The following is a 71,128-nucleotide window of genomic DNA, read 5'->3' as shown; positions in this document are numbered from 1 at the left end:
AAATCAAAATTAGAAAGGTCCTAAATCGACCGTACTGTATTGAAGTGATTGATTTTATAACAAGGCTTTTTATGAAGATAAAGAGCTAATAGCAATATGTATTTACGATATTTTGCACAATTTGGAATTTATGTCTTTATTATCATTTTTTAAAGCTAGATATTCCCCTTTTTTTGTCAAGGAATAGTATACTAGTTTATATTATCCCTTCATTATTCCTTGCATATTGGTTGCCCTTTTAAGTAAATGATGCACCAGAGAACATGTAAAAAGGGAATAAGAAAAAGAAAAGCTAAATATTTTTCTTTGGAAATGTCTGTTGCCCCGTTGAAAATTAAGATACTACAACACACACACACAAAAAAAAATATATATGCTTTCTTGATTTACATTTAGAGCAGTACTTGTGAACTCGCTTCAATCCTACTGAAATAATGTTCAAAACAGACCATGAAATATCTTAAGCCCAGTTATGCATCATGAAATTTTACTGGACAAATGCTATAATATAGCCGCTTTTAAAATAATAGTCGGAAAATATATATTTTTGTATATTTTCTGTACATACATACATACATACATATATATATAAATATGCGCATGTGTGTGTATTTCTATATATTATAGACTAAAAATATACAAATTATATACATTTTTGCGGTTACTAGATGCAAATAAATTTGAGCACGGGCTGAAAGTGATATTTGCCCAATTTTAACTGTACTTGCAAATTGCATCTCTACGGACTTCGACTCCTTATCATGAAATATGTAGCAAAATGTAAATATCATTTCGATAATCAATCTGAGTTATGAGCTTTCATGTGATTAGCATTATAATAAGATGACGTATAAACCAAAAATAACTGGCAAAAATTACGTGTAATTTTAGCAATATGTGCTAATAGATCTTTGGCATAAGCAACACTGCAACAGCTAAATTTTTGCAACCCGAGTGTAGAAATTATGTACTGTTATAAATCACATTCTTTTAAAATTAAAGTGTTGATCTAAAGTTTCAAAATTATAATCAGTAAAAGAATTATTTGACTCTCCAAATAATACTAGCGGCAAACAAACTATGACTCTAGAAGAAGTAATATTAATAAAATAAGAAAAATAATAATAGCAAAAAATAGGGAAAGGAAAAAAGAGACAGAAAAATAAGAGAGGCGCAATTGAGGGCAATGCGACTGTAACTGAATGGTCAAACTATTCACGCTATATCCAAAAATAAAAAATAAAAAAAGAAAAATAAAAGGACTATATTGACGATTTTATTCTCCTCTACTTGTTCCTTTATTTCTCACAAATCATGAATGTTTATCTCATGAGACAACATTCTTGATTTGTCCTCCTTATTGTCTTTTGCCTCTTTGCCAAGATATTCATATGAAACTTGTATTCTGATTCCCATTCCATCTTCAAAATTACTATACGAATAATTCCATTTTCCACATTAGGAAAAGGACCAAATTATAACTAAAGGAAAAAAAAACTCTCTTTGGCTAAATCTGAAAATTATATGGAATGGTTTTAAACTCCTGAGGCAAGATTTATTATTTGTGAGGAGATTATATTGCAGAAAAAAATATTAAAGATGGGTGCATGTTGTTCCTGTCAAAGGGTACGGCATTTTGATCAAGGAAATTATCGTCACCATTTTGTGGAGGAGAAAGAGGAGAAAGATATTATTAATGTTGAAGATGATAATTATAATGGTAATTTTGTAGGAAAGGGAGATTTTGGTGCTCATATTAGGTTGCATGGATATTCTAAATTTGTATCAATGTATAGTCAACAAGGTAAAAAGGGGATTAATCAAGATGCCATGACTGTTTGGGAGGTACATTAATTTATTCTTTCTTCTTCTCAAAAATTAATATTGTAATATTATGCATATTATCATTATGTTTGTGGGTAATTAGCCCATTCTTAAGGACGAAAGATATAATATTTATATTGTAACAGACAGATGAAAGTTGTGTCTCTATTCCTTCTTCACGAGGAAGAAAGGGGGTGGGAATAATTACTTTAAATTAATCCATAGTTTTTTTTATTTCTCGGATATCTAATTTGTATTTCCATTCATTACCATGAATATATAATTTTTTTTATGTTTACCCTCATAATGGTCAAAATAATCATGCCTTACTTATTGATGATTGTGAAATGTTGCCTGGAAATGGATGAATAGGACTAATACATTTTAATTTATTCATAATGGGTGTGTTTCTATGAAAGAATATATTTTCCACGAAAAAATTTTCTGGAAAATAAATGTTTTCTTACTTATTTCCTGGTGTATAGAACTTTGGTGGACAGAAAGGTGCGTTCTTTTGTGGTGTATTTGATGGACATGGTCCCTCCGGCCACAAGGTTGCACGCTATGTGCGCGACTCGTTACCGTCGAAAATTTCATCATTGTTGAAGGAGTCTAATAATGTGAGTGAAATTACAAGCACTGAAAATGGTGATGAATCTGATCAGAACCCACTCTTTGCTGCAACGAAAGCTGCATTTCTCAAATCCTTTAAGGAAATGGATGAAGAACTTGAAAAGGAACCTTCTATTGAGAGTTATTCCAGTGGCACAACAGCTGTTACTTTATTTAAGCAGGTACTTAAATTGAGAGAGAAAACAAGTATTCCTCTGTTTCATTATATGTGATCAGTATTTGACTAAACACAAAATTTAATTGTGTAATTCCGTGAGCAGATCACCTTAAGTTAAGAGGTGTCAATTGACCAGTTGAGGTTGTTGTGAGCAGTAGGCAATCCACCTTAGGTTAAGGAGTGTCAGTTGATACCCTAATTACACTGTTTAATTAGGTCAAAAAATTATTTTGACGTGTATATATACTATATAGTATAAATCCACTTAGCTTTTTAATGTGTTTAAATTTTTATATTTTTGATACCCCTCAATGAAATTTTTGGCTTTGCTGCTTCTCACCAACAACCTAACTTGTTTAGATAGATGATTGACTTGTGATTCTTTGTTTATTCTAATTGTGGAATTTCCAGGAAGAACATTTGTTAATTGGAAACTTAGGGGATTCTCGAGCTATAATTTGCACCAGGGATGAGAAAAATCAGCTTATTTCCGAACAACTCACAGTGGACTTGAAGCCTCATATTCCAAGTAAGTGCATGCTCTCAAGAAAATGTTTAGTGAACTCAATTTTTAGAACCCAAAAAAAAAGAAAAAGTCATATTATATTTATTGTATTATTTTTTCGTTAGGTGAATATGAAAGAATCAAAAGTTGCAAAGGAAGAGTAATGGCAATGGAACAAGAACCAAATGTATATAGAGTTTGGATGCCAGATGAAGATTGCCCTGGCTTGGCCATGGCTAGAGCTTTTGGAGATTTTTGCTTGAAAGACTATGGCCTCATTTCTGTCCCTGAAGTTTATTACAGAAAGCTTACTGAGAGAGACGAATTTGTTGTATTGGCAACTGATGGGGTAAGCATCTTCACACAAATAACTAGGGGAATTCAGTATTTACTTTTTCTAGTGGGTATACATTGATTATATATTGATTATACATATTTATGTATGGGTTATTTTTAATTTGAGGCGATTGGGTGGACAACTATTTAAGTTAATCCTTCAACTTAAATACCACATTGTTGCATATATCTCTTTGGTTTTTCCTACACTTGAATAGATGCATAATCCTACATATGACATGTACAATGCATCTACATGTTTTAGATCATAGGATTAATATATCATATTTGAATGACTTAATTATTACTCATATTATTCTACATAATGTTCGAAAAAAATGCTTACTTTTAGGGTCGTTTGATTGGGAAATAAGTTATCTCAGGATTAATTATTCTAGAATTTGTTACCCCATACTTCCATAGGGATAAAAATAACACTACAATCTCACGATAACTAATCCTGAAAGTAGTTATACCGCGATTTTATTTCAACCAAACATAGGATAAACTCATCTCAATTTAATCCCGAGATTAATATCCCTAATCCCTCGTACCAAACGAGCCCTAGAGTAATAACTGTTATAATCGGTTAAATTGCATTAGTAATATAAAATTTCTTCATGTTATCACTTGATATAAGTTAAACTCTTTCTATTTTTAGGTGTGGGATGTTTTAAGCAACGATGAAGTGATACGGATAGTAGCTACAGCAAGAAAACGATCAATGGCAGCAAAATTGCTGGTGGAATGTGCAGTTAGAGCCTGGAAATACAAATATCCACGCGCAAAGATAGACGATTGTGCTGTAGTATGTCTGTTTTTGAAACGCCAAAGGCCACTATTAACCAAATCAATGTCCGAGGTTACACAATTGAGCTTCAACTATACAGAACTAGCAACCGATCAAAATAACCCTGAGAATGCCAAAACAGACGATGGCCTTGATACGTTGCTTAATTTTCAAGTCGAAGAAGATGAAGATGATCAAGATATTGCTCGTGGACCTGAAGATGGACGGGATAATGATAATAAAAATTCATCGACTACAGAGCATAAACATAATCAGGGCCAGCGAAGAAGATCTGGAATGAAATTTGTGTATCCTGATGATCATCAATAATGTAAGAGACTATAGGTTACTGGAAATTGAAACCAAATGCTTGTATACATATATGTAAGTGCCAGATTTTCTTCTAAGTGTTTAATATTTATTATTTACATAATATGTTGCTCTATTACTAAGAATGTAATAACTTAGAATTTTATTATGTACATATGCTGTTGTGTCTAGTTCGTTAAATCGAGTTTTGTGAAATTTGCTTTTGATCAATTTTATACAATTATAGTGTATTCTCTATTAAATTTTTGTATTTTAAAAATTCTACTTAAAAATAAAATTAATGAGATTTACGTGCCAGGTTAACACAGTTATAGGTAGACACTGCTGCCTACTACCTAATATCCTAAGTTGCTCCGACAAGACAGTTTAGATGCCACACCCATGTCGGCACGATACTAATATGGGTGTGGGTATGGGACCTATACCGGATCTAGTCAAACAATTTTGGGTACTTTGACGATGACGGATAGAAAAATTCGAGATGAGATACAATTTGATTTTCAAAATGAGAACCAAAACTAGGGTAAATTTGAAGATTATAGCATACCTTGTCTACCAAATCAATCCTTTACTTATCGACAACTTGAGAATAAAAAAAAAAACACTTTATAAGCTATACGTAAGTATTCCACAAAATTTCTCATAACTTAGAGTTTTTTATTTTTATTTTTTAAAATTAATTTTAGTCTGATCCCCTGCACCCGTATCCGTACTAGAAATCTTAAAATTTATATCTCGAAGTATCCAACCTCTAGATCCTCACCCGTGTCCGAGCAACTTAGCCCATATCTACTATATTGGTTGCCGAGTTCATAGAAGTGATTTGTAAAGATGACTTGTTTAGCTCTTACCAACATCTTTGAAAATACAAAGTATTCAAAATAAGATTTAAGAGGTACACCATAAGCAATGTAACTTGTAGCTTAAACCTAAGCATACACTTGAAAACTAAGTAGATCTTATTTCCTAACGATAGGTAATAAAGTAAAGTCATTTAAGCCAAAAAGAAAAATATTTACTTATCTACAGAGTAATTAGCCAGCCTGCAATAAGAGTTAATTAGTCGAGTACGATACATACAGCATATCGATTGACTGTATCCTGCAATATATTACACGTGGAATTTAATTCTAACACGATTAGATAGTGTATTGAGCTAGCTAATTAAGTAACACATTTTGCATAGTGATAGAGAAACTCTAATTATCACATATATAAACGATCAATTTTAATTCAATTTAATTATTGTGACGACCCGGTAAATCGTCTCATGAGTTACCGCTCCGATTTCCTCATTTCTGCTTCTTTATTCTTTGTTTATCTGTGTTATGTGGTATCGGGTTGGTCGGATCAAATTTGGATTGATTTTGGTAAGGTTTGAGACACTTAGTCTCCTTTAAGGAAACTTAAGTTGGAAAAGTCAATCGGACGTTGACTTATGTGTTATAACGCTCGGATGTGAGTTCCGATGGTTCGGTTATCTTTGGAAGGTGATTTGGGACTTAGGAGCGCGATCGGAATAAGTTTTGGAGGTTCGGAGTAGATTTAGGCTTGAATTGGCAAAGTTGATATTTTGGCGATTTCCGGTTGGTAGGCGAAATTTTGATCTAGGGGTCGGAATAGAATTCCGAGAGTTGCAGTAGTTCCGTTGTGTCATTTGGGATGTGTGTGCAAAATTTTAAGTCATTCGGACGTGGTTTGTTTGGGTTTTTGATCAAAAGTGTAATTTAGAAGATTTTGGAATTTTTAGGCTTGAATCCGATGCGAATTTAGTGTTTCGATGTTGTTTTGAGCGTTCTGAAAGTTGGAACAAGTTTGAATGAGGTTATGAGATATGTTGGCATGTTTGGTTGAGATCCCGGGGGCCTCGGGTGAGTTTCGGGTGGTTAATCGGACCATTTCATGAAGTTTAGAATTGCAGAAATCTGTTGCTCAGTGTTGCAAACAAATGCTCTTCGCGTTCGCAACAAGGGAGCCGCGATTGCGAAAGGTTAGCTGGAGAAGGCTGAGACTTTGGCCTTCACGTTCGCAATGGAGTCTTCGCGTTTGCGAAGGAGTGGGAAATGATGCATCGCGTTCGCGAGGTCTGCTCCGCGTTCGCATAGAAGGAATTGGCCAGCTGGGTTTTGAGATGTTTTGTTCATCGCGTTCGCGGACGAGGGAGCGCGTTCGCGAAGGTCTGTCTGGGTAAAGCATCGCGTTCGCGATCGGGTGGTCGTGATCGCGAAGAAGAATTTTGGTCAACGAAATTTTTGTGCTTCACGAATGCGAGGCTTTGACCGCGTTCGCAAAGAAGGAAATTTAGGCCTGGACAAAATGTTTAAGTACTCGTCTTGTCCGCGATTTTGGGGTTTATTTCCTCCATTGTTGGTCTTTTTTGGAGCTTTTCGAAGGGGATTGAAGAGGGATTCAAGGGGAATCATATGGAGGTAAGATTCTTGGACTTAAAACTCTATTCTAATGCGAATTCCACCTAGAAAATCATAGAAATTAAGTCAAAAATTGAAGAACTAGGGCTTGAAAATTTAGATCTTTGATTGAGGATTTAAAGGGCCATTTGAGGTCGGATTTCAGAACTTTTGATATGTATGAACTCGTGGGGAGATTGAAATCTATTGATGTAAAAATTATTGAATTTCGAGGCGTGGGCCCGGGGGTCGGGTTTTGGTAATTTCGGGATTTGTGTCGTATTTTGATTACTTTCGCTTGGGCTTTGTTCCCTTAGCATATTTTGACGTCCTCGTTCTGATTTTGGATAGATTCGATGCGAGTGAAGGCCGATTCAAGGGGAAAAGGCGTCACGAGCTAGAGATTTGACCGGTTCGAGGTGAGTAATGATTGTAAATGATGTTCTGAGGGTATGAAACCCCGGATTTGCACATCGTTGTGCTATATTGAGGTGAGACACACGCTTGATGACGAGCATGGGGTCGTGTACTATTAGGGATTGTGACTTAGTCCGTTCCGAATGACTATTTTACCGCGTATTTGACTGAAATCTATTTGTTATCATCATGATTTGGGTTGAATGCCATATTTGGGCCTTTTAACAACTATTTGAACCCTTCGGGAATTTTTACTGGTATTTCCTCACTATTTTGACTCTATACTTGAACTCAGTCATGTTATATTTCACTGTTTTCGTACTCAGCCATGTTTACTCTGTTTTAACACTTAAATGATCTTTTAAATGATATTTTGGGCTGAGAAACATGTTTTACTACTGCCCGAGTGGCTTGTGAGGATTTTGACTGAGTAAGACCGAGGGCCTATGTTGTGAGGAAACATTTGATATTGTTTATGAGCTCGAGGGCCTGAGATATGTACGCCACGAGGTGGATTGATTGATATGAGGCCGATGGCCTAATGATGATGCCACGAGGTGGCTTGATATCGCGCTTGGGTCGTTAGGGTCCCCTCCAGGAGTCTGTACACCCCTAGTGAGCGCGGGTACCCATTGTGATGGGAGATTGAGCCCGAGGGGCTGGTATTGTTCTATGTGATTGCCCGAGGGGCTGATATTGTTCTATGTGATTGCCCGAGGGGCTGGTACTATTCTGAGATGTTGCCCGAGGGGCGGATTTGTTGATATTGTGCCCGAGGGGCGAGCCTTTATGTGTTTACTTTTCATAATTGACTGTCAATTACCTGCTTAATCATTGAAAAAGGCTTTTCATGAAACTATATTTGACTTAAAGAATTTTGCCTATCTTTCACTGATTTACTAATTTTAAATGGTTTTATTGCTTCATTATAGAATGCTTTGTGTCTTACGTGATTTCTTGATTTCAGTCTTTATTTACATTTGTTACTCACTGAGTTGGAGTACTCACTTTACTCCCTATACCCCTGTGAGCAGATTTAGACATTGTTGATCCCGCCAATGCGAGTTGAGAGCTCCCAGCGGACATTCGGAGTTCACAAGGTAGCTGCTTGACGTCTGCAGACCCGTGTTTCTCCCTATTTATCTTTTCTATCTCTTATCAGACGTTTGTAATAGTTTGTAGACTCTTCATACTTGTATTAGGTTATATAGGTGCTCATGACTAGTGACACCTCGGTATCGAGCTGTGTTGGGTTGTCTTTCCGCATATTTATGATATTATCTGCTACTTAGTATTATTAAATCATGTTTTAGACTATTTTCTTACTGTTTAGCTGTTTAACATCGAATTGGGAATAGTTGGTTGGCCTTGTCTTCAAGAGAGGCGCCATCACGACCGAGTTTGGGGTTTAGGGTCGTGACAAGTTGGTATCAAAGCCTAGGTTATTTAGGTCTCATGAGTCATGAGCAGGTTTAGTAGAGTCTCGCGGATCGGTACGGAGACGTCTATATTTATCCTCGAGAGGCTACATAACCTTTAGGAAAAATTTCATATTTTTGAATTCTTATCGTGCATCCTTGATTCAGCTTGAAAAGTAACTCTTTGAATTCCTTCCACGCATTCGTATGCGCGCATGAGCGTTCGGTATCAAATATGCATCGATGGCATGTGATTCCCTGATTGAGGGGCGAGATGTGATTTCTGTGCATTGATGTTAGGCTAGTCTGGAGAACTCGAGGCCGGATTTTTGTCTATAGCTCGAGCCCTGAGCTGTTAATTTTGTGAGCGTATGTTTCTGGATCCATATGTTCTATTGTGTCCCTATTAAGAGAGGTGATGACTCGATAGTTACGTAATGAGTGTGATGTGACTGCAAAATGTATTCATGCGATTTGGAAGTGACGAGAAGGGTCTGCTGGAGGATAGAAGGACTATTAGGTGCTTGATTTTCATTTTGATTTGAGGTATAGCCCCCGAGTTATGGGTATGTGAAGGATCTTTCCATGTTTCCTAGTTGGGAGTGGAGTAAATTTCATGTTGCGGTCTGAGTTCAGACTCAGGAAGTTTAAGTGACTGCGTAATGTTTATGACGGTGGAAAGTATACATAAATATTAGTTTGAGGTAGAGCAGGTGGGGTTATCTCCTGCAGATTGTTCTGAAGTTTGCGTAATCCCTTGTGTTATTTATTGGAAGATCTCTGTTACCAGGGAAATATATATTTTATAGTTTGAATTTGGGTTGCTCAAGAGAGTAGGCTTGACTACTACAAGAGTGAATGCGAGATTTGCAGAAGATATAAAGTACCAGATAGTCTGTGTTCCATGAGCTTATGAAGAATTGAGTTTAATCTCACTATGGTATTATGACAGTAATAAAGTACATGCGTTATGGGTTATTATGTATGTTTGGTCTATGGCTTTGAGCCAAGTGGGGGGAGTCCACTATTAATTAGTCGATTGCACGGATTATGTGCTACGGTGGTTCCAGTTTGAGGCGTGCGAGTGAATCAATCATTGGCTTCAGCGCCAGTTACTTCACCACCACCCGCCCAGTCAGCTAGGGGTCGCCCCAGAGGGGAAGGTCGATCAGGTGGTGGTCAGGCCAGTTTCTATGCACTTCCGGGTAGACCCGATGTTATTGCTTCAGATGATGTTATTACATGTATTATTTTAGTCTGCCACAAAAATGCCTCTGTATTATTTGATCCCGGTTCCACCTTTTCATATGTGTCCTCATATTTTGCTCGTTATTTGGATACGCCCCGTGAGTTTCTTCCTTCACCTATTCATGTATCTACCCCGGTAGGCGATACTGTTGTTGTAGACTGTGTGTACCGGTTGTGTATGGTGACTATTAGGGGTCTGGAGACCTGTGTGGATCTTTTATTATTGTGTATGGTGGATTTCAAATGTCATTTTGGGTATGGATTGGCTATCTCATTATCGTGATATTCTGGACTGTCATGCTAAGACAGTCACATTGGATATACCGGGTGTGCCATAGATCGAGTGACGAGGTGTGACTGATTATGTTCCTAGTAGAGTGATCTCATTCTTGAAAGCCTAGCGTATAGTTGGGAAGGGTTGTCTTTCGTATCTAGCCTTTGTGAGGGATGTCGGTGTTGAGACTCCCAGTATTGATTTTGTTCCAGTTGTGAGGGATTTTCCCCATGTGTTTCCTGCAGACTTGTCGAGAATGCCACCGGATAGGGAAATTGATTTTGGTATTGACCTGGTGCCAGACACTCGGCCCATTTCTATTCCGCCATATCGTATGGCACCAATGGAGTTGAAGGAATTAAAGGAGCAACTTCAGTAACTCCTTGATAAAGGGTTCATTCGGCCTAGTGTGTCACCTTGGGGTGCGCTTGTTCTGTTTGTGAAGAAGAATGATGGCACAATGAGGATGTGCATTGATTATAGGCAATTGAACAAGGTAACAATTAAGAACAAGTATCCTTTGCCTCGCATTGATAATTTATTCGACTAGCTTCAAGGAGCGAGAATGTTCTCCAAGATTGATCGTCGTTCAGGTTATCACCAGTTGAAGATCAGGGACTCGGTTATTCTCAAGATAGCTTTCAGGACCAGATATGGTCATTATGAGTTCTTGGTGATGTCTTTTGGGCTAACCAATGCCCCAGCAGCGTTCATGCATTTGATGAACAGCGTGTTCCGACCTTATCTTGACTCGTTTGTCATAGTTTTCGTTGATGATATTCTGGTGTATTCGCGTAGTCAGGAGGAGCACGCGGAACATTTGAGAGTTGTGTTGCGGAGATTGAGAGAGGAGAAGTTTTATGCAAAATTCTCCAAATGTGAGTTTTGGCTTAGTTCAGTGGCTTTCTTGGGGCACGTGGTGTCCAACGAGGGTATTTAGGTTGATCTGAAGAAGATAAAAATGGTACAGAGTTGACCCAGACCGTCCTCAGCCATAGAGATTTGCAGCTTTCTTGGTTTGGCAGACTATTATCGCCGGTTTGTTTAGGGATTCTCATCCATCGCATCACCCTTGACCAAGCTGACTCAAAAGGGTGCTTCATTTGTATGGTCGGACGAGTGTGAGGAGAGCTTTTAGAAGCTCAAGACAGCTTTGACCACAACTCCAGTGTTAGTTTTACCATCAGCTTTAGGTTCATATACCGTGTATTGTGATGCTTCGAGAGTTGGCATTGGTTGTGTATTGATGCAAGAGGGTAGAGTTATTGCTTATGCTTCTCGTCAGTTGAAGCTTCATGAGAAGAACTACCCCGTTCATGATTTAGAGTTTGCTGCCATAGTTTACACGTTGAAAATTTTGAGGCATTACTTGTATGGTGTGTCTTGTGAAGTGTTTACTGATCATCGCAACCTCCAACACTTGTTCAAATAGAAGGATCTCAATTTGAGGCAGCGGAGGTGGTTGGAGTTGCTTAAAGATTATAATATCACTATATTTTACCATCCAGGAAAGGCCAATGTGGTGGCTGATGCCTTGAGCCGAAAAACGGTGAGTATGGGGAGTTTGGCATATATTCCAGTTGGGGAGAGACCTCTTGCGGTTGATGTTTAGGCCTTGGCAAATCGGTTCGTGAGATTAGATGTTTCGGAGCCTAGTCGAGTATTGGCTTGTGTGGTTTCTCGATCTTCCTTATATGATCGCATCAGAGAGCGCCAGTATGTTGATCTGCATTTGCTTGTCCTTAAGGACAGAGTTCAGCATGATGATGCCAGAGATGTGACCATTGGTGATGATGGGGTGTTGAGGGTACAGGGCCGGATCAATGTGCTCAATGTGGATGGGCTTCGGGAGTTGATTCTAGAGAAGGCCCATAGCTCGCGATATTCCATTCATCCGGGTGTCGCAAAGATGTATCAGGATTTGAGGCAGTACTATTGGTGGAGAAGAATGAAGAAAGATATTGTGGGATTTGTGGCTCGACGTCTCAATTGTCAGCAGGTGAAATATGAGCATCAGAGACCGGGTGGCTTGCTTCAGCGGATAGATATTCCCGAGTGGAAGTGGGAGAGGATCACTATGGACTTTGTTGTTGGACTTCCATGGACTTTAAGAAAGTTCGATGTTATTTGGGTAATTGTGTATCGGCTGACCAAGTCCACGCACTTCATTCCTGTACCTATTCTTCAGAGCGGTTGACAGAGATCTATATCCGGGAGATTGTTCATTTGCATGGTGTCCCAGTTTCCATCATTTCAGATAGGGGCACTCAGTTTACTTCACAGTTTTGGAGGTCTGTGCAGCGAAAGTTGGGTACTCAGGTGGAGTTGAGCACAACTTTTCACCCTCAAACGAACGGGCAGTCCGAGCGCACTATTCAGATATTGGAGGACATGTTGCGTGCTTGTGTCATTGATTTCGAAGGGTCATGGGATCGGTTTCTACCGCTTGCAGAGTTTTCTTATAACAACAGCAACCAGTCGAGTATTCATATGGCTCCATATGAGGCTTTGTATGGGAGGCGGTGTAGATCTCCCGTTGGTTGGTTCGAGCCCGGTGAGGCTAGGCTATTGGGGACAGACTTGGTGCATGATGCTTTAGAAAAGGTGAAGGTGATTCAGGAGAGGCTTAGTACCGCGCAGTTGAGGCAAAAGAGCTATACTGACAGGAAGGTTCGAGATGTGTCCTACATGGTTGAGGAGAAGGTTCTGTTGAAGGTTTCACCCATGAAGGGTGTTATGAGATTAAGGAAGAAAGGGAAATTGAGTCTGCGGTTCACTGGGCCTTTTGAGGTGCTTCAGAGGATTAGGGAGGTGGCTTATAAGCTTGCTTTGCGACCCAGCTTGTCGAGTGTGCATCCGGTATTTCATGTTTGTATGTTCCAGAAGTATATTGGGGATCCGTCTCATGTTTTGGATTTCAGCACGGATCAGTTGGATGATGATTTGACTTATGATGTGGAGCCAGTAGTTATTTTGGTCGTCAGGTTTGAAAGTTGAGGTCAAAGGATATAGCTTTAGTGAAAGTGCAGTGGAGAGGTCGGCAAGTGGAGGAGGCTACCTGGGAGACCGAGCGGAAGATGCAGAGCAGATATCCTCACCTGTTTGAGGCTTCATGTATGTTTTTTGATTCGTTCGCGGACGAACGTTTGTTTAAGTTGGGGAGGATGTGACGACTCGGCCAGTCGTCTCATGATTTACCGCTCCGATTTTCCCATTTCTACTTCTTTATGCTTTGTTTATCCGTGTTATATGGTATCGGGTTGGTCGGATCGAATCCGGATTGATTTTAGTAAGGTTTGAGACACTTAGTCTCCTTTAAGGAAACTTAGGTTGGAAATATCAACTTGACGTTGACTTATGTGTTAGAAGGCTCGGATGTGAGTTTCGATGGTTCGATTATCTTCGGGAGGTGATTTGGGACTTAGGAGCACGATCAGAATTAGTTTTGGAGGTTCGGAGTAGATTTAGGCTTGAATTGGCGAAGTTGATATTTTGGCGATTTCCGGTTGGTAGGCGAGATTTTGATCTAGGGGTCGGAATGGAATTCCAAGAGTCGCAGTAGTTCCGTTGTGTCATTTGAGATGTGTGTGCAAAATTTCAGGTCATTCGGACGTAGTTTGGTTGGGTTTTTGATCAAAAGCGTAATTTAGAAGATTTTGGAATTCTTAGGCTTGAATCCGATGCGAATTTGGTGTTTCGATGTTGTTTTGAGCATTTCGAATGTTGGAACAAGTTTGAATGGGGTTATGGGATATGTTGGCATGTTTGGTTGAGGTTGGGGGGCCTCAGGTAAGTTTCGGGTGGTCAATCGGACCATTTCATGAAGTTTAGAATTGCAGAAATCTGCTGCTCAGTGTTGCAGACAAATGCTCTTCGCGTTCGCGAGAAGGGAGCTGCGATCACGAAGGGTTAGCTGGAGAAGGCTGAGACTTTGGCCTTCGCGTTCACGAAGGAGTGGGAAACGATGCATCACATTCGCGAGGTCTGCTCCGCGTTCTCATAGAAGATCTGGGTTTTGAGATATTTTGTTCATCGCGTTCGCGGGCGAGGGAGCGTGTTCACGAAGGTCTGTCTGGGTAAAGCATCGCGTTTGTGATGGGGTGGTCACGATCGCGAAGAAGAATTTTGGTCAACAAAATTTTTGTACTTCGCGAACGCGAGGCTTTGACTGTGTTCGCGAAGAAGGAAATTTAGAACCTCGACAGAAGGTTTAAGTACTCGTCTTGTCCGCGATTTTGGGGTTTATTTCCTCCATTGTTGGTCATTTTTGGAGCTTTTTGAAGGGGATTTAAGAGGGATTCAAGGGGAATCATTTGGAGGTAAGATTCTTGGACTTAAAACTCGATTCTAATGTGAATTCCACCTAGAAAATCATGGAAATTAAGCCAAAAATTGAAGAACTATGGCTTGGAAATTTAGACCTTTGATTGAGGATTTGAAGGGTCATTTGAGGTCGGATTTCAGAACTTTTGATATGTATGAACTCGTGGGGAGATAAGGAATCTATTGATATAAAAATTATTGAATTTCGAGACGTGGGCCCGGGGGTCGGGTTTTGGTAATTTCGGGATTTGTGTCGTATTTTGATTACTTTTGCTTGGGCCTCATTCCCAAAGCATATTTTGACATCCTTGTTCTGATTTAGGATAGCTTCGACGTGAGTGAAGGCCGATTCGAGGGGCAAAAGCATCGCGAGCTAGAGATTTGACCGATTCGAGGTGAGTAATGATTGTAAATGATGTTCTGAGGGTATGAAACCCCGGACTTGCACATCATTGTGCTATATTGAGGTGAGACACATGCTTGATGATGAGCGTAGGGTCGTGCACTGTTGAGGATTGTGACTTAGCCCGTCCCGGATGACTATATTACTGCGTATTTGACTGAAATCTATTTTCTACCATCATGATTTGGGCCGAATGCCATATTTGGGCCTTGTGCCAACTATTTGAACCCTTCGGGGATTTTTACTGGTATTTTCTCACTGTTTTGGCTCTATACTTGAACTCAGTCATGTTATATTTTACTGTTTTCATACTCAGCCATGTTTACTCTGTTTTAACACTTAAATGATCTTTTAAATGATATTTTGGGCTGAGAAACATGTTTTACTACTGCCCGAGTGGCTTGTGAGGATTTTGACAGAGTAAAGCCGAGAGCCTATGTTGTGAGGAAACATTTGATACTGTTTATGAGGCGAGGGCCTGAGATATGTACGACACGAGGTGGCTTGTTTGACATGAGGCCGAGGGCCTAGTGATGATGCCACGAGGTGGCTTGATATTGCGCTTGGGCCGTAAGGGGCCCATTGTGATATGAGATTGAGCCCGAGAGGCTAGTATTGTTCTATGTGATTGCCCGAGGGGTTGGTACTATTCTGAGATGTTGTGTGAGGGGCGGATTTGTTGATATTGTGCCCGAGGGGCGAGCCTTTGGGTGTTTACTTTTCATAATTGACAGTTAATTACCTGCTTAATCATTGAAAAAGGCTTTTCATGAAACTACATTTGACTTAAAGAATTTTACCTATCTTTTACTGATTTTAAATGGTTTTACTGCTTCATTATAGAATGCTTTGTACCTTACGTGATTTCTTGCTTTCAGTGTTTATTTACATTTGTTACTCACTGAGTTTGAGTACTCACTTTACTCCCTACACCCTTGTGTGCAGTTTCAGTCATTGCTGATCCTACCAGAGCGAGTTGAGAGCTCCCGGCGAACATTCGGAGTTCACGAGGTAGCTGCTTGAAGTCCGCAGACCCGTGTTTCTCCCTCTTTATCTTTTCTATCTCTTATCAGATGTTTGTAATAATTTGTAGACTCTTCAGACTTGTATTAGGTTATATAGATGCTCATGACTAGTGACACCCAGTATCAGGCTGTGTTGGGTTGTCTTTCCGCATATTTATGATATTATCTGCCACTTAGTATTATAAAATCATGTTTTAAACTGTTTTCTTGTTGTTTAGCTATTTAACATCGAATTGGGAATAGTTGGCTGGCCTTGTCTTCACGAGAGGAGCTATCATGATCGGGTTTGGGGTTTAGGGTCGTGACAAGTTGGTATCAGAGCCTAAGTAGCGGGCCGGTCCGGTCCAGGTTTCAACCGGTCTGGGCCGGGCCGATCCCGGGGTCAACCCAGCCCGTTTGACCACTATAAATTAACATAGTTAAAAGAAGGTGAAATGGCTTCCTGGCCACTTAAACTTGTATCGGTTTGTAAATCCAATATATAAACTTATATTTTTCCTATTTGAACACTTCAACTTGACGGAATGAATACTAATAAACACTTTCTGTTGAACATGTTCGTCAATCGCTCTGACATGAATGTCATGTCACATATTTGGTCTTTATTATATGACATGTGGATTTGTGGGTCCTATATTATTAGAAAAAAAATTAATCTTTAAATTTTTTAATTTCTTTTTCGTTCTCTTTTTTCTCCACCATACACAACCTATCCAACAACTCTAAACCTCAACCATTTTCAATCACCATCATTTTCTTCCTCCTATAAGAAAGCTTCGTCCAAACTCCAAACCTCACCAATAGACAATGGGACAGGGATAGTCCCTCCCGAGAACTACTCGACTTTGATTCCAAACCCTGCCCTCCTCATATTGACGGCTTCTTCGCTAAGCCCCACATGCAAATCCTAGATTTTCCCCAAAACAGCTCCAATCCGATCTGGAAGAGCTCAGTGACGGCCAAGAAGAACCAGATGATAATGATGCTAATGAATTTGATATTCGGTCTTACATTTCTTTTTCCAGTAAATCAACGCATAACAATTTGGACTATTATTAGATTTGTACTTGCCATCCTTATGCATGAGCCATTTAGTGAATGGGGAAGAGAAAGAGAAAAAGAAACGGGGAAGGAGGGGGGTAAGTAGGATAGAAAATGAAAAACGTTTACAGGACGGAGGAGTTGCTTGGGAAGATGAGAGAGGAGGGAGGGAGGGGAAAGAGAAGGGGAAAGAGAAAGATCTTTTTTTTTCCCTTTCTTATTTATATTTTATTCTATTTCTAATATTTTTTTAATAAAAATAAAATTATTCACGCATTTTAACAGCGTGATTTGCACACAATTTAGCCATGTCAGCTATGTTACTTCCACATAGGCTTGGTCAATGGTCAAATATATTTATTAATATTTATTCCGTCAAGTTGAAGTGTTCAAATAGAAAAAATATAAGTTTATGTATCGGCTTTACAAACCGATACAAGTGGTCATGAAGCTATTACGCCTTCAAAGAATGTAATTTACAATTTTTGTATGTTAAGGAGGTTTATAAAATATTTTGAAACAATATAAAAAGAACTTAAATAAATAATAAAGTTGTCATTTTCTTTCCCTGTACTTATAAAGTTGGGGTTTAACGTGTCTGTTTCGCTCCTCCACTACACTGGCAGTTCCTTTTTCAGACTATCTGCATTTTCCATTGCTGCCAGGTCTGTCGTCTTTCCTTCTTCTGCTTAAGCTACATTTTCACGTCTCTGTTCTGTCTTTCTACATTAACCATACTTTTATACTCTGAATCCATCACATTTTGCTTCACTGGAAACATCGATCACTGAGTTGGAGCTTAAAACGTGGGTTTCTAAGTTCATAATATTTGGTGAATTTTTTGTTGTCAAGGAACATAAAAAAATGTCTATATTTTGTGAAATGTTTTTCATATCGTCGTGTGTTACGTTGCTGAATTTTTGATAGTTATACCTTTGATTTTTTCAAAAAATGATCATGCTCTCTCTTGCTCTTTTAATAATGGCGGTGTTCAAGCCAGCTTGTGGTTAACTCTGTCCTAGAAAAATATAAAAAATCACCTAATGAGCACCCAAGGGTCAATGAAGTGGGAGAAGAATCACGAGGTCTCGGTTCAAATTTTAGTAGATGCAAAAAATATTAGGTGATTTTTTCTCATGTCTAAGTTTTGGGAGACAGAGTTACGGTATTTGTACTGGTGGGAGATAGCAGGTATCTGATGGAATAGTTGATATGTGCTGCAAATTGGCCCGGATACAACAAGTCTTTGTACCTGGTGGAATAATCATTATTAAAAAAAATCACCTAATATTTTTTGCTCCAGGCTCCGGCTAGAATTTGAACCCTGGTCTGCCATAGTTCATTTTTCGCTACACATGTATCCGGTAATTCTTCCAAAAAAGCGTAGTAAGCGGAACACCTAGTGTTTTTGCCTATGTTGAGATTTAAAGCCTGGTCTCCCACAAAATTTGTCCCACTTTATTGATAGTTAGGGCACAGTGTGGGTGGCAAAAATGATCATGCTCTCTTGGGTGGTAAATGCGGAAACAGGGGTGAGCTATAGGTTGTAGTCGTTCTTAGCGTCCCAATGATATTTACCTTCGACTTCTGAACACCAAAATAAACAAATTACTAGACAAGTGGAGACATATGTTCATATGTTGTAATTTTATTTTTTTTTCGTTTTCAAATGGTTTTGCTAGACCTCTTGTTGTACTATTTATGGAATTTTATGTGACACTTTGTAGGACTCTTTTAAGCAATTTGAATTCCTGTGTGGCTGTGTCATCTCTGTCTCTTTTTGTTTTTAAATACAATTTACTATAACATAAACTTTCCTGAAAAAACATTAGCATGCAATTGGGTTAGCTTGCTTGTAATAGTATTTTGATTTTTTTTCTGTTATAGTCATGATGAGTAAGTTTTATGCATATTAATTTTTCAGGATGGGAGCAGGGAGAAGAACGCAGACCTTTGTATTTGATTCTGCATCATCACTACCCAACCAGACAAGCTACACTGGAGATTTTAGATACTTGACGAAAAGAAAACTTGGCGGTGTCATATTTGGTTGCACGAATGATACCATGAAAGAATGTCTATGTAAACAGCTATTTGGTTAGTTATTTGGGTGCTAATAAGTTGACCGCTTGGCCTTTCACAATAGTATTTAGGACATTTAGGAGTAAAGGCATATATATGGTTTGATAATTAGCTTTAAATGTCCTTTTAACTATCACATGAGAGCTGGAAATTGTTATATATCTCTTTCCTTTCTTCTTATTTTTGTCCTTTGATCGAATTGCTTATCTTTCTTTCTTTTTTTTCCTTTTTTCTTTTTTAGGTTTGCCTGCTAAACATTTTTCATATGTGAAGAACATAGATCCAGGTCTGCCACTGTTTTTGTTCAACTACAGCAATAAGGAGCTTCATGGTATTTTTGAAGCTGCAAGCTCTGGAGCAATGTCTATCAATCCATATGCTTGGACACAGGACGGTTCTGGAAGAACACTATATCCTGCTCAGGTTTTATGTCATGGTTTTTACTTCGGGTTTATTTTCTTTTGTTTATGCTTTCCTGTTTGTCCACAGAAGTATCTTCTGTTAAAAGTTTGCTGTTTTCCTGTCTATAAATGAAGGTTCAGATGCGTGTCCGTCTGCAGTGCCAACCACTTCCAGAAAGTCTGTTTAAACCTATAATTCTGGATAACTATTACAATCAGAACCATTTCTTATTTGAGCTAGATCATGTTCAAGCTGGTAAATTGATCTCCAAGCTCTCATCTCTTGCATTTGCTCCAAGCAGCTGCATGCCGGAGAATGCAACTACATGGAGAAATATAATACAAGGTTTACCGGCAAAAGACAATAGAGAGGAAAATGGTCAATCCGAGCCACAAGACTTGAAAGAAAATTTTGTCAACCCACTTGATTTAAATGGGAATTTTGGTGGGGGAGACATTTTTCTTTGTCCTAATGGCGCTGACCAGCAGCTGGAGGCACCATTAGATAATCAAGTAGAATTATATGATAAGGATCTTATACACACGGAAATTAGAGAATTGGCTATTCAACATGAATGCTCGGGGACCTCTATAAATGGGCATGCAGAGGAAAGCACTAATGCAGTGACGAATGCCACTATAAATGATGTAAAGATTGGGCAAGAAACTTTTCAGAAAACACAGACACTGAGAGAGGAAAAGAATGAAGAAAGCTCGTCTGACTTGGCTGTCTATCCTGATATTATAGCTCAGGTACTTCATCTTCTTGTAGTATCTGCTGATTGATGGAATTTTAGTTCACTTCAACTATATATTTTGATTACAGTTGCTTCAAGGAATGGAAGAATTGAAAGCTTCTAAGGAGGCGCAAACTCATAAGATGTGTAGTTTGGAGCAGAAGCTGGTATGCAATCTCAGAGCTATAGTACCATATCTATTCTGTGCTGAAATTGCATTCCTTCTTGGTTTGTCTCTATTGGAGAATATGGCCGCAGAAGACATGCACTATGTTAAATATCTTGGAACAATGGATGAATACAGAGATCTGATCTTTTCCTCTCCTTTTTTTTCCTTTTCCGTTTGGTATTTTTTATTTTTTTGTGTGTGTTGGGGGAGGGGGAGGGGTGTAGGTGGAGGTGTGTTGGCATAAGTAAGAAAACACATTTTCATATAACACTGGAATCCATATGCAACCCAAGGATTTGTATTACCACTTTTGACTGTGAAAAGTCATCAGTCTGTCATCTTTCAAACAAAATAAAGGAGTTTCAGAAGGATTTTGACATTTGTCTCCTCTTTCGAAGTAAATGAAACAATCAGAACAAGCAATAGCTTCCAATGGTCTTCAGGATTCATTGGGATGTATGCATCTAAGAAAAGCTAGCCTAATTTCTGAAAGAAGATGATAGGGATATTGTCACCAGAAAATTATCTTTTTGAGTAACTCGTATGAGAAAGTTACTCTGTTTTCAAATGATATTTATTTTAATTGACTAAATTAGCGACCAAAAGATAGAACTGTGAAAGTAAAGGCTTAATGATAAGTAGAAGTGAGATAGAATATATGCACTTCAAATTTAGCCCCCTGTAAGAAAAATGTAGGTCGGGTGAAATTAGATGAGATTCTTGTGCCTAAGTGCAAACAATTCAGATATAGGCTCAGTCTTCTAGGAGAATGGTTGATATACCTTACATAATCGGAGTAATGTTTTTAGGTGGTATAGTGGTGGAGCTTTAATAGGCTGATTCATGGGTTCTATTAGTGCTATGAATATACTGAAGGACAAAAAGTAACATGAGTAGTAATTATAGAACTGGTTAGTTTACTTTAAAACTCTTTAAGTCGGGCTTCAATTGTTGTGAGAAGAAGATACTGGAAATTGAATATTTAGAGGAGAACCACCTGTGGGATTACGCTAGGTATGTTGTTGTTGTCGTAGAGGAGAAATTATCAGCTTTAGGCTGTAAGAGACTTGGAAGATTATAACTTGGGGGAAATGGGGATTTGATCATTCAACAATTTGGAATCGGATGTCATGGTGTAATTAAGGTTACATTATGAACCAAAAGGAATGAAATAAGGTTCTTGGTGCGCTGCAGGATGCAAAGGGGAAATGATATTTGTATTCACGAAAACTGAGAAGTGGATCCAGTGTTATTATCTAGCGTCAAACATGAGACAAACCTTGTGTTTCCTTTATCAGAAAAGAAGAAGAAGGAAAAATACTGGTATTTTGAAAACCTTGTGGTTGTGTCAGGGAATTTAGTATCTCTTGTTGCTTATTGTGCATTCTGCTGTATCTAGATGTTCTAAGGGTGAACAAACCTTTTGCCCGCCTCTGGAATTCTAGTATTTTCCCCACTTCATAGTGTTTATTGTGCATGCTGTACTGTATCTACACGTTTTGACGATGAAATTTTGTATTCTTGTCCTCTTTGGTAAATAAGAACTTACCACTTGTATGCATGATGTGCATTTTAGAAATGCACTCCTGATGACTGTTATCTGCCTTGCATTTCAGGCCGATGCAAGAGAAGAGATTAAGCAGTTAAAATATAAATATTTCATGCCTGAGTCCTCAATTCCGTCATGTCAATTGGCTGATGAAACAGTGTTTGAGCCAGTTGATCAAGTATTGCTGGATCCTGAGTCAATCATCCTAGCCGGAGGATATGACGGGGTATCATGGTTATCTACCTTGGAGTCATACTCACTTTCAAATGATGTGTTAAAGTCTCTTAAGCCAATGAGTTCAGTTCGATCATATGCCTCAGTTGCAAAACTGTGTGGAGAGCTTTATGTATTTGGTGGCGGAACTGGAAGCTTGTGGTACGACACAGGTACATCTTATAGTTTTTAGCCCCCAGCACTCATTGCTCCCATGTGCCACTTTCTCTAGCATCTTAAGTTGCTAATGCTGATGCTATGCTGCTTTTGTATAGTTGAATCATATAATCCAGCAGATAACGAGTGGACCCTACATCCTTCCTTGAATAAGAAAAAGGGTAGTTTAGCTGGTGCTACTTTGAAGGACAAAATTTTTGCAATTGGCGGTAGCAATGGGATTGACTGCTTTTCAGAGGTCGAGATGTATGATCCTCTAGTAGAGCGTTGGATTTCTACAAGATCCATGTTGCAGAAGGTTAACTTAGTTGCTCCTTTTATTTGCATGTACCAGTATTTATTTGTTTCAGAAACAACAAACTATATATGAAAAGATGAAACTTGTTTGCTTAGATGGACGAATTTGAAATGATGAGAAAGCTTATTTCGGTTAAAGTCAAATTTCCAACTAGCACGTTGATGTGTATTGCTCTGGAGTTTATTGTCACTCTTAAAAGTTGTGCGAAGTCAATATGGGATCATCTTGTCCTTGAGCTTCATTTTTTCTTATTGAAATCTTTATGTGTTGCCTCTTGGTCAAGCCTTATCAGCCTCTTATTATAATTAATTAATAGTGAGAAAACCTAAAAATGAGAGGAAGGATAACTTAAATTGCAAACTGAAGTTATGCAGGTGGATTAGCAACGATTTTAATCCAATAGCAAGTGAATTCTTGTCAGTGCTCGGTAACTCAGACAGTATGCTGTTTCCTTGCCTTGACCTTGTTTATGTTGCGGAAGCTAAATGTATATAGTGTGAATAAGTCACAACTACTATACCAAAAATTATGACAGCCACCAAATAATAAATAAGACAATAAAACAATAATAAAGGGAACACCAGAATTTACGAGGTTCGGCTAATTTTGCCTACTCCTCGGACACAACCAATATTTTATTTCACTCCAAAAATACAAGTGAAATAATACTAAAGAGAGAAGATACAAATGCCTTAAACAGATGAGAAGGCAAATGAGAGGTGTGTTTCAATCCTAAACATTAGGCCTTCTTTTATAGGGGAAAAATCCCCCCAAACTTAACTCCCAACCAATGTGGGACTTTGGCATTTTGCCAAACTTCAACAAATCTCCACCTTGGCAAAATTCCACATTTTCAATTCTCTCTCAATAACAAATTTTGGTTGTGTCTTCATCTTCAATCTTCAGTGTTCAACAATGTTGATCAAATCCAAACAATGTTGAAACTTGACCGCAGCCACCACCTTTGTCAGCATATCAGCAGGATTCTCTGTAGTATGAATTTTCTTCACCGTGACTCCACCTTCTTCTATGATTTCGCGTACGAAATGATACCGAACATCAATGTGCTTCGTCCTTGCATGATAAACTTGGTTCTTCGCTAATTGAATAGCACTTTGACTATCACAAAAAATTGTGATACCTTTTTGTTCAACACCAAGCTCCTTTAGCAATCCTTGAAGCCAAATTGCCTCTTTCACAGCATCTGTAATAGCCATGTATTCTGCCTCTGTTGTAGACAAAGCAACTGTTGACTGCAAAGTAGACTTCCAACTAACTGGTGCCTTTGCAAAAGTAAACACATAACCAGTAGTTGATCTTCGTTTGTCCATATCACCCGCAAAATCTGAGTCACAATATCCAACTACAGACTGATTGTCTTCCTGCTCAAAAACTAACCCGACATCTATAGTATTATGAATATACCGTAGAATCCACTTCACAGCTTGCCAATGCTCCTTCCCTGGATTGTGCATATATCTGCTAATAACTCCAACAGCTTGTGAAATGTCAGGCCTTGTGCAAACCATTGCATACATCAAGCTACCAACAACATTTGCGTATGGTACCTTTGACATATACTCTCGTTCAGCTTCATCCATTGGCGACATAGTAGTACTTAGCTTAAAATGGGAAGCAAGTGGAGTACTAACTGGCTTAGTCTTGTCATCTATGCCAAAACGTTGAAGTACTCTCTTCAAATATTCCTTTTGAGATAAACAGAGTTTCTTTGAACGTCTATCTCTAATTATCTCCATGCCAAGAATTTTCTTTGCCTCACCCAAATCCTTCATCTCGAACTCCTTCTTCAGTTGAATCTTCAACTTATCAATTTCTTCCAAATTCTTGGAAGCTATCAACATATCATCAACATATAGGAGAAGATATACAAAAGAACCATCTTTAAGCTTGTGCAAATACACACAATGATCGTATTTGCTTCTCTTGTACCCTTGCCGCAACATAAACTCGTCAAATCGCTTGTACCATTGTCTAGAAGATTGTTTCAATCCGTACAACGATTTTTCAAGTTTGCACACCATATTTTCTTTTCCAGCAACTTTGAATCCTTCTGGCTGAGTCATGTAGATTTCCTCCTCCAAGTTTCCATGTAAAAACGCAGTTTTTACATCCATCTGAACTAGTTCCAAATCCAATTGTGCTACCAAAGCCAACATAATTCTAATGGAGGAATGTTTTACAACTGGAGAAAACACTTCATTGTAATCAATTCCCTCCTTTTGAGCATATCCTTTGGCCACCAATCTTGCTTTGTAGCGAACATCTACTTGGTTAGGAAATCCTTCCTTCTTTGCAAATACCCATTTGCACCCAATTGCTTTCTTTCCCTTCGGGAGATTGGCCAATCTCCATGTATGATTCTGATGAAGGGACTGTATTTCATCATTCATGGCAATCCTCCACTTATCTTCTTCTGAACTTTGGACAGCGTCTTTATAAGTAGTAGGAACATCATCAGCTACAATTGAGGTTGCACAAGCAACCGTCTCTATGAGACGAACAGGTTTCGTTATTGTTCTTTTTGGCCTGCTGGTTGCTATTGATTCAAGTTGTTGTTGAGATTCCTGAGTTGGAATCTCCTCTACTGGCTCTCCTTCCAGAGGGTAATCTTCATTTGTTTCCTCCTCTGCTTCTTGTGTAGGAAAAATAAATTTTCCCTCAAACTCCACCTGCTTAGAAGCACCTTCATTTTGTTTGGTATCTTCTGTTACCTTATTTACCATAGCAAATTCATCAAAGGTAACATCTCTGCTGAATATTACTTTCTTTGTCATAGGACACCATAAGCGATATCCTTTGACTCCAGAAGTAATTCCCATAAAAATAGCCTTCTTTGCCCTTGGATCCAATTTTGACTCTGTCACATGATAATATGCAGTTGAGCCAAACACGTGCAAAGAGTTATAATCTACAGCAGGTTTTCCGTACCATTTTTCAAATGGTGTTTTGCCATCAATAGCAGCAGATGGTAGACGATTAATGAGGTGGCATGCATATGTAATTGCCTCAGCCCAAAATTCTTTGCCCAAGCCAGCATTGGACAACATACACCGTACCTTCTCCAGCAAGGTCCGGTTCATACGTTCTGCCACTCCATTCTGTTGTGGTGTATGTCTAACAGTGAAGTGTCGGATGATGCCATCATTTTCACAGACCTTATTGAAATGATCATTTTTGTATTCACCTCCATTGTCTGTGCGAATACACTTGATTCTCCTGCCTGTCTGATTCTCCACCATCGTCTTCCATTTGAGAAAAATTCCCAACACTTCATCTTTGCTCTTCATTGTATACACCCATACTCTTCGGGAAAAATCATCAACAAAGGTTACAAAATAGTGCTTCCCACCCAATGAAGGTGTTTTGGAAGGACCCCAAACATCAGAGTGTACATAATCCAAAATGCCTTTAGTATTATGGATCGCTGTACCAAATTTAACCCTTGTCTGTTTCCCTTTAACACAATGCTCACAAAACTCCAAGTTGCAAGCCTTTACTCCTTTTAACAATCCTTGATCTGATAGAGTTTTCAAGGATTTTCCTCCAGCATGTCCCAAGCGCATGTGCCATAGCTTGGTTGCTTCTGCCTCTTTGTCGTCACTGGATGTTACTGTCGCTGTCCCAATAACTGTACTGCCACGATAGCGGTACATATTATTATTCTTCCGATTAGCCTTCATTACCACTAGTGCACCGGAGCATACTCTCATCACTCCATTTTCTGCAATGATTTTGAACCCTTTTGATTCTAGGGCTCCCACAGAGATGAGATTCTTCTTCAAATCCGGTACATATCGAACATCTATCAATGTTCTGATCATTCCATCATGGTTCCTTAATCGTATTGAACCAATGCCATATGAGGTAAGAGGGCTGTTATCCGCTGTGTGGATGACTCCATATTCTCCTTCTTGAAATTCTATGAACCAGTCCCTGTTGGGACACATATGATAGCTACAAGCCGAGTCCATCAACCATATGTCTGATGATGTTGATGACTCTGTTGTAACTAATGAGAAGTCTGAATCATCACAATCAGGTACATTTGAATCCATAATAGCCTTTCCATTGTTATGTTTGGCCTTATTCTTCAACTTCGGACAGTCTTTCTTCCAGTGCCCTTTTTCTCGACAAAAGGCACATTCATCTTTACTGGGTCTGGATCTTGACTTGGATCTTCCCTTCTTTGTCCTCGTTTGATTTTGAGGACGACCCCTCACAAACAGTGCTTCTCCTTCTCCGCCCTTCTGTTTTTCTCGCTTTCTTTGTTCATAGCTGTACAAAGCTGAACAAACTTCTCTGAGAGAAATTTCGTCATTTCCATGGAGTAGAGTAGTTTCAAGGTGCTCGTACTCATCAGGAAGTGACGCCAACAACATTAAGGCCAAGTCACCATCATCATAAGTTGTATCCATATTTTGCAAATCTGTGACCAACTTATTGAAACTGGTGATATGTTCATTCATCGTGGTACCAGGAACATAGGTGAAGTGAAACAGTCTCTTCTTCATGTACAATTTATTTTGACTGTTTTTCTTCAAAAATTTATCCTCCAGTGCTTTCCATAATTTACTTGCAGAAGTTTCCTTTGTGTATGGATATTTCTGCTCTCTAGCAAGGTAGGATCGAATGGTACCGCAAGCAACACGGTTGATAATTCTCCAATCTTCTTCTCCAATAACATCTGGTTTCTTTTCTTCAATGGCCAGATCTAGCCCTTGTTGAAAAAGGACATCTAGAACCTCGCCTTGCCACATCCCAAAATGTCCGGACCCGTCAAAAATTTCTACCGCAAATTTCGCATTTGACACAATTCTTGTCATAAGCGAAGATGCCAATGATGACGTATTGTTGACACTTGATGTAGATTCTTCTTGTTTATTGTCCCCCATATTTGACACAAATATTATTTAATAGCTGACGACACAAATCAAGATTATTTCCTTTCTGATGTAGAAGATCAGACTAAGCTGCAACTACAGAGCATACTCAGACAGAACCTTGACTCAGTTACCAAGATAAATCTTTTCTGATGTGGAAGATCAGACTATGCTGCAACCACAGAGCATACTTAGACAGTACCTTGGCTCTGATACCAATTGTTGCGGAAGCCAAATGTATATAGTGTGAATAAGTCACAACTACTATACCAAAAATTATGACAGCCACCAAATAATAAATAAGACAATAAAACAATAATAAAGGGAACACCAGAATTTACGAGGTTCGGCTAATTTTGCCTACTCCTCGGACACAACCAATATTTTATTTCACTCCAAAAATACAAGTGAAATAATACTAAAGAGAGAAGATACAAATGCCTTAAACAGATGAGAAGGCAAATGAGAGGTGTGTTTCAATCCTAAACATTAGGCCTTCTTTTATAGGGGAAAAATCCCCCCCCAAACTTAACTCCCAACCAATGTGGGACTTTGGCATTTTGCCAAACTTCAACAGTTTAAACATCAGGACCTTCACTTATCTTGTTTTACATTATTGTTCTTAAGTAATTTCTCATATATGTTTCCATTTACTTGCTTTTACTGTTATCTGTCTTACAGAAGCATGACTTTATCTTCCATGAGTGTGTATTTGCAGCGATTTTCTCTTGCTGCAGCAGAACTCAATGGTGCGTTATATGCTGTTGGTGGATATGATGGAAGCAATTACCTGGCGTAAGTTATGCAATTGCCTTTTTTCTTATTCTGGCGCCTTCTTTGAACTGTATGTTTGAATGATACTTGACATTGTACCTCATGTCTCCAATCACTTTTATAATTGTTAATATCTTCCCCAAGGAGGAGACTTGGTTTTCCAATCTGTTGGTCTCGTAATGCTGATTACGCGAATTTTAGTCAAAGGAATTCTGCAAAAGTGCATGTGTAAAGGCATTTATTTTGTTGTTACAATTTTCTGCTCTCTTCTCTTAACTCCTTTCTGATCAAATGTTATCACAGGACTGCTGAAAGATTTGATCCCAGAGAACATTCCTGGACAAAAATTAAGAATATGAGTACGAGCAGAGGATGCCATGCATTGGCTGTGTTGGACGGGAAGTTGTAAGTTGTTATCATTTTCGTGCTTTTTGATTGCATTTCTAATATTATAATGCCACCAAAAGGAGTAGGAGGTGCATTCTCCTGTAGTCACCCTCTTTATTCTGGTTTGGGGATGGGGTTTGGGACCAGGGACCAGGTGCTATGCCTTATGTTGTAGCCTTTCCCATTTGGGATGAATATCATCTTGTTATTTACTTTTAGCTTCACAACTGCTATGCAGATACGCACTTGGTGGGTACGATGGGTCTACAATGGTGCCTAACACTGAGATATATGATCCCCGTCTTGCAACATGGATGGTTGGGGAGCCAATGAAGCACTCGAGAGGGTATTCAGCAGCTGTTGTTCTACATGAGTCCATTTATGTGATTGGAGGGGTTCAACCTGGTGAGGAAGTTGTAGACGTGGTGCGTATCATTATTTAATAAGTTTAAGTTATATATGCCGTTAGTATAAGTAATATTTTACTCTATCAACCACTTTAAAATATGCGATTTGTAATTTTGAAAATTAGACAGGTTACCTGCTACTATAGGTAAAAGTGACAATGGTGATGTAAAAATTCCTTACACTAATAGTGTTTATAATTTAAACTTTTATTTCATTGTTTTTCGTCATGCTAAGTTTCCATTATGTACACGTGTTGCTCCTGCTAGCTAACTCTCCGATCATGATTGCAGATCGAATGTTATAAGGAGGGTCAAGGTTGGCAAACACCCAACTTGAGGGGAATAGGGAAAAGGTGTTTCTGCTCAGCTATAGTATTGGAAGACTGAGTTCTGTTTTCGAAGTACAGAAGCTGCATCTTCGTTGGCATCCTTTGTTCAAAGAGTTTAATATTTGCATTTTACAACTGTGAATAGGGTTACTAAATGTTTTTGGAAGCCTAAAAGCACTTAACATTGGGAAGTAGCAGAGTTGTGTCTGTTGGATCGACATCAGAAATGGCAAACCCTGTAGAACTTCTGATAGTACAGTTAAGTAATAGCGTTGTTACCCATCTTTTGCACAAATTCACTCTTAGGAAAATCTCTAGTTCCTTTCACAACATTATGCTCTTGCCAAGGGAAAACCATTTAGTATATGGAGGGTGGATATTCAATGTTTTGTGTCTTTCCCTGCACTTACATTTGTAGGATGTTTACACAAATAGTCGATCAAATTCACTATTTACTTTTCCTAGCATCTATATACATAGATTATACATGGTTATACTCATATTATACATGAATTATTCTCGGTTATTTTTAGTTTAAGCAGTTGGATGAAAAGCTATTTAGGTTAATTCTTCTAAATGTTTTTGCTAAAATCACGTGGTGGCAAAATGGATTTAAAAAACAGTTATCCATCCATACTATCCACTAAAAAAATGGGTTACATAATGAATTTTTTAAAAATGGATCAAATATTATTCACTTAGAAAATGGATAACTAATGAATTTAACCTGTATATTTTTGTAAAGACTCAAATTGGGGTTCCTCGAGTTTGAGAGACTAGGAATTCTCGAAAAAGTGATCATATTCAAGAATTCATGTATTAAATATGAGTCGAGTCGGATAATTTATTCATTTGCATTGCCCATTTTCGGCCTTTCCATATTCGACCCGATCCTCCGTTTGCCACCCATAATCACCACCAAGAAACCTCAAAATTGTCGCGAGAAGCTAAATCCAAAACTTTAAAACAAAATGGGAAAGGTGGATTGACCTTACATAAAATCACTATATCATGCTTTCATTGCATTGCTTTGCAAACAAAAAGGAGAATGAAAATGACAGTGATATATATTGGTTTGAGAAAATTAGAGTTTGGAGAATTTGGTAGCCATTGTTGTATCGTAGACCTTGAGAAAGAATCGAGTTGTGGGAATGGAGAAATTATTCTGCAAAATGGTGCCGAGAGTAGCAATAAGGTTTCTCTTGACATCCGAGTTAATGCCACCCATTGATACAATTTCAGCAAATGCAGCTGGTTCCTTGTTCCCTCCAAATGATATGTTCACTGATCCTTTCAGTACAACCATTACGAACTGTGAAAACACATACATGTAAAAGTCAAAACACTAAGTGTTCGTTTTCTTTTTTTGGTTAAAAGTCTAATAACATCTTGAAACCATAAAGAAAAGGAAAAATGATATTATATAGCCGATTTGAAAATAATAATCGAAAAAATGTATATTTTTTTGTATATATATGTATACATTCTGTATTATATAAAAAACTATACCAATTTTATATACTTTTCGGCTATCACATATAAATAGTTTTTGGCGCGGGCTAAAAGTGTCAATTTGATGTTGCTTCATAATAATAGTAACAATTAAAAATAATAAGACTCATGTCGTAGTATCCTCCGATCCGCCCATGCAACAACAACATACTCAATGTAATTTTACACGTGGGGGGGTTTGGGAGGTTAGTGTATACGCAAACCTTACCCCTATCTTGTAGAGGTAGAGAGGATATTTCCAACATACCCTCACCTCAATATATCCTTCGCCCATGCGTTTTTTTTTTTGACGTGCATTAGCCTTTTGACACGACAAGGTTACCTGAAGTCACTGAATTACGTTACATATTCTTCCAGAGAGTTTAGCTTTTATCAAATTCTCATTTTTTAATTCTGGTATTTTAATATTAATTTTATCTATTAATTTCTTATTTGATTTATGCTGACAAAGGCATTTACTTGCATGCATATAGTTTTTATCATAGTATCTATTACGCACCTGATTACGTCGTTTGGACATGCATAATACTTTAAAATATTGTTAAAAAATTGCGATTCAGTGTTTAGATAACAATATTGTTGAGTATTTCAACTTCTAATTCAAAAATAGAATTTGAAGTTGAATTAATAGTTTGAGTAGTATATTTCAAGTGCAATAATTGTTTCTTCTCACGGATTTTCAACTTACACAAACTTATTTTCAAGTGAAGGTCATATCCAACATGGTCAATTAGTAATCTTTTCAACTGTAACTTCAAATGGAGTATATATTTTTTCCACTAAATATTGCCAGACACGACTAGTGGAGAAAATAATACAATGGTCAAAACTCAAAAGAGTTTTTTAATTTGTGGTCACTTTCCAATAACAATGGACACGTTTTTATAACCTGAAAAAAGTGTGTCAATTTGTTCATAGTTGCTAGGGATCTCAAATAACCTCAAACCCTCGGTGGCCATTCATTTTGGTCAAGGATATATTGGGTCCAAAAGTTGCACTCATGACTCTTTTTTAGAAATGACATCATGCAGCCATTTTAAAGTTCAGGTGTTCTGAATTTTTGTTTTTCAATTTAAAATTTCAGGATAAAAACGTCCTAAATTATCTTGAAATTAAAATTTTTAGTTCAAAATTTTAAATTAAAATAAATATTGGATAATATTTAAATAGCATCTTTGAAAATGAGGTTTCATCAACTTTGGACATTTGTTTTGGATAAGAAAAGTGTGAACCATTTTAAACAACGCACTTCAATCATCTCCACAACTTGATAATACACAAATCAATCGACGACAGACAAACAATAAGGGGCCCTGCTAGTTTTCTAATAATTACAACTTTAAAATGGTAAAATAGACATCTCCTATCAGTATCAATCGCCTGAGAATATAATCATAAATATGTCATTTAAAAGTAATTCTGATATGTATCCAATGGCCGCGGAGCCACCGGGATAGCCTTTTCTGATAAATTAAAAATATTTTGACACTCCTTACTAAAATTTCTGACTCGGCAAGTATATGTGTCTACTATTTTTTCTTCGTAAAGTCCGGCCTGAAGCAAACACAGCCAACATAAAATGAAACGGAGAGTATATAAGAGTTGTTAAAACATGAGCTATTTACAAACCTCACCTTTTACATGAATCTTATACTCCTCTTTAAGAAAGTAGAAAGTAGAATGAAAAACTCGTGCTGAGAAAAAAAAATAGCGAGACATATATGTATAAGAAAATATTGAGGAAAAATTTATATAGTCGATCCTAACTTGCTCGTACAGAGGAAGATAGAGAATACGTACCTTCTCGGGTTTACCGATGATAGAAGCAACAGCTTTGGTGGCTTCAGAGAAGAAAGGAGCAGTGTCTACTCCATCAAGATTCACGTTAGTTGAAACATTAAAGCAAGGCATGATTTTTCCTGTCTTTAATTTGCTGTATAATAGAAGAGAGTGTTTCCTTTTCAAATAGGCTGCACAGCTTCTTAATTTATAGAATCCCAAATAAGAATTATGTTGCAACTTGGCTTTTTTTTCTTAGGACTTTTCGTGGGGTCCTCTGTATGGTACTAAATAATGCGGCTTGTCCCCCTTATTTATTTTTTTTCGCTTTTGATAATTATGATGTTCAAATTAGCTTACGCTTGTCTAGATTAATCTGACAGATTTTTTTTTTTTATCTATGCCAACATATATATAGGCAGTGGCAGAGCCACATTCATTCAATGTGATACTTCTTCATCAGAAAATTACACTAAGTATATTTTACGAAGCAAAATGATTTCCTGACCACTTAAACTTATAGGGCTTTTGAAAGCCGATACACGAACTTTGGATTTTCCTATTTGAACATTCAGACTTAACAAAATGGGTACTAATAAACACTTTTGACCGTTGACCATGCCTATGTGGAAGCACTGCAATTGACATGACTAAACTGTGTGCAAATCACGCTGCCGAGGCGCGTGAATAGGACCACTATCCGTCAAGATGGGGAGTTCTCTTAACGTAATGAAGAACTGGGATCCATTTGTATTAGGACCACTATTTGCCATCGAGAGAAGACCAGCATCAGTGTGAACAACTTTAAAGTTTTCGTCTACATGGAGAAATTTTTTTTTACCATCATTAACCAATCATATAACCATTTATCAAACACTCAAACATATATACTACTAATCTACCATATATACTCTCTCCACCAATGCCGGCAAAACATTAAAAGTTTGTGTGCCTTACTTTTCTGGGCTAGAGTTTGGAAGTTAAAGAGTCCTCTGCACCAATTGAAGGTTCAGGGCCCAAAAGGGGAAAAAACATACCATTCCCTTTGGAGAAATCACCACCCTATAGTAAACAGAAAGAAGTCATGGGATGGTGATTATTCCCTAATATATTGACCTACGGGAAAAAAATCTAGAAGTCCTATGTAGATTACAGAAGAAATATAAAGGCAAAAATAGCTATATTTTTTATGCCAACTATAGTCATCAAACCAAGCCCAAAAAGTTCATGAACTAGATTAGCTGATATTCACCCCTACACAATTAATTTCTCATTTGAAATAAATGACAAGCACAACAGTTTTTTTTTTTTTTTTTGAAATTCCAAATTCCAAATTTTTTTGTTGGTTAGGGTCTAATCATGGCCATAGTGATGTTGTGAATTTGATTTAGAAATAAGAGAGAAAGTATAATGAAGAAAAAGAAAAAGGAGAAGAAAGAAGAGTAAAGAAAGGAAGGGAGGAGGGTGGACGAGGAAGAAGGGGTGGTTGAGTACAGATTAATACTGGGTATGTTTCATGGTTTTTTCTTTTTTTGTATTTGTAACTTTTTTTTTCTTTCTGATTTTGTATTTAAAAATGGGTCCCACAAATAAATAGCTTAGAATAATGTGTTGTATATGTCAGCGCAATTGGTATACACGCTCCGGTGGATGTGTTTATTAGTACTTATTTTGTCAAGTTTGAGTGTTCAAATGGAAAAATCCAAAGTTTATGTATCGGCTTTCAAAAGCCCTACGAGTTTAAGTGGCCAGAAAGTCATTACGCCAAAAAACATTGTGTATATACTATATGTTGACTCCCTTAATATTTTTGTCTATTAGTTTTTTTATTTATTTGGACACTCCTGTAAAATTTCTAGTTTCGTCATCGCCACTAAGCATAGGCACCGGTCTATATATCCTCCAAAGTTTGAGATGGAAGGAAATCACTTACTCCATATTTTTATCCTTATTCTCCACTAAAATTTAAACTTGAAACCTCGTGATTCTCATTGCCAAAAAGTACAAGTTATAAATTAAAAAAAAAAAAAAAAAGAGCCTTGGAAACCTAACGTAGATTTGACTTCATAACACTAACTTTCGTTGTGCTTATAGTATTACACTAGCCTTCATTGCTTTTATCTTTTTGTAAGAAATTCTTTTAAATTACTTATCATAGTGCAAAAAATTTATAATATGACCAATTTATTTTTCAATATTTTTCTCGTTATAATTGATTTTAGGGATGTGTACTTTGAAAGTTATTCTAGAGTATCCAAATCTTTTGATTCTGCATTAATTTTTCAAGTCAGTCCTTATTGATAAAAGCTGAGTGGTTAGTACCGATTCGGTAATGATTCTTGCTGGCAATTTCTTTATATTTTGTCCTTCTTAATTGCTTTTAAAGACTCATATAACTGTTGTCCTTAATTATGGTCATTAACTGATTATAAATGTGTATGTGCTGCTATTATTTTAATACAAGTTCCAGATTTGCGTATCAAATAAACTAAAAGAAAATTGCATAACAAATTACTGTATTCGTAATTGGTTTTAGAACGATAGCACCATTTTTCTGTGTGTGTTCATTGGCATTTGAAGAGTTTAATTTTTTTTATATATTTATTCTAGAAATATTTTTGAAATACTATATTGATATCTTTAATTACTACGATATTAGTATATATTAAAGAGTGATTATAATATTAGAAAAGGGTAAATTAGATTAAATATATGTGTTTATGATAAGTAGGTTAAAACAATTGTTAAAAAAATCAAAGTAAGGAAAGTAAATATAATATTGTACATTAGAAACGAAGTTAGTGTTACAACGTTAGACATGGAGAGAGATCTCTTTAAATTATGTAAAGAAAAAGTAATTTTTTCATGGTCTGGTACTATGACCAGATGGGAACCTTGGAGCAATGGTAAATTTGTCCCCGTATGATTTATATGTCATGGGTTCGAGCAGTGAAAATAACCACTAATATTTAATTTGCATTAGGGTATGTCGTGTACATCACACCCCTTGGGTGCGTCTCTTCTTCAGATCTTGCACGAGCGCGGAATATTTTGTTTATCATACTGCCGTTCTAATGAGATTCAATGTAGTAGAAAACATTAAATTTATTGTTGATTTAGCTTACGAGTCCAAAAATTCATTTAATATAAGCACACTACAATTAGGTTTTAATTTAAACTAATTCTATGAAATTCAATCCCACGAATTCAATTTTAAACTTAAGCTATTACCAAAAAAAAATAAAAAATAAACTGAAGCAGTCGATTATATATTTTTCTTTATCGATTAGTTTATTTGAATTTAATTTTGTAAAAGAAGAAGTTAAAGTTAAATTATCATTTTCGTTAACTTAATATTCATGACGCCTTTATTATATAGTTTGTCTAATCATTATTATAAAAGTCAATTCAAATTAAATTTTCTTTTAAATTGTATTTTAATTTAATTACTTTCAACTTTTGTAAACAGTAAATGAGAACATCCTAGAGGCATTGCTAATAGTACTAGAAAAGAGTCACTTCGCACTAAGCTCATACTTGACTAAATTGTAAGCTCGACTTTACTCTGACTCAAAACAGTAAAAAGCTCATATCGCGCTTAAGTCTAACTATAACTTTATGAGAAGATAAGATCTAAATTTCAATTAATTAATTAAGTGTTTTTTAAAATGAAATCTTGCAACTCTTAGTTAATCCCTTTTCTTTTAGGCAAAATATTTCCCAAACCAATTGTACAACCATATTATTGGCCAATATCCTTTGCCTAGCGAGAAAGAAAACCTTGGAGTAACGGTAAAATTATCTTCATGTGACCTTAAAGGTTACGATTTCGAGCCATAAAATCAATTGTGGCCCTTGCATCAGGGTATGCTACTTACACCATACCCTACTGGATAGGCCCTTCCCCTAACCTTGCGTTCAGTAGGCTACCTAATTACATCACACACCCTTGGATGGGCCATTCCCCTAACCCTGCCTGAACGCTGTATGTTATATCTAGCCAGAAAGGAAGCCTTGAAACAACGATAAAATTATCTCCATGTGACTTAAAGGTAATGGGTTTGAGCCGTGAAATCAATTGGTTATTCTTGACTAGGGTAGGCTGCTTACACTATATAAATACTCTTGTGTAGGCTGCACCAGGGTCCTTCCACTTATCTTGCATTCAGTAGGTTGCTTACATCACACACTCTTGGATAGGCCCGTCCCATAACCCTGCTTGCCTGAACATGGTATGTTTTAAGCACTGGGCAGTGGGTGTTAGGACCGAAATAATCAGGTGTCATGCGGAAGCTAGCAAAACAAACCTTGAACGATGATAAATCATGCAACAAAGAGAAATATACCAAAAGAGACACAAACATTTAACGTGGTTCGGTCAACTTGACCTATGTCCATGGCGGAGATGAGCAATCCACTATATAAAAAGAGAGTACAAAATATCGAGAGAACAACCTCACGAAGAGGCAAACACGCACAAGTGACACACTAACACTTGTCCCGTAAAGTTCTTCCCCTAAAAAAGACTCTCAAACCCCATATGGATACATTGTGGATGCTACTGAATGAGAAGGACGTATCTTCAATTTATAGAACTCCAAACCTTTTCCTACAAGAAAAAAAACTAGCAAAATATGGGAGATTTATAATAAACATGTTGCCCTTTCCTTCAAGAGATAGGAAAACCAAATATGATAATAAAATCAGGACAACTCGTAACAGTGGGCTGAACACAACACCCCCCTCCCCACTTTTTTTTTTTTTTTTTTTTTTTTTTTATCCTTTGCCTAGAGAAAAAATGATTATACAGGAAAAAGACACAATCAGGTGGGTCTGTGAATGATGACATTACTGAAGTATACCACTAGATCTTCTAGAGTGGCTGCTCCGGGAGATAAAAAAGGAAGGGAAAAGAGCATTAAGGTAATGGAAAAATATATAACTGTTTAAATTCCTGCTATGTATATCAAATGTTTATATTGTGAATCTTATTAGGTGAAATAGAGTGGGATTAAAAAAATAAAAAGAAAAAGGACGGGCATTTTACTGAAGTTAATTTTGAAACATTCTATGTGAAAATAGAAGATTGAGAATCAACAATAATGTTATACCACTTGTTATGGTGCTTTCGTGGTCCATTTTCCCCATAAATTAAAGTTATTTATGGTTTCCATTATATATGTATAGTCAACACATTTTTCTTGCCACACCTTTGTCTGTCTTCTCATTGTCTCGATCATCTTTATACCAACATATTTGAAAATAAAGGATTAAGGTACAACAATAATGTTGTACAACTTGTCTGTCTCGTATACCTCTTCTATGAAATAGACATGAGACTAGCATTTTTACTTGGGAATACAAGAATAGTTCACATCAGAAACACAAATTCTACGGTGGATATTTTTATCGTACAAAATCAATGATCATTTTTGACGGAATGTACAAATACCAAAACTAGAGGAATAAATGAGAAAATGTCACTTGAGATAATTCGGTCATGTCTTATGTGTAATCTTTCAAAATGAATCGTTTTATTTGGTGAAATATTTAAAACAAGGTTAAAGTTTTAAGAACAAATTGGGAAGGCAAAAGTAAGCCCTTTAGAGAGAAATAACACATTAAAAGAATCTCTCTAGGATTAGTGTTTCAAAGAGGAATCTCAATCTTGCACTTTATTCTCATCAATCTTTCTCAGTAATATCGCACATGGTTTGCATTTTGATATTTTTCCTTTGACCTTGTTAACATGGTCGGTTAGAATATTTCAGAAGTCAATAGCCTGGGAAAGAAGATGCCTAGAGGAGGAAGAGCAAAAAGAAATTTTGTATTCTGAAAAATGAAACCCCACCACCTTTTGTTTTAGAAAATTGTGCGCTACACCTTAAAGGGACAAAGTAGATGAGTTGGATGGCTACTGGTTTTAATGTGCCTTTTATCATGTGCCATGTAAGATTATGTAGATTCTATTTTAGTTCTTTCACTAGGCAAGAATACTACAAGAATGCCGCAATCCCAAACAAACAAGTTGAGGTCGGCTGTATGAATCTTCCTAACCATGTATACACCCAACAAGAACATCGCCTCTAAACCTAGATGGTATTTAGGGATCTCTCACATCCAGAACATCTGCAATCCAGTAAAGGGACTGTGGCTTCTCAGTAGAAAAACAAAATAAAATAAAATTAAGCCTGCATTGTTTCTGTATATTTTACTTCAATACTACAAGAAAAAAAAAAAAACATAAAGCTGGACTAGAACTTCAAATGAAATCACTATTCCTCCTATTGCATGTTGGTGTAGCTACTGATTTGGGTTCTGAAATTGGTAATTTCAGCCCATTTGTTTGCGCAGATTTTGGAGCTTACAAACGCTGTCTCAACAACAAAAGAGGAAATAACAAAATCTTGAAGAATGAGAATGCAGGGCAAACTTATCCAGAAAGAAAGAGTACATGAAGAATGATACTCTTTTACATTAGTATACAATTGTATGCGTCAAATAAGCTGTTCAACTTTACAAGTATCACTTGGCCGATTCCATAGCCTTCTCTCTATGAATTATTTTACAAAATGGAGAAAGGAAAGGAAACTTTTCCAAGTTGGAGTTTTGCTAGACATTTCTAATGGTCAGTGAGATGATGTCGCTTGATCATAGGTTTTTGAAAGGGATGGTTGTTCTTGAAACCTCCACAATAGCATTCTCAAACGTAAATCATCAGCCCCTAAGTAGAGGCCAAAGAGACTGATGAAATCAACATGCCTGTACTATAGAATGGTCTTCCAGTTTTCAGGAGTTCAATTTTGTCAAGATCTGCAAAAAGCCTGTATAAGGTATGATCAGCAATTCACTCCATTCTTAGCATAAGCCTAATTGACTTTTCCGACCATTTATAGATAGTCAATCACTTGTTCATTGAAAGTCAGACACCATCCTCTTCCATATCCGACCGAAGAAATTTCCATGGTCCATCTCTTGTTTGTAACCTGCTATTCACAAGTACTTGTCAAAATAACGATTTAGACCATTTTCCATTTCATGGTGACTTCGAAGCATAACCCCAGTAACTCGGCCATATGAGAGTTCTTAAAGCTAATTGTAGCTGCACTACTGAAGTAGATTTTGTTTACCTTGCTGCAAGTGGAATATTATGACTCAAACACTCGAGGACAAAAATCAAATAAACCAATCAAAAGCCATTACTTTTTCTTTGTCTTTCTAGAAATATACAGAAATCTGAGGCTTTGATTCAACCTACAACTTCCAAATGATGACTAAATACAGTCAAAATGGTAAAACAAAGGCCTTTTACTATTCATTACAAATTAAGCAACTGACTAAGACTATGCCACTTCATTAACTAACTTTAAAAAAAAAAAAAAAACTAAGACAGCACTTGTGATAAAATTCAACTTAGTTCAATTTGTAAAATTACCAAAATTCTCTCTAAGGTTGACGAAAGAGATAGACACAGATTTACCTCACAAATCCAGCTACAACACGCAAAGTCATGAAGAGAAAAAGCCCTGCCCAGACTCCAGGAAGACCAAATGATGGCGCAGCCACAAGTAAGAAGATTGAGGAGACTAGTCCAATCAGAAACTGTTTGACAAATATAGGAAGCTGAATCAGAAGGAAAGAACATAATCTTACATTATTTATCTTGTTGGTCATAATGTAGGACACACTCCAAATCCACCATCTTTTTCCTCCCAATTGCTCCTTGGATCACATTCAATTAGATACACCAATTCAAGAATGTTCAAGCAGCATCTCACTGATTGGCTAAAAGCCAGCCAACTCAAATTGAAATGTATGTTCTAGACTTTACATTATTCATTTGTAGCAAAGATCCTAGAACATGTAGCAACCAACATTGGGAGTTGGGACAATAATTCATTGATATGCATAATCAGCTTCCAGGACAACTTATTGCTTGATCCTTTTTTAACTCTTCTCTAGACGTTTCCTTCCAGGCGGCTTCTTACATAGTGTTACTGAAAAAGCAAAAGCCTAACCAGAAAAACAAATATCATGTAAAGATTTCTTTTTGTTCAACATTCTGTTCACCTCATCGAACCATATAGACTCTGCTAACAGTTTTGCTTTTAATTTGCCGCTGGCGCTAATAGAAATTCAATTAAAGCAAAAACTAAGTGTACATATCTAAACATTAGTAGGTGCTTGGCAAGAGTTTACACCATTGCACTCTCACTTCGAATCTACTCTGGCTCAATTTCTGGTTTTGCAGTTCAGAATACTATTTCTGAAAAAGGTGCAGAAATGTGCAATAATGCTTACCATAGAATATGCCGCAAATTCGAAGTCTGAAACACCATAATAGAGCCCATCAAGAACGAAGGCAATGGCATTTATTGGCTGAGATCCAGCAACAAACTGTCCAACAAATCATATTAATAAGAAAAGAATGAGTAGTTTATCATTCAAATATCAAGTTAATCCAGATAATGAACCCGACAACTTTATACAAGGTTAGAAATGACAGCTGTATAATTACTTCTAAATGACCAAAACTATTTCATGATAAAGAAATTACCTAGCTGGTGCATAGCAGGAATTGTAGTCTAACATGAATATATGTCAACTTTGGGGAACATGCTACAGATTTGGGGTTCAAAATCCACCAGAAAAAATGCTGAGAGATCTGGATAAGACTTTCATACCAGAGTACCATATCTGGCAATTTCCAGGACTTCAGAATCTGAGCTGAATAAGCCGGAGAGCGCTTCAAAACCAACAAACAAGCTAAAACCCAAGGTGACTCCTGTCAATGCACCAATCTGACATAATTCACATGAAGAGTAAAAGATGTAGCAAGTCAATATTCTGTTCTTAATGCTTTCTCTTAAAAGCTGAGTCAGTAATCACGGTTGAGAATTAATAAAGAGTACTGGAGTAGGCACCCAAGTTACCTGTAGAACTTTATAAACCACTTCTCGTGCTTGGCCATAATTACCTTGAGAAACTCCACTGGCAAGGAGAGCCTAAAAATCAACAGAATAAGAATGCAATCAAAAATGCAACGAAAGACTAAACTGCTATTTCATAACTAAAGATTGCAGGAAATAATTCAATGGAAATTGTCTAAATATGACCCCGTTGGGAACTTCAGTTAAAGAAAAGCCTGTGACTTCATGGGTAAGTGAAAACCAAAAAGAAATAAGAAATTAAAAGAAGCGATTCAAGAGTTATATGATGTAGTTCCATCTGTTACAGGGAAGCAAAATTGAAGTCCTAATCACTAATAAAATTGAATGGTATTTGGCTTTCACTGAGACGTAAAAACAGAGCTGCTAAAAACTTCTCTGAAAATTATTCAATAAAGCCAGAAATGATGGCAGAGAAAACAAATAGTTTAGTCAAAGTATGTTCACCTGTCCAGCAAGTGCCAAGGCATCAGTTAGCAATGATACAGCTAGCCAAACTTGAACACAGATCTGATGACCAGCCATAGGAACGGGGCCCTCTCGTGCTGCCATTGCTGTTGATAGCGTAGTGGTAATTAGAAGTGCTAAAGTCCTCCCTATTAGAAGGGAACCTGGAAAAGAAAAGAACAAACTTAACCTAAGATAGGTTCGATCTTTTCATTTTGAATACGCTAGAGCATTTTGATGTGTTCTAATAAAGTGCGCAAGAGAAACTCTTAATTATCTTTCCACGGGTTCAGAGTTCAGACAATAAAAAATTCTGCAGTCGCCCAAAGACCAAATGCTACTTTATATGTTTGGTATAAGTAATCCTTTCAATCTACATTTTTTCTTGAAACAGATCTAAAGAATCTATAAAAGTAGTTAGTTTCATTAAAGGGCAAGAGATTGTATTTATGAAGTATCATGGGATAGATTAAATCATTATAGTTTTTTTTAAAACTTAATTTACTGTACCTTCGTCATTCTCCCATTACTCAATCTTCAAATTTGAATGAAATCATATTCACACCTTCAATCATTTTCTCATTTGAAGTATTCATCTTCAACTATTCATAGATTTATATGCAGATATACCGATTTCAAGTTTCACTAGCTGCTGCTAATGCTAGAGGAGATTCAGTTGGACATATTTGAATACCGATTTCAAGTTTCACTAGCTGCTGCTAATGCTAGAGGAGATTCAGTTGGACATATTTGAATATCGTGTCAAACACATTATCCACACAAAATGGGAGCCTTTTCATCAAAATTTTCTTTAATAACTACAAACGATATCCTGATTTCAGGTGTCGTTTTGACAGTTTCCAAGAAAGTACCAGATTTAAGATACTGAGCAAATCTTCCCACATCAACGTCTGGAGCAATAAGAAGCACTTTTTCGTTTAACTTCCACATAAGGATAAACGCAGACAAGTATCTGGTAAAAATGTAGATCAAACAAAAAATAAGATAGAGACAGTGGATAGGAAGTTATATCATGTACAAAGTAAAGGTTTACCGCATCACCAACATACTCAGATATCACAGCAGCAGTTGCAGCCCCACTGATACCAAGACCAAAGGGAAATATCAAAATTGGAGACAACAACGCATTTAGCAAGTTACCAGCTCCTGACAATCCAGAACTGTTCTTTGTCAGATATAGAAGTAGAAGCATTAAGGAAGGATTATACTTAAATATTTGGGACATAACAAAAAAAGAGCCGTATTTAGCAGACCATACTGAAGCGGGAGCCGAGATATGCCATCAAGCGAAGACAATAATTTGTTAATATAAAGCCATACTCTAGCACATCTCACAAGAAGTAGCATTCTCAAGAGTTGTTTTCTATAGCTTACTAAGCTAGACAAGTCTTTGATAAATGTTGGATCTTATCCCTACTTCATCAAGATGAATAAAATCACATAAAGTCAACATCTAAAGCAGTGCCTACCCGCCCATATGTTTGGAACAGTACTTATGCATGAAAGATTACTATATATCGAGGTTTAATAAACAGCATTTAGCTCAACTAAAAGAGTGGTCCATATCAACAAAATATTTCCATCTCAACTTTCCCAATGAGCTCGTGAAGTCAATATCCAAATAGCAATGAACAGCTTGAAACAGTTATCTATCCAACAATCCATAAATAATATTTATGAAACATGATATTAGACACAAGATGTCAGGACAGATTGCACTTGGCCTTTGCTTTATGTAGATTAGAGAAGTATTTGGATATCTTTGATACTTGCCAACAGCATATAAAGGAGTTTTTGTGTCCTTAAATCCACGAAATGTTCCTTGAGCAGCAAGCGCTATTACAATTGGTGGAGCTCCAAAGGCCCGCATCGTAAGGAATTGCTCAGCTGGTACACGCATTGGTGAATCCTGCAATATATCAACAATCCCAAATAGATTTACATTGAAGATCTTCAGCAAACATCAAGACACATGGGCTTTATACTAATGCAAAGGAATAGGGGAAGCATAAATCCAAGTGGCATCTCTGAGATCTGATTGTCACTATGTCATTCTCCAAGATATACTGGCCGAACAAAAAATGCCCCCAATAACTTACGACTTGGAAATTGGAAGAGAAGAATTAAGCCCTCATGCTAGAAAATAAATTTGTTTTCCAAATTAAGACATACAACAGATATACCCATGGTATTCATTAGGAAACCGGAGCCAAAAGAAAGTCCAACAGCTTCAGCAATGCCAAGGCCAAGAGCAAGCAGCAAAGAAGTTGATACTGAAGGAAGTAGGATTTTTCTTTGTGAATCAGGTGAGCGACCTAGTTTAAGGAAAAAAAAAATATAACTCATATCGGGTAAATGCAGAATGTTTGATAAATTAGAAGTAGATGCTTTGACAAAAGACCACTGTCACCTTTAGCAATTAATGCCTGCTCTTCAGCAACAAAAGAAGTTGTGACGTTGAGCAAAGGAACATTGAATAATTTCGAGATGAGATTGAAAATTGATACCGAAATGCCTACTGCTGCCAGTTCAACTGACCCTGCAAAACATATGCATACATAAGTAAGACATACATGGACTAGAATATTGTACTTCATCATTTCAAAATTTTCTTCCCTCCTGGTTTTTTCAGCCATCTCAGTAGAATACCTATTTTTCTTAAAGTGGGACCCACTCTTCTAATTAAACTTTAGTTAGGACCCACTTATACAATACTTGAACTCGCTATAAATTTATGCAAAGGTAAATTGATTTACACTTTGCTTTACATTTGTTGGCCTGAAATGAATTTAAATGGAGAAACATGGTCAGTAAAGATTCATAAAGCTGACCTCAACTTGTTTGGAACTGAGGCGTAGTTGTTGTAAATAATGGGTAAAACACATACAACTTTCATCATGACCCTAATAACTACATCACATAAAATCAAACAAGTAATAAGACAAGTGAAGTAAACCACAACAAAGAGGGGATACTATAAGAGTACCTAAATGTCCAACAAATGCAGTATCAACAAGTGAAGTAATGGGGTCAGCAGCAAGAGCTAACGCAGCAGGCAACGCAATGGACATAATCTCCCATCCAATTCCATCAAATTTCAGCTCTTCCCTGGGAATTAATAACCCAAAACACAAATCAGGAGAGGGGAAAAAAAACACAAACATAAAAAATAAAAAATAAAAACAATACTGCTAAAAAACAAAGAGACGTGTGATGAAGATATACAGTAGGGAAGAGACTGAATCCAACAACGATGACGAGGATGGAAGGTCCGAATCGGGTCCTAGGTCAGGATCCGGACTCTTGACCCGATTTTCTCCCAAATCAGAATTGGAATTATCGATAGAAGTTTCGGATATGACAGTACGGTTTTTATCCCTAGAAGATTTGATTAGTGTATTACGCAGTCGAGCTGAGTAGTTAGTATTATTATTCTTTAGTGGAAGAAAAGTAGAGTAACAGAAATAATTGTAATTATAATTGTTTTGATGAAATAAGGGATTATTTTGGTGGTAAAGAGCAGACGCCATTGTTGCTTATTTGGGAGAGGAAAAAAATATTTTGGATAGAAGAAGGAGGTGAAATCTGGTACGTGGGGAAGGATAAGAAAGGGTGAATATCAGTTTTCTTTTGGCTATCAACTGAATTAACGGCTGGAATGGGAGTTCACAAATAAATATCTTTCCTAGCATTATACTGTACCGACACTTAGGGCGCCAAACGTTGTTATTTAGATTATTATATATTGTACTCCCTCTTTTCGTTTGGAGTTATCGAATCTATTTTCTTTTTTAGTTCGTGCAAAAAAAATAATTTTTTTTCTTATTTAAAAATAATATAGTCACACAAAATATATGTGCTTCATTTTGTACTACAAATTCAAAAGTCTTCTCTCTTTTCTTAAACTCCGTACAGAGCCAAATGAGTTCACATAAATTGAAACGGATGGAGTATGTTATTTTGTACCATTTTCTCCTTTTTTTAAACAATTTTTCATGTACTATTTAATATATTTGCTATAAAGAATTATGATCTATTATTTAATTATAATTAGTTCGGTTTTAGGTTAAACGAATTAACGAATCAATGTTTTGACTTTGAGCACACGAAAAATTAGAGACTTAAATTGGATATTCGATCGGTAGGGATATATCTTTCCGTTGTACTTTGAATTTCAATAAGTTTCTGCATTCTGTAAAGAGTCATATTTCATTTTTGGATTTTGAAGTGTTCAAATGTACCTTCATGATTAATTCATTTTGCAAACCGGTTCATAATTCCTAGTACTAAGAATTTGCTTGACCCATCTCCATATCTTGATCGTTTCGTATCTACAACAACAACAACAACCTAGTATAACTCACAACTGGGGTCTGGGAAAATTAGTATGTACGCAGACCTTACCCCTACGCTGTTTCCAATAGACCCTCGGTATCCTTCCCTACAAGAACTCCCACCTTGCTCTTGGGGTGACTCGAACTCAGAACCTCTTGGTTAGAAGTGGAGGGTGCTTACCATTAGAGCAACCCACCTTGTCAGACGAAATGATCTTGATCAGCTTTATCAGGGTGTAGGCTTACCGAAACTTTAATAAGAGACCTGAAGTACTCTACCAATTAAAGACAAATGGTTTTGAAACTTGGAGTTTTAGATTTACAGGAGGAAGAGATGAAGGGCAATACTGGTCCCACTAGGCGTGTCAATTTGTTTGTAACTAATTTTCAACATATGAAAAATAAACTGCAATCACAAAATAAGAGAAAAATATTTTTACTAATCAATTGTGAGTACAATTCTGTTTCTCCCTTGATTCTTCTCTCCTGATTATCTCCGTGATTCGAGGGCTGAAGCCATGTATTTCTCGAATGTAGGATGATGCAGACCTTCTAGGGATATATTTGATCTCCAACTTCTTGAGTTATTTGATTGTTAAGAAGCATCCGACCATATTTTGATTTCTTTGTGAATATCCCAAGAGTTTATGGGATTTTGAGACGTCTCTTCAAGGGAATATGCATCCCTTTATATAGGTGTGAGTTAGGGTTTAGGGTAGTGTAACCTCCAAAAAATCCTAATAGACTCCTAGGATTTCAAGAGTCCTATAGTATCTTTAATTTAGAATTTAGATTTATCCTTTAAAATTTCGATGTCTACAAATGCCCTCTACTTCAAGGTTTGTCGAAACTTTAAGACGAGACTTGAAGTACTCGACCATCGCACCAAATGGTTTTGAAACTTTGAATTTTTGATTTACAAGAGGAAGAGATGAAGGGCAGAACTGGTCCTACCGGGTGTGCCAATTTATTTATAACTAATTTTCAACATATGAAAAATAAACTCCAATCACAAAATAAGAGAAAAGTATTTTTACTAATCAATTGTGTGTACAATTCTGTTTCTCCCTTGATTCTTCTCTCTTGATTATCTCCGTGATTCGAGTATTTCTCGAATGTAAGATGATGCAAACCTCCTGGGATGTATTTGATCTCTAGCTTCTTGAACAATTTGATTGTTAAGAAGCATCCGGGCATATTTTGATCTCTTTGTGAATATCCCAAGAGTTTATGGGATTTTGAGACGCCTCTTCAAGGGAATATGTATCCCTTTATATAGGTATGAGTTGGGGTTTTAGGGTAGAGTAACCTCCAAGAAACCCTAATAGACTCCAAGGATTTCAAGAGTCCTGTAGTATCTTTAATTTAGGATTTGGATTGATCCTTTAAAATTTCGATGTCTACATGTATCTCTAGAAAATCTCTTAATACCTCTTCAAGACTTCAACTGCCCGTTTATGGTGGTGTTTGTTGGTAATACAAGTACTTCAGTGGATAATTGCACAACTCACTCCAAACTTCAGGGGCCAATCTAAGGACCCGTTTGTGCATAGATTTTGCCAAAATAAACTTGGGTTTTATTTGATAAACACATATTTGGCCATAGATTTTGCCTATATTTTGGCGAAATCCCAAATCTCAAATCCCAAAACCAACTCAAAAGCTAGTTTTGGGCCAAAATTTTTACAAACACTAATAATATACATATTTTTCCAAAATAAATTTGGAAAATATGTTTTGAAAACATATGGCCAAATACATTTTCATCTTCAAATCAAACTTCATCCAAATCAGATTTTTCAAAACAAATTTGGAATCTATGGCCAAACGCTAGCTAAATATTCCCAAGTTCAATGCTAAAGTATTGGAAAGAGTAGCTTAATCACGTTTACAATCTTAATTAAGCGTACTAAACATATTAGAAGATTAGACAATACTAAGCTAGCGTTTGACATAGATTTTAAAACTTGAAAAAAGAGTTTTTGAAGTTGTGTTGAAAAATAACTTTTGAAAGTTGAAATTACGTTTGGACATGCATTTTATTTGAAGAAAAGATGAAGTTTAGTGAGTGGAAGAAAAATTTTCACTGGGATCTTGAAATTTTTTGATTTTTTTCCCCAAAATATGATCATATTTCATAAACAAAAAATGTTTTGAGGCCAAAACCTATGGCCAAACGGGAGCTTAAGAATGCTCTTACTGCAGGTCTAGAATTCCCTCATTTGGCTTGTGGCTTTTGGCTAAGCTCTCAAACCTCAATTTACTGAATTGAATTGCTGCTAGGGAGCTTTTGATACCCTTCACGAAGTTCATACACTCTAATTTGAATTTCCCAACTGTGATTCATTGTATACACTCATTTAAACAAAATTTCGAGCAAAACAGAAGAACGATTTTTTTCTGTAAGGCTGACATCCGCTAGTTTGAACATATATTAACTATTTCAACGGGTACTTGCTATCAAAGTGAACTCAAAAGAAAGAAGCATCATCCCTTCACTCTGTAATTGGTTTACCTTGAGGTTCAAGAATTTGCTTTAATACTAACAGTAGAAACATGGGCGTGCTCATTCGAGATGTACATTACGTTCAAGGTGTGAACTTTTCTTTTCTCCAATGATAGTGGAAAGATTACTTACAAAGTGCACCTGTTCTTTTCACAAAAATTGAAATAGCAACTCGTTCCATACATCAGGAACGCCTGGCAAGCACCAATGGATGCAATCCGAGTAACTTGCAGGATCTGCTAGTTTCTCAGGAGTCAGCGTCTCCCAAAACTTACGATATATGGAAGGGTGGCCGTCTTTCCTGTATTCTGATAGCTGAGTAATGTTGAGAACATTAACCTTTGAGCCCAACTTGGCCAGTATCCTTTCAACCATCTGCATTGTGGGAAAGTCAGAATCTATACCCCAGTATGTTCCATTCTTTATTGGAAGCTTCTCATCGTAGCAGTTTCCTTCGCTTCCTGGTTCCCATTCTTGTTTCCTGAATGTTGAAAGAAGAAATAAAAACACGATTTCTTACTGCAGAGGAGATAAATCTAAACCAAGATAAGCATCTTTCATGTCGGATCTCCGGAAACTGACTTGTCTTAAAACTATACAATTAACTGAAATTGCCGTTATTTTAAATGGGTAATTAGAGTTCGTCACTTGGCCTCGCTCCTCACTGTTTCAGATTGTGTAATCAGAAAAGCATTCATGCACAAGATAAGTTATTATGGTTCTTCAGGAGCATTTTGCCTGAAGAATGGACTCATAGCATATTTTACGAATTTATATTTCAAATGAAGAAGGAACTCGGCATCAACTTTAAATAATGGTGAGACATTTATGAACTCATGTGAACAAATGCACAATGGAAAATGAATGAGAGTATTATGTTGGGTGCAAATCTTTTATCAGTTCAGTTCACCACCAATGTTTTTGACCCGGCATTGACAATCTAACTAAAAATGTTAAATTCAGCTACTTAATATTAGGTGCAAAAATCAACACACACAAAACATGCTGCTGCTTCCGATCTCCTAATTTGTTCATCCATAACAATCAAAATTGATTCTGAACTTTGAAATCCAGTCAAATCCATGCAACATGTAGTTAAGTACGTAAGGTAAGCTTTAGCAATAAAAGAAAAGCTCCTCACTTACGTGAAATGTGTAGGGGACATAGTGACAAAAAAGACCTTCTTCACGCGATCAACATTGGAATCCACCCACTTTGCCCAGGCTTCCATAGCTAACTCCATGCCTCCCAACCCATCTATTTCCTCACAAACTCCTTTTTCTTCACTACTCCATCTAAAAAAAGTAATGGAACTGATAAGAAAGCAATCCTTCTTTCATTGCAAAATTACAATTTATTATAAATTAGAGATATAAATAGTTTTAATCGTTCCTTGAGCTGAAAGTTTGCAATTTCAAGAAGTATGAAATACGTCAATCCAACCGAGATAAAACGGCAGAGATAAAGCAATCAGTCCTCTTTTCTATCTTCTATGTTTCAAATTTTCATTCAAATATTAGTTCTTGGCATATCTGCTGAAGTGATGACCGAATTAGAGTTCATACTTACAATAACTTAACAGGGCCCTGTCTCCACCAAAGATATGAATTAAAGACTAATATATCAGCGTGCATCCACTCTGATGAATGCCTAAGAAGTGAATCAGGACGCAGTATTCGCTCAGGCAGTCTGTGATCAACAGGATCATCAGAATTTGATTCGACAAGAAGTGGCGCCCAAAGGAACTCTATGCTGGCGTTGTATTCCTGTCATCAATAGCGAAACACATGAATTTAGTAACAGTCGTTAAATTATATTAACATAATCGTCACCATCTGTATGTACCAAAATACATTGAAATTTGAGCGGCACTTGACATCATATAAAGTTTGAGATCACTTAGTTGAATGCTAAATATCATATACTCAAAAAAAATTCACTTGACCTCTGCTCTAAATATTGAAAGGTGAGCCTGTGGTGTCATGAACTTCTTCTCAGCTGGAATAACAGATTGCAAAAGACACACCATCGATATCCACTGTCCTCTATTCAGTGAGTCTCCCACAAACATTAGTCTTTTCCCTCTTAATTTCTCCCACATTTCAGTCACATTCCACCTGCGTATCAACATTAACAAGTCAATAATGTAATAAGCATGACACAACAATTACTACAACCATAATACAAAAATTCAAACATGTATAGGGTGAGATTAACAAATTTAATATTTTATAATTTGATTATTTTTTTAATTGATAGTGGTGTCCGAGCTAACTTGCGTGCACCTCAAGTGTTCCACTCGGTACCTGCTATTTTCGAACAGGTACCGGGTGACTCTATCTATCAACGCTTGGACAAATAGAAATTATCAAACATTCTTTCATCTAATGGTTCAGTTGGTTATTTAATGTTATTATATTTAGGTATTGGTTACAAATGAGCTATTACACAAAAGCAGAAAAGAAATTAATGGAAATCAAAATGTTACCTCTTCAAATTGCAGTGGTGAGGTTGCCATCTCCAGTACTGGTAGTCCAGATCTTGCCGACCATGCTTGTGGCACGCCAATTGATCAGACATATAAGGACAATCAGAATCCTTATACAGTGGATATGAACTATTATCAAACACCCATTCCCCTGAAAAATAATCACACGTCTCCGGCATTTCTCTCCGGCCAGTAATCTCCGGTTTGAAGCTATCCCATTCAGCTCTCTTTCCACTATACTTCACAGTAGACTGGCAAGCACTCGATTTATCCAAAGGCACTACAACACCACAAATATCCCCTCAGATGGATTCAAAATGAAATACTCCCTACGTCCCAATTATGCGGAACACTTTTCTTTTTAGTTTGTCCCAAAAAGAATGATAAATTTCTATATTTAGAAATAATTCAGCTATAAAATTCTCATTTTATCTATAGCTTGTTTTAGATCACATGTTTCAAAAGTCTTTCTGTGTATCTTAACTTGTGCTCAGTCAACAAGGGCGGAGCTAGAAACAAAACCATGTATTTGTCTTAAGAAATTCATCAAATATGTACAATTTATTAATTTAGAAACTAGCAACTTAAACAGATTAGATTCTGAACCGATAAAACTTCAAATCCTGGCTCCGCCTCTGTCAATCAAACAAAGGACACATAAAATGGGATGGAGAGTGTAAACATCAAAGTTCTTTTTTCTTCTTTAGCATAATATTGAAATAACTTATTCAAGGAAAAAAAAAGGGGTTCTAAAAATATGTTTATTTCTGAATTCCAATTTCAAGAAAATGCACAAAAAGACACCATATACAAAACCCCACAAAAAAGACCTAGAAAATTTGCTAAAAAAACAAGGAAAATGTCAAAAAGAAAGGATTTTGCTGATACCTAAGAATTACAAACTGACCTGGAGGAGTTCTTGGGAGGGTGTGTTTGGAATGAATTTCTTGAATGTTACTTTCATTATAGAGGATAGAGAAAACTATAAAGACGAAGAAGACAAGTGCAATTAGAGGATACTGTGTTCTCTTCTTCGGCCATTTCTGCATTTTGTGTGTGTGCGCGTGAGAGAGAGAGGAATGAAGAATGTTGATTGACTAATGTAATAAGGCATTTGGACAGCCGACAGTGACACCCTTTTAAATCTGAACAACTTTTTATGAAAATAATAATATCTGCTTATTGTGATTAAAGTATGATTATTATGATTGTGTTTGCTTATATGGCAACAATTAAGAATTATAATTTGGATTATATTATCGTTAAATATTGGATTTATTAATAATGGAAGGGTCCAACTTATTGATTCCTAGATAACGTGCATCTAACTAAGGGAGTTGTATAAAATAAAAATAAAACTACGGGAGTTGGGTTTTTTCGTTTGCTTCATTGAAAAAAAAAACACTATGGGAGTTGTTTGTGTTTTGCACGTTAATATTGGTTCCCTTTACCGTTAGCAGTAATTAATTTATTTATTTTTTGTTTTAAGATTTATCCATAATCTCTTCAATATTTTTGCAAAACACGAACTCTTTAATTTACATTCTTAAAATGTATGTTCCTTTTCTTTTTATATTTTCACTTGATCAACATTTTACGATCTATATTCGTGATTAGCCAAAATTTCTTACGTTCGAAAATAAAAAGGACTACGTGCAAAATGGGAAAAGAGTATAAGTTAAAACTAAAACACAAAGAATACATTATTATGCAAAAATAATAATAATAATAATAATAATAAAGAAATTATACGGTAATTCATAAAGAGTACAAAGATGATCTTAGAGACGTCGGTGAAAGTTCTTGCTAATCATAAGGCTTCGTAGTAAAATTATTTATTTAACATGGAGATTTCTTATTTGGAGTGAAATTTATTAGCAATAAATAAGTAGAAGGTTTCACATAAATGCCTACGTATACAGACATATATAAATAGGTGCAAATTATCATTTCAGAATGCTTTACCTTTTATAAATATTCGTTCTTCTTTCCTCGGCAGGTTAAAGGGATCAATAATGTACTTATAGAAATAATGCGATTTATCCTGTTAATGCCATAAATATCTATTGATATCTGCTCATAGGTGACCAGATCAAGGTAACGAGAACAACTAATTGCATCATTAAGATTTAAGAAACTCTCTTATTTGGAACACATTTAACACGAGGAATCATTTTGGAACTCACCATATAACTTCTCTAAAATTGTTACTTCCTCTGGTCCACTTTAATTGAAATTTTTGTACTTTTTGTGGTCCATAATATTTGATTTTTTTAGATATCTAGAAATAATTAAAATTTTTTTTTCAGAAGTTGCCCTTGGAGTAAAGAGCCTAGGAGTATTTGTTATATTGCCAATGAACAAATTAAGGTTAATATGATCAATTTTGTTATTATATAATGCTAAAAGGTTGATTCCTTAATATGTATAAAAATAGCTAAATTATCAATTACATTGGCTATTTATCTCTCTCTCTCTCTCTCTCTATATATATATATACACACACACACACACACACACCTCATTTCTGTATAATAGCCAATAAACTACATAGGAGGGTAAACCGTACTAGGCAAGCCCCGTACGACGGACTCGACCGAGAAAGAATGTAAAAGTACTTATTTGTACGATTATGTAAGTATTTTCTAACCACAATTCACAATTTTCATCATTCCTTTTCGAAGATTGTAAATTTCCAAGACGGAGTGATTTAGTGTGACTAGAGCGAGAAACTCCAATTTCTTACTAAAACTACACTACCTCCTCTTTCTTCTACCACCTTGAACCTATCAAAAATGACTAACATTCCACCTGCTCCCAATACTGATCCACCTGACATAAGTTCAATGAACATTGATAACCCAATTGCTACCCACCAAAATCTATCTTTTATGCAAACTTTACAACACAATCACAATACGTGTATACCGACCATCTCCAGTACCCAATACTATCTTGACATGTCGGTTGAAATAGTAGAGGACCCAACTCCAGAAAATTTCATCCCCATTTCCACTGAAGACAAATCAAGGCTTTACTCCCCTTGGAACTACTCACTTATAGTTAAAGTGTTTGGAAGGAAAGTGGGCCATTTAGCTCTCAAACAAAAACTACAAACGCTATGGAAACCCACAGAATCAGTGTCACTCATTGATCGAGGGAACGAGTTCTTCTTCGTCAAATATCAAAAGGAAGAAAATATGAATAAAGCATTACATGAGGGTCTGTGGTTTGTTTTAAATCATTTCCTCTTAGTAAGAAGATGGGAACATAAGTTTATAGTCTCTAGCGTGAAATTTACTTACACTGCCATCTGGTCTCAATTACCAGAGCTGCACACTGAATTCTACGATGTTGACATCCTACAAAAAGTAGGAAATAAACTCCTTAAAACCGATACATGAACGTCGTATACGACTAGAGGGCGCTATGCTCGAATCTATATCGAAGTACCACTTGAAAAACCACTAAAGTCTCATGTATTCATTGGGATCCATCGCCAACAAATCCTTTATGAAGGTCTCTTTATGATGTGCATCCTTTGTGGACGAATTGGCTATACTAATGCAAATTGCCACAATAATCAAACGCCAACAGCTACATCACCACAATTAAACAACAATTCATTGTCTAATGCAAATGCAAGACAGGAAATGCAAGCTCCAGACTCCGAATGGAAGACGGTCACATTCCCCAAACGGCCTCCAAAATCCATATGCACAAACACACATCAAATTCAAGCATCAAGGTTACCAACTTGGCAAATTCATCGAGTCACCCTAAAAGACATCTACTACTCAACTCACTGCTGATACCCAATTTTTTCTCAAAATATTTTAAAATTACATATATACCTTCAAAATCATGCATCAATAGCAATTGGTATTTTTCTATAATTTTCCTATATTTATCTAGCATTTTATTCCCCATAAATAATTACAAATGGCATTACAAATGATGTCAAAATCATCTCTTGATTTAATTTATTATTTATGGTCCTATTTAAACAAAATTATTTTATAATTAGCCAAATTGACATCTTTTGGCTATAATTGCAGTAACTTTGCAATTATAGTCCAATCATATGATTTTATACTATTTTTGATCGGAAATTAATTATTTGTATTTTTAAATACTAAGTAATTATTTTTAACTGTTTTCTATGCATAAAATTCATTTTGTATAATTATTAGCCAATTTATAAATTATTTTATTCAATTTAATTGGATATTAACAAATAGCCCCATTTTATTTCGATTATAATCCAATTAAACCAGCCCCAAAACCCCAATTAAATCAGCCCAATACCCAGGCCCAAACCTAAATCCTACCCGACCCAGTCCCTGGTCCAATCTGGACCGTTGATCAATTCTAATCAATGGTCCAGATCCCACATACCATAATTAACCTAAAGACTACCCCCCCAAACCATCATTCCCATCCTTTCATTTGCTCTCATCCTCTCCGCCGTTACATCTCTCATCTCTCTCAAAATCCTCTCTACTAAACCTAGATCCTCTCATCGGCCGTTAGCTTGCTGGTAACAATGGAGGTTCCACCACCACCCCTAGCCTCCATGGCTCTCTTCCTATGCCGTTTGTTGCTGCCTTGAGGCCCCCAAGGGAACCAGAAGACGGATCACTCACCTATCATGGTTTCTATGTCGTTCTCCGATCACCTTGGCCTGTCTGAATAAGATTTTTCTATTTTCCGGCTAGATCCATAGCTTCTAAACCTGAATCTCTCTATATCTGGGCTCTCTCTCTCTGAAACCTTAATTTTAGCTCTTGACTTCTTAGATCAGATCTAAGAGTTTTCGAAGTTGTCTTTACTATTTTCTTAAGAATCTCTCCGACTTTTCAAAAACGCCTTTTCATCTTCAAACTAGGGTTTCTTAACCCTTCTCAAAACGACTTCCCTCTGATTTTTTGGTATTATTATATGATTCTTACTATGTTTAAACGGTTATTTAAACTTTTCTCTTCTATCTGATTTATCATGCTAAGAACCCTAATTTTTTGGTTTTAATCCTGGGTTCTGAGGCTGTCTTTGCTTATTTGCTCGTCTGATTTCTGCGTATGTCTGTTTCTCATGCATATGTTCTAAGTCTATGTGATTTTCTACCCCCTTGTGCTCATTAGGATTTCTGATTTTGCTTCTCCCGCCTATATTATTTTTACTTTGTTTATTGACAGAAATTTGTGGTAATTTCCTCTAATCAGGACTATTTCTAGTTGAATCCCTAATTTTCTGTGATTGATACCCTTTACTGATTCCCTATGGTAATATTCTTTACTGATTTTTGACCTTTAGTTTTCTTCTTGCCCTATTACATGGCCGACTATATTGTTAATTGATTCTTATTATTTCCTTAATTAGAGCCTTATGAACCTAGCCCTAATTGTTTACTCTGTACCTATGTTATTTGAATTCTTTCCTTATTTGTCACCTACTTTCTACCGTTGGTAAATTACTCCCTTAATTAAGGAAGACTTAGCTGATTTTCGATCTTTAATTGATCCTGTAGTTCTATAATTGCTGAACAATTGATTCTTGCCTTATGGACCTGACTTTCAAACTATTATATATACCCTCGTTTTTTTTCATTAGGGACGAACACATTAGTTCAAAAAAACTCTCTCTCACACAAAGAACATTCTTCTGCTCTCTTTTCTCTGGTTATTTGCATTGCTCTCAGTCAGTCGGCTGCAAGCCAAGACTGATTACTCCACTCTCTCCCCCTCACTTTGTGTTTACTATCTTCTTTACTGGTATGTTCTGATTTCAATTCAAGTTTCAAAACAATGTGTTTCTTTTACTGCTTCATTTCATCCTGTTTCTAGTATGTTTTCACTTATGGTTATGCTGATTCAACGTGCAATTGATATGTTTACATCATCACTTCATCAGTATGCTTCTGAATGTCTACCCTCCCTTAGACTCATTATGTTTATAAAATGTTATTCCCCTTCCTAATATACCCCAATGTGGCCCTTCCTTACTTATGTTTCTCTGATTCATGGCATGAACCTCTCTGTGCAAAGTAGTTGGTTATCCTTAAGTTACATGATTCTGTGTTAAATATGAAGTTCTCTAACCTCTCAGCATATTATTGATTCTATACTCGAGTGCTTCTGCAACTATGTGTTTACTTATGTGATCTATGTGTCCCCAAATCCCACTACCCCTATTTGTGATTGCTGAACCTGCCTTGGTCCAATGTTCCTTGGTTATGTGTGAACCTGTTTTGGGTGCTGTGTTTGGACTGTTGCTTGTTACTCTACTCTCTTTTCAAAATTGTCCTATTGAACAACTCCACATGTTGTTTTACAAAACTATTTCAAACAAGTCTCTTTTTTTTTCAAACTGTTTTCCTGCTTAAATCTCTTCAAAACTATGTCAAGCACTCTCACTCTACTCTTAGACCACTTAATTCTGCCCCTTTTGTGTGAACCTTGCCTTGGGACCCTTGAGCTCCTGTTTAACTTGGGCACATGAAAGCTGTCCTTTCCACGCTGCACTTACTCTGTCTTGGCTATGAAACCTGGGTGTGAGCACTTCCCGGGATCCCTTGAGGTCCTTAGGGAACTCTGACACACCCGAATATGAGAAAGGCTATGAAACAATCTTGGCATTTGAGGTTCTGGAAATCTGGGCCTGTTTTCAGGCTCTCTATAATGTAACTTCTTATTTTTCTTTTCTACTTATGTAATTCATCTCAATGTTGGTCTGTAATAATCTTTTGTAAATGAATATTGGGGTTGGCTAGTAAAAAGGGGAGGGTAGTTATATATGTTATCAACATCAATGGGTAGAAACCATGCCTTAGGTTTACATTTCCTATATGTGCATTAGAATCCATGTGTAAGACCAACTCATTCAAAGCATGTCGTGCAGTAGATACCATGTTCTTAGGTTTACTATTTCAGCATCTCATTTGACATCATTTCCCACTTAGAAATCCTGCTTTAGGCTAAATAACAGCATCAACATAAAACTGTTGCTCCTGCACGTCTTGAAGTCATGCTGTAACTCTTGGGGCATTTAGAAATCATGCTTTAGGAATTTCGCAATCATTCTGCATTTTCATATATGCACATTAGATACCCTATTTTAGGATCTTGTTCACACTCGCTCAGTCACACCTAGTTAAACTACTGATGCATGAAAAAGGACATAAAACAGTCTCGTATTTGATTATCCTGTTTAAGTGAAACTAGTCACAATCCCTGCATGTCTTTGCAACATTTAGAACAACATGCCTTAGGTAAAATAACTTCCAAACTGTTTTTAATAATTCTGGTAACTGCTTCATATTATTTTACGCCTAGGCAAGTCTTATGTAATCAACTTTAAAATAAAACCAGAACCGTCTTTGTGATTAATGTTTAACGGTCAACATGTTTAAATAAGTAAGCAAGCCTGATTAGGACTTCCTCTTTGAGTTATGTAATAAATCTGACTCTGCTGGTTGATACCATGCTTAGGATATGAATTTAGACCTTAATTGTGTATGAGTCATGCTATTTATGTGTACTGTGTGTGGAGGTATATCTGAGCCTTTCATTTTGTCTTCCATGCTCCCCTTAACTGAAGTCCTACTTGTTTATTATATGTCGCCTTAGTATTTTACTTTTAAACTTGAGGGCTTGCCTAGAACCCCCTTTTTATAGGATAGAAGTCCTAAATTCCTCCGGGACTGATAGGAATGGATGGGTAACAGCATGCAATAAGGATCATACCAACCCTCACTTTAATTACCTTCACAGGGCGGGAAAGGGTAGATATAGATATGATGACCGGTGCGTTAATACCACGTGTATCCCCTCTTTGAGGAGTGTCATACCGAGTATTGCATAGATGTGATCCATATTATAAACAAATCCAGGACACCCCTTTACATTCACAAATATGCTTAGATCATAATTCTTTTCAAAATCTTGCGTTTCATTAGTTGTATTTTACACCTGTGTATTTAAACTTAAATCCCTACTATTTGAGTCATACTTGTTTATTTACCAATTGTACAAATTCACAAAAAACTGTTTGGCCGGAAACCACACTAGTGGATCCTGAGAGGTGCCTAACACCTTCCCCTTAGGATAATTTCAAGCCCTTACCCTATCTCTGGTTTCCAAACGTAGTTATAAATGAACCCTATAGGTGCCCTAACGCACCTTAAATCGTTAGGTGGCGACTCTTCAAAAATGGAAACCTCCTTTCCAAAAGGAAAGAGTTGTCCCAACCAAAATGTCATAAACCCGGATTCCGCGAGGAAAAATGGGGCGCGACACTCACATATGCAGGAGATTAAGGAAGACCAACCAGGTACGTCCCTCGTTAATTATCACGCTAAAAGTTTAAACACTATATTATCTCCTCAATTAATTGCTCAAAATCTATTAGCAATAAAAATTGTTTTGATTTATTAAAAAACTCTAATGACCTAATGGATCACCCTACAAACCCAAACCTACAACAAAAGGCCCAACCACACAATATGGTGATTTCAAACGGGTCTACCCACTTACCACCCCAATTACCCTTACCACCTATAGAAAATAACCTACCTAATTACCCTACATCACTCTCTTCTTAGATGAATAGTACACGTAGAGACACGAATCATTCATCTTTATACGTCGCATTGGCAGCACCTCTCACAACTGTCAATCAAACAACGACTACCATCCACTCTCCAAAACCTAGTACAAACCCACACACAATTGCACAAGGTAATCATGACCCTCTACACCAAATCTTAAGCCCAACTCAATACACGAAACTGCCACACCACTCTCCATGCAAACTATACAATTGCTCCCTAGTCCATGTGACAAGCCCACCATACACGACACCCTCTCTGATACACCAACACAACCACCTCAATTAACCTCACATACCATTACAAATACTGACAAACCATCATTAGCAACAAGACACCACATGCAACTTACTAATAAACCATCTTCATCTATATCAAACTATAACCATGCAAGTCACATGCACCAACGTTTCCTCTTAGAACTCACCGCCAACGACCATCTAAACTCCCCTTCAGGCCACTCAACATCCAATTCCTCACCCCAGCAACCATACAAAATAATACATCACCTCCAACAACTAATACAGTGATCTACACATCACAAGCACCCAACCCTTTCCACCCACCTCAATCATGGCTGGAAATAGGTTTGCAAGACTATGCACTCACCTTCTCTATGATAGTGAACAATCAGGAGGTGATAGTTCGCCTCCAAAATCCATAGGATTTGGCCCAGATAGTAACAAAGGGCATGACAATAGTCATGACCTAGTATGGCCAGTGCCACTGGGCGACAACACTAATTAACACCAACACCACATGGTGGAACAACTTTCCTCACTTCCAGAACCAATTCAATGCTCCAATCTATGCGGAACTACCCTTCCACCCACAGTCCCAACCCTAGATCCCTTGGATTGTAATGGCCGGTCGGTCGCTTTGCGAGTTGTAGCCCCGTTCCCTCATTTACTGCTCATTTTATGCTTTATAGCTATTATGTGACTTGCCAGGTTAGTCGGTTTGGGCCCGAAGAAATTTCGAAATGAATTGAGATACTTAGTCTTAAGGTTGGAAGCTTAAGTTCAAAAGGTTGATTGGATGTTGACTTAAGTGTAAAAAACTCTGGATTGGAGTTTTGATGGATCTGTTAGCTTTGCTGGATAATTTTAGACTTAGGAGTGTGTCCGGATTGTGATTTCGAGGTCTATAGTTGAATTAGACTTGAAATGGCGAAAGTTAGATTTTTTGAAAAGTTTGATCGGCAGTGGACTTTCTGATATCGAGGCCGAATTTCGATTTTGGGAGTTGGAGTAGGTTTGTAGTCTCATTTGTGACTTGTTTTCAAAATTTGAGGTCAATCAGACATGATTTGATAGGTTTCGGTGTTGTTTGTAGAAGTTGGAGTTCCTTAGTTTCAATAGGCTTGAATTGGGGTGTGATTCGTGTTTTTGATGTTGTTTGAGGTGATTTGAGGGCTCAACTAAGTTTGTATGATGTTTTGGCACCTGATGGTATGTTTGGTTGAGGTCCCAATGGCCTCGGGTGAGTTTCAGATGGTTAGCAGATCGATTTTTGACTTGGTGTTATGGCAGAAGATTTTCTTGTGTCTGTACTTGGTTTCCTTATATGCGATCGCGTGGAAAGGTCCGCGATCACGTAGGCTTGTTTGGGGCAGCGATGATTTTTCCCTATGCATTCGCGAGTGATGGTCTGCATTCGCGTGGGTTTCGCTAGGTTGTGAATCGCGAACTCATGGGCAATGCCTCGTTCACGAAGAGGTGAGGAGGCAACTGGGTGTCACGCGTTTGTGCTTCACCATCGCGTGAGTTGAGACGCAATTGTATGGGTTGGAGGAGGCTGAGGTTCGCGTTCGCGTGGACGTGTCCGCATTCGCATAAGGTAAGTTTGAGGGGCAGACTGGTTTGTGCTACGCGAACGCGAGAGGATGGCCGTGTTCACAATGAAGGATAATTGGGCAGTAGATTTAAATGTTCAAAAGCGAGTATTTGAGTTCATAACATAAAAATTGATTCGGGAGCTCGGTCAAAGGCGATTTTTGGACGATTTTCACGTGCGTGTTTGGGGTGAATGATTCTCACCTAATTTTGGTTAATTTCCATGATTAGGCCTTTGATTTCATCATTAAATTTTTGAATTGGGGTGAAAAATTGGGAAAAATGGAGAAAAGTTCTTAAACTAAATTTTGAGGTTTTGATCGAGATTTTGGTATCGGCTTTGAGTAATTTTGATATGGGTGGACTCGGGGTCGAATGAGTGTTCGAATTTTATGACTTTTATCCAATTCTGAGACGTTGGCCAGGGGGCCAACTTTTGAGTTGACTTTTGATTAAAAGATTAGTACTTTCTTATGGAATAGAATTTTTTAGCTCGTGCTGATTCTATTGAGTTGTTTGTGGCTAGATTTCAGGCATTCAGAGGCCGTTTCGTGAGGCAAGGGTGTGTTGGAGTAGAGATTTGCGTGGTTTGAGGTAAGTAACACTTCTAAACTTGGTCTTGAGGGTTCGATACCCCGAATTATATGTTATATGATTGGTGTTGAGGTGACGCATATGCCAAGTGATGGGCGTGCGTGCGTGCCCCATAAGAACTGAACCTAGTCGATTCCATGCAATGGTATAGTGGATTTATCTTATCTATATCCTTATTTTCATCATGTGATAAAGTAATTGAGCTGCCAATCATGCTAGAAATCATGTTTAGGCTATATGCTGATACTGTTGGGACCTATAGTGGTTGTTTCTTGCTGTTGACTTGTTGATTATATTAAAATTTTGTACTCAGTCATCTTTATTCATTCCATATCATATCTCAGTCTCTGTTGCCATTTACTGATACATCATATCATCATTTTGGGCTAGTTTCATGACATTGTGAGCTCGAGAGAGAGAGAGAGAGAGAGAGAGAGAGAGAGAGAGAGAGAGAGAGAGAGAGAGAGAGAGAGAGAGAGAGAGAGAATGATGGTAACGGTAGGATTAGTAAAAACTTATATTTTGGTTCTTAGTCGCCGCAGTAGGTTTTATTGATTTATGCTTGGTCTGGCTTATGATAGCGCTTGGGCAAAAGAGCCCCTCCTGATTCTGTACACAACCCCAATAAGCCCAGTTGATTTATATTGAGGGATGGATCTTCCCTGGACATGGATCTTGTCCAAATCATTTAAACCTGGGGATGGATCTTCCCCATGGGCTAGATTGGCCCTATCAAGTACTGAGTGGCGAACTATCAGTCGATGTATATATATCTGGGATGGATCTTCCCTGGGCTAGACTGGCCATATATAGTACTGAGTGATGATCATTCTGAGAGTGTGCGAACACGAGGCTTCCAGCATGGTGCATTACACATAGTATGTGCATTGGCATACAAACGTAAAGAGGTCATATTTCTCATATCATTCTAAACTTATCGGTCTTACTTGTATTGATTTTAACTGTTGAACTTGAGAGCATGCTTACATTTTTGTACTGTTATTTCTATATTGAACTGTACCTGCTGAGTTTTTCACTACCTCCAGTACAAAAGTTAGATTTGTTACTTATTGAGTTGGTTGTACTCACGCTACACCCTGCATCTCGTGTGCAGATCCAGGTGCTTCCATTCACGGCAATTGCTGAGTCGTGAAGTCCGGATTTTTGGAGATCATCGAGGTAGTTGTTTGGCGTCCGCAGACCTTGACTCTCCTCCCTTATCTTTGTTTTATGTTTCATTTTTATTCTCTAGATATTGTATTAGACTATATCCCTATGTAGATACTCATGTACTCGGTGATGCCATAGTTTTGGGAGTGATTTTGTATTGATTTGTGAATTTTTGTTCTCTTTTCAAAAGGCTTTCCTTAAATTTAACTGCTTCTATATTTTTCAAAGCTTTAAAGTGGAGATGGTTGAGTAGTTGGCTTGCATAGTTCTACGATAGGCGCCATCATGACGGATTAGTTTTGGGTCGTGACAAGTTGTTATCAGAGCCTAGGTTACATAGGTCTCACGAGTCATGAGTAGGTTTAGTAAATTCTTGCGGATTAGTATGGAGACGTCTATACTTATCTTTGAGAAGCTGCTGAACCCTTAGAAAACTTCACATTCTTGTACTCTTGTCGTGCAGATTTGTTGATTTCGGTAACTAAACTTATGTTATTCTATTCTCTCACAGATGGTGAGGACACATGCTATCGGAGAGGATAGACAGCCACCAGTATGAGCACGTGATTTTTGCCCTATGAGAACTACTCCCAAAAATTCAAAATAAAATGGTTTTGTGTTGTTTGTGATTTATTTGTATTTTTGTCTGTGCATGTTTATTTCTACTTTAATTAAGAAAAATACAAAAATATGTGTTGCACGTGCATTTAGGATTTAATTTTACAATTTAGGAATTAATTAAACAATCAAGTTTGTTTACAAAACGGAAAATCACAAAAATATGTACTTTGCATTTTTAGCATTTAATGGGGAATTGTGTGATTTTTGTTATTAATTGGCATTTAATTATATGTGATAAATGTTATTAGAAGATAATTAGTATTTTAATAATTTAACTTAGTTTATAATTTTAGAAAATAATTTAAAAAGCAAAATGAATGAAAAGAACAAAAACTAGGAAGGAAAATCGGATTGAGCTCAATCCCTGGCATGTCCCAAACCCGGTCCAGGCAGTTTCTTTCACAAGATGGTGAAACGACGTAGTAGAGGGACCAAACTACGTCGTTTCAATGGCAAAAAATCTCAGCCATTCAACCAAGCCACATCCAACGGTCACAGATCAATGCCCACATCCAAGGACCAAGCCTGACCCGTTACCCGGTTCAAACTGACCCCCTACTTAAACCAAACGACGCCGTATGGGTTAATCTCCTTGATCCTGGCCATTGATCGTGCTTGATCCAACGGCCAGGATTAAAACACCCCCTCCGTATATAAGTCCAATCCCTTACCCCACGCCCCCAAAACCATACACCCCCTCACCTCTTCGTCTTTGAGCTTCAGAGACCAAACAGATCTGCCGCCTTCAACCACCGTGCTCCGCCCCATCGGAAATTGCGTCACGGCAGTTCCAACGACCCTATCTTCTCACCACTGATTCCCCTCGACCTCCCCGTTCTGGATCCCTAACTCTTATCCCTCGAATCCCAGCCGTGTACCTCGAATGTTAGATTGAAAATCAGGTCGGAACCCTATCTCGTCCAATAGCCTCCAAATTTACACCACAACTTCCCCAAGACTTCCTCGTTCCAGTCACACGCTCATGTTTCTTCGAATCACTCCCGAGATCCTCGAATCTTAGATCAAAGGAATTGACCCAAATCCTAATCCGTTCAAATACCACCAAACTCACACCCTGCCACCCCCTGACCTCCCTCGTTCCCAAACCACCCTTAGTTTGTGTCGAATCACACCGGAAAGAGTCGAATCAAAAGTCTCAGAGTGGTGATATGAAGCTAGTTCAGAGACTGAGGTCAAAACGGACCTTAGTCGAATGTGTTTTCATTCAGGAACACTCGACTATGGTCCGTCTTGGCCCCAAGTCCGAAAGGCATCGGAGGTTCGAACCCATGCCCCGTTTAATTGGTAGTTTTTCGTTTTATTTTCTTTTTTGTTCAATAAATTCATCCTCTACTCCTTTCTTATTTTTTGTTTAAATTCGAATGTTTTGTGCTTACTCTGTATTTTGTTCCTTCTTTTGTTTTCCTGAATGATTCGAATCAGTCAGTATTAGTAAGTTTTGTATAAATTGTAGCTATTCCCGTAATTGCTTGTTATTACTGTTAGTTCGAAGTATGTCATCTGTGATTGCCCATCACTTTGTATATGAATTCAGTGTTTTCATTTAATGTATTTACAGTGTTGTTCGTATTTAGGTTTAACATGGAATTAAGTTTAGTTATTCCCTGAATCATTGTTCTTATGTTGATGCCATTTGATCTGATTTAAATTCTAGTTTGAATGGTCATTTGAGTTCGAATTGAACTGGTTATAGCTAAAAGATGTAGTATAGATTAAAGATTTTAAGGTAGGACATTAAATTTCAGGAACTTTAGGAGGGTAATTTGGGGTTTAAAGGTTTAGCAAAATGGTCTTGCTAAGTGGGCTGACAGTAAAGCACTTAATTAACCCTTAATCTAATGTGTTAGTGGGGAACACAACATAATGGTATGAGGAGGGTCACAAGGACTTGATATAGAAAAATAGGCTGCTCATACCCGCGTGGGATTAATAAACAAAAAGAAGTTTAGTGGGGAACAAATGAATTAAAAAGAGGGAAAACATAATATAGTGGGGTTTGAGAGATGGTGGGCAGAATTAGTTTAAAATTCTGCCTAAAGTGCTTTTGAGAGTTGAGGGGGGCAGGCCTGCTTTGGGGGTTATATATAGAGTCATTTTTAGATAGAAAGGGGGATTATTTTTTTTCTGAAAATCTTAAGAGAGTGCTGGAGAGTTTAAAAAGAGAAAACAAAAAAGAAAGATATGGTTTTCATTGCATCTGTAGGAGTAACTCGAATCCTGGACAGTTAATCCGATTCCCTTTGATTGCTTAAGTGGTTCAGTGGTCTACTGGTTCAGTTTCGGGTTTAATATACGCTTGGTTGAGTTTGTTTGTGGTGATATTGGTTGCTGCTGTTTAGTCTTTTACAAACTTTCTAGGCTGTGTCGGTAGTTGTTTGGAACTCCTAACTGCTGTTGTTGAACTGCTGTTGTATTGCTTCTCGTATTATTGCTGTTGCTGATCTCTCTTCTACTTTATTTCTATTTCCAATTCCAGGTACACTTTTTGAATCGCCTTGGTGTAGCTCCTTGAAGTTGGAAAAATGAAAATATTCACAGATTTGTGTTCATTTGTAGGCTACCAGTTGTTTACAATTGGATGAATTGTTAGTTAATTATACCTAGTCGATATTGATTATGTGTTTTGTATTATGTGAATAGTGGATACACACGGATTGTAATTAAGAGCTACTGAACTGCTATGCTCATGTTGACATGCTGATTAGTTTACAAATTTGAGCTGTTAGGTTGTCAGTTTGCTTTACCATAACAATTAGTACTAGATGAAGTTATTTGAACTCTTGATTTATTCTGCTATAAGCGATTCATGTCAAAGTGGGCAACTAGTTAGGGACAATAATTTAATTAGAAACAGAAGCATCAGAATGTTCGAATGTGCGCTGGTTTGTTTTGGGACTACTTGAATTCATGGTTATCTAGCAACCGCTTTAGTATAGATAGTGCTCACTTTAGTATAGCACTATTCTGTTAAAAAATCAAATTCAGAAACATGATTGGGGTTGCAAGTGTATGATGGGCCATCAAGTTTGATTTCGAGTTAAACTTAATATCAGTAGGCATCAACAGTTTAGGCTAGTAATATCAGTAGGCATCATCAGTAACTTGTTTAAAATAAGCAGGCACCATTAGCACTGACTAAACAAATTGGTTATGATAATTGGATATGAATAAGTAGTTAATTTGAACGAGTGTACGTCGTAGTATTTTATTACTATTTGGTAAACACACTCTAGAGAGTTGGAGTAATTGTGGTGTGCAAATGCTTATCCCGCGATCTTCTCGGCCTGATCCTGTTCATTTGAACTAGGATAGTCCTAGGCCTACTTTGGGCCACTGAAAATTCACGGTTGGCCTGCACGAATTTTATGGCTTGGGTTCTTTGGGCCCAAGACAGATATGGCAATTGGCGCATTAGCACTAAAGGATGGACTGAGCTTTTAAGTTAGGTAGTGGATTCAAATTTAAAGGTTAGTCCTTTCGTTTGGATCCGGACTTGAACTTGAGGCCCGATTTTGTAATATTAATTAATTAGGACTTTTCCTTTTTTTATTTTTATTTTTTAGAGACAAATAAAGTAGAAAATTATAGATTGCTTTAGGTTTTCCCTTTTAAAATAAAAATGAGACGAGCCTCGCCGAACAAAATAAATAAATCACGGGGCCCTCGTTAAATGTATATATTGATTGCTTAGATTTCGGGACGGGCCATTTAGCGAATTTCATAGCTTTCCCAAAATAATAACGCGCTAGTCACTTTAGGCGCGCTTTTAATAATTTACTTTCTGAAACTCGGGTGTACATTTATGTGACCCAAATCCAAATCTCGACGGAGTCGAAATTTGTCAATAACCACGGGTGCATTGATGTGACGTGGTTCGAGATGTATTTTTGCGACGTCGCAATTCTTATTAAAAATAATAATAATAAAAGTGGTAAAGAGTTTAAATTTGCACATAGGTTCAACATGTATTAAAATTAGATAAATAAGCCGAATATGACAGTTGAGCGACCGTGCTAGAACCACGGAATTCGGAAATGCCTAACACCTTCTCCCGAGTTAACAGAATTCCTTACTCGGATTTCTGGTGCGCGGACTGTTAAACAGAGTCAATATTTTCCTTGATTCGGGATTCAACCGGTGACTTGGGACACCATAAATCTCCCAAGTGGCAACTCTGATCCTTTAATAATAAATCCCGTTTCGATTGTCGTTTAATTGGAAAAAACTCCCTTTTACGCCCCTCGATGGGGTGTAGGTGAAAAAGGAGGTGTGACAGCTCTGGCGACTCTGCTGGGGACGAACCCAGAATCTCTGGTTCAGGGTTCGAGAATTTGAGCTTGGAATAATTGTTATAATTGGCTTTGTTTATTATCTGATTTTTACATGTTTGGGCCTAATGTGCTAAATGCTGCTTTTACCGCTTTGATATTATCTGAACTGTATATAAACTGTGCCGAAACCCTTCTCTTCTTACCTCCGGGGATGTGCTTGCTGGGCGAGACTCCCTATTCTGTTAGTGTTATACCTTGGAATAAGAAAGAGGCCGGACAAGTTTTAAGTCAAAAATTTCAAAGTTTCGTCATAAATAAGTCGGGTGACGCCGTTTTTGTCAAAATATCCGAATGTTCCCAAAAGGGACGCTGGAAGGTTGACTTTGAATAAATGGCCACTTGTAGTCATTTTTTGGATTTTTGACCGGTTGACTCACCCAACTTCAAAATCTTCGTTCCCGAAGTGCTGAAAGGCCATGTGCGGAATCAGATTTTCCTTTTTATCTGTGGAAAATTAAAAAATAGTCGATTTGTTGAGTCAAATAAATTTTATTTCTTAATCACCTTAATAAATGTGCAGGATGAGCACGATGCAAAATGAACCTTTTTCAATAATGACTAAAATCCCTTTCAAGTTGCGGCTATGGTGGGATGATTTAGGTGGTGAAGGGCAAGATGAGGTCAAGAAATATCTAAAAGGTCTTACGGGTTTATTGGAAATCCAGCCTCGGGGGGATATCATAAGAGCTTTGGTCACCTGCTGGGACCCGGCACACAATGTCTTCCACTTCTCCGATTTTGAACTCACCCCGACTTTGGAGGAAATAGCCGGGTACATCGGAAATGCTGAAGTTCCGTTGAGGCAAAAATACTTGGTTGCTCCAAGAGCTGTCACTGTGCATCGGTTTTTAGATTCGTTAAAGATACCTAGGATGGTCCATAACCCAGATTTGGCCGCAGGTTTTTGTAATCCGCGCTTCATATATGACAGATACGGTCATGTCGGAGGATTCAACAACCCAGGTAACAAGTTATGCAACAAAAGTAACCGTAAAAAATGGGACGAGCATAGACGAGTGGCTTTTACGATAACCTTTTTGGTCCTTTTGGTATTTCCAAGGAAAGACGGAAACATTGATCTGAAAATAGCCGGGGTCGTCAGTACCTTGCTCATTCAAGATAAAAGCACTCTTGCGCCTATGATAGTATCTTATATCTTCCGAGCTCTCACAGCCTGCAAAGCCAGAGGGAACTTTTTCGAGGGGTGTAACTTATTGCTACAAATATGGATGACTGAGCATCTCTGCCACCGTTCCCAGCTCTTGAGTTATGGCTCCTCGAAGAAAACTTGCATAGAAGAGTTCTACACAAGAATCAAGGGGGTCAGTCTACCCGAGGGAGTTACGGCATGGACATCATTCTTTCGGACCCTCACCGCCAGCCAAATACAGTGGACACTAGGATGGTTGCCCATTGACGAGGTCATCCATATGCCGGCAGCTAGGACCCACTTTCTATTAATGGGGCTCAAGAGTATTCAGCCTTACGCGCCATATCGGGTTTTTAGACAACTCGGGAGATGCCAAACAGTGCCACAGGAGGAAGATCTTAGTGCTCAAGTAATTGAGATTAGCCCTGACGGACAGTTCCCTGAGGCAAGAGTCCGTCAGATCTGGAGTGAATGCCAATGTTTAAAAGCAGATACATGCGTGTAGGATCGGGCCAAGGGCGCAGTGGCGCCAGGATACCTTGCTTGGTACAGGAGAGAACTTGAGCACGAAAGGCCGGCTAAAAGACCCCATCTCCATGAATTCGTCAAGGCATCGCAAGAACAATGGGATTGGTTGGCTAAAGAGCACGAGTACAGGGTTACAATAGGCAAGTTGGAGAAGCAAGTTTTAGATTTGAAATTTGAGAGAGATTTGCATATCGCTACAGATGAGGGAGAAAAGAGAAAACTAGCTCAGGAAAACGAGGTCCTCAAAGCTCAAATCCGGGAAATGAAAATAGCTGCCAGAAACCCGAAGAGAAGCCGGGCTGATGAGAAGCTCATAAACGGTCTAAAGAAGAAAGTCCTCGAGTATCAAAAAGACCTGGAAAAATCTAAAGCTGGTCTAGCGAGAATCCAGGTGAAATGGATAAAGAAGGCAGAAGAGCGAGCACGGTCTATGCAACAAATGAAGAGGGACTACGAAAGGAACATCGCTATATTGAGAGAAACAATATCCACTCTCGAAGAGCGGATCTTCAGACAAGCCCGAGATGCCAAAGCAGATAGGAAGCGCTACTATGATCTAATGGCCAGAATAGAGGAACAGATGAATGAGCTTCAGGATCAACTCACTGACAACGCTCAAGTACTGAGAGCAAAGAATCAACGAATAGAGTAACTGTTCATGGAAAGGGACAGAATCCAGGGA

At 37.4% G+C, this 71,128-nt stretch overlaps 5 protein-coding genes across 9 annotated transcripts; 2 read left to right on the top strand and 3 right to left on the bottom strand.

Annotated features, from left to right (window-relative positions):
• Positions 1–1,273: 1,273 nt before the first annotated feature.
• LOC107762579 (putative protein phosphatase 2C 65) lies at positions 1,274–4,755 on the top strand. The gene is made up of 5 exons (XM_016580950.2): positions 1,274–1,845; positions 2,310–2,618; positions 3,026–3,143; positions 3,245–3,468; positions 4,117–4,755. Exons 1-5 carry the CDS (start codon positions 1,600–1,602, stop codon positions 4,573–4,575), a joined length of 1,356 nt encoding a protein of 451 aa, XP_016436436.2. The 5' UTR covers positions 1,274–1,599; the 3' UTR covers positions 4,576–4,755.
• A 12,911-nt stretch (positions 4,756–17,666) lies between these two features.
• On the top strand, positions 17,667–30,012 carry LOC107762580 (uncharacterized). Of its 2 annotated transcripts, none has more exons than XM_016580951.2 (11): positions 17,667–17,797; positions 19,057–19,229; positions 19,456–19,637; positions 19,751–20,368; positions 20,442–20,519; positions 22,138–22,456; positions 22,559–22,758; positions 28,378–28,454; positions 28,737–28,838; positions 29,059–29,245; positions 29,519–30,012. In XM_016580951.2, the coding sequence occupies exons 2-11, from the start codon at positions 19,058–19,060 to the stop codon at positions 29,612–29,614; spliced, it is 2,031 nt and encodes a 676-aa protein (XP_016436437.2). In that variant the 5' UTR covers positions 17,667–17,797; position 19,057; the 3' UTR covers positions 29,615–30,012. The 2 variants fall into 2 exon arrangements, with proteins under 2 accessions (XP_016436437.2, XP_075110209.1); XM_075254108.1 differs by lacking the exon at positions 17,667–17,797 and adding an exon at positions 17,804–17,938.
• A 504-nt stretch (positions 30,013–30,516) lies between these two features.
• LOC107762576 (uncharacterized) lies at positions 30,517–33,054 on the bottom strand. The gene is made up of 2 exons (XM_016580946.2): positions 32,869–33,054; positions 30,517–30,868 (listed from the first exon to the last, which is right to left on the bottom strand). The coding sequence occupies exons 1-2, from the start codon at positions 32,977–32,979 to the stop codon at positions 30,641–30,643; spliced, it is 339 nt and encodes a 112-aa protein (XP_016436432.2). The 5' UTR covers positions 32,980–33,054; the 3' UTR covers positions 30,517–30,640.
• A 6,233-nt stretch (positions 33,055–39,287) lies between these two features.
• On the bottom strand, positions 39,288–45,919 carry LOC107762577 (protein DETOXIFICATION 44, chloroplastic). Of its 4 annotated transcripts, none has more exons than XR_001642837.2 (14): positions 45,489–45,919; positions 45,250–45,371; positions 44,674–44,802; positions 44,436–44,578; positions 44,037–44,172; positions 43,313–43,409; positions 43,115–43,215; positions 42,243–42,406; positions 41,781–41,852; positions 41,532–41,648; positions 41,149–41,244; positions 40,501–40,860; positions 40,328–40,433; positions 39,288–39,833 (listed from the first exon to the last, which is right to left on the bottom strand). XR_001642837.2 is itself a non-coding variant. In XM_016580948.2 (14 exons), the coding sequence occupies exons 1-13, from the start codon at positions 45,791–45,793 to the stop codon at positions 40,356–40,358; spliced, it is 1,629 nt and encodes a 542-aa protein (XP_016436434.2). In that variant the 5' UTR covers positions 45,794–45,919; the 3' UTR covers positions 39,288–39,833; positions 40,328–40,355. The 4 variants fall into 4 exon arrangements, 2 of the variants coding, with proteins under 2 accessions (XP_016436434.2, XP_016436433.2); XM_016580948.2 differs by having other exon boundaries at positions 40,501–40,569; XM_016580947.2 differs by lacking the exon at positions 40,501–40,860 and having other exon boundaries at positions 40,328–40,449; positions 45,489–45,917.
• A 3,145-nt stretch (positions 45,920–49,064) lies between these two features.
• On the bottom strand, positions 49,065–52,703 carry LOC107762578 (protein trichome birefringence-like 35). Its single transcript, XM_016580949.2, has 6 exons — positions 52,499–52,703; positions 51,592–51,871; positions 51,049–51,220; positions 50,673–50,869; positions 50,249–50,398; positions 49,065–49,584 (listed from the first exon to the last, which is right to left on the bottom strand). Exons 1-6 carry the CDS (start codon positions 52,638–52,640, stop codon positions 49,254–49,256), a joined length of 1,272 nt encoding a protein of 423 aa, XP_016436435.2. The 5' UTR covers positions 52,641–52,703; the 3' UTR covers positions 49,065–49,253.
• Positions 52,704–71,128: the final 18,425 nt, after the last annotated feature.

Source organism: Nicotiana tabacum, chromosome 5 (assembly GCF_000715075.1).
Source record: "Nicotiana tabacum cultivar K326 chromosome 5, ASM71507v2, whole genome shotgun sequence".
NCBI classification, from domain to species: Eukaryota; Viridiplantae; Streptophyta; class Magnoliopsida; order Solanales; family Solanaceae; genus Nicotiana; species Nicotiana tabacum.
Note: the sequence above shows the minus strand (reverse complement) of the source record. Positions and strands in the feature narration are given on the sequence as shown.

Bases quoted from the DNA above. Each gene is read 5' to 3' on its own strand.
- LOC107762579 (XM_016580950.2), top strand. From the start codon at position 1,600: ATGGGTGCATGTTGTTCCTGTCAAAGGGTACGGCATTTTGATCAAGGA. The intron at 1,846-2,309 runs GTACATTAATTT...CCTGGTGTATAG, and splicing joins ATGCCATGACTGTTTGGGAG to AACTTTGGTGGACAGAAAGG. The intron at 2,619-3,025 runs GTACTTAAATTG...TGGAATTTCCAG, and splicing joins CTGTTACTTTATTTAAGCAG to GAAGAACATTTGTTAATTGG.
- LOC107762580 (XM_016580951.2), top strand. From the start codon at position 19,058: ATGGGAGCAGGGAGAAGAACGCAGACCTTTGTATTTGATTCTGCATCA. The intron at 20,520-22,137 runs GTATGCAATCTC...CTTGCATTTCAG, and splicing joins GTAGTTTGGAGCAGAAGCTG to GCCGATGCAAGAGAAGAGAT. The intron at 22,457-22,558 runs GTACATCTTATA...GCTTTTGTATAG, and splicing joins AAGCTTGTGGTACGACACAG to TTGAATCATATAATCCAGCA.
- LOC107762576 (XM_016580946.2), bottom strand. From the start codon at position 32,979: ATGCCTTGCTTTAATGTTTCAACTAACGTGAATCTTGATGGAGTAGAC. The intron at 30,869-32,868 runs GTACGTATTCTC...GTGTTTTCACAG, and splicing joins TCATCGGTAAACCCGAGAAG to TTCGTAATGGTTGTACTGAA.
- LOC107762577 (XM_016580947.2), bottom strand. From the start codon at position 45,793: ATGGCGTCTGCTCTTTACCACCAAAATAATCCCTTATTTCATCAAAAC. The intron at 43,410-44,036 runs GCAAGTATCAAA...CTGGATTGTCAG, and splicing joins AACTCCTTTATATGCTGTTG to GAGCTGGTAACTTGCTAAAT. The intron at 41,853-42,242 runs GTGAACATACTT...GTTGATTTTTAG, and splicing joins CCTTGGCACTTGCTGGACAG to GCTCTCCTTGCCAGTGGAGT.
- LOC107762578 (XM_016580949.2), bottom strand. From the start codon at position 52,640: ATGCAGAAATGGCCGAAGAAGAGAACACAGTATCCTCTAATTGCACTT. The intron at 51,221-51,591 runs GTAACATTTTGA...GTTGATACGCAG, and splicing joins CACCACTGCAATTTGAAGAG to GTGGAATGTGACTGAAATGT. The intron at 49,585-50,248 runs GTAAGTGAGGAG...TTCAACATTCAG, and splicing joins ATGTCCCCTACACATTTCAC to GAAACAAGAATGGGAACCAG.